We start from the raw sequence: 72,089 nt of genomic DNA on the forward strand, positions 1-72,089 counted from the left end.
ATAGGGCCAACCATAAAAAAAACAGTTTCCGCTTGTCATCACACGTCCAAAAACGCGTGGAGACAGGTCCGATTCCGATGGGGAACCGGCGTAGTGCGGGGAGCCGCTTGGGAATGAGAGCGAATTTTGGCCGAACACGACGACGGCGACGGACGGCCTATCGTGATTGGTCACGAATTTTTTGCCTAAATTGATATGCGAATGCGTTGGATCTCGCGGGTGCGTTGCGTATCTACCTACCTCCATACTCAATTGACATGGGTGCCCAGAGGCGGAGGGGTGATTTTGCACAACGGAAATTGATGGGGCCTGAAGTCACGCGAGCGCGAGCGTTTTAAACTGGATCAGCTTTCGTTGCCTGGCCTGCTTGCTGGGAGTTGATTCACCACTGTTGTGCTGGAATTTCCGCCCAATCATGTTGGTTTTGTGACTGGTATCAGTTACCAAAAAGGGATTGAGGAATAATTTGCATTTGAGTTGGCGAATCGATTGCTCTTGTACGTTTAGTTTCTGATTTGGGCTGAGCTATACGCATGAATTACAATACAAGATGATAACGTTTCCTTAAGATTATACTTACAGTTTAGCTAAAACTGTTTAATAAGTCCGATGATTTTTTTTTAAATAAATTGTTGAATAATTTTGATTAGTTACAAAATTGTTGAGATCAGGTATCAGAAGACCGGTTCCAGAGACACAATATCCTCCATTTGGGACATTTGTGACATGCAAAGCTGTTCTTGATACAATTCGTGAAAGACTTTTTCATTCTTGCGGTGTCCAGTTAGCCTAGTGCTAAGGCTACGGATCGCCAATCCGGAGACGGTGGGTTTCGATTCCCGTTCCGGTCAGGAAATTTTTCTCGACTCCCTGGGCATAGTGTATCATTGTACTTGCCATACAATGTACAAATTCATGCAAGGGCAGGCAAAGAAAGCCCTTCAATGAATAACTGTGGAAGTGCTTTAAGAACACTAAGTTCAAGAGAGGCAGGCCAAGTTCCAATGCGAACGTCGAGCTATAAAGAAAAAGAAGAAGTATGAGTAATAACTGAAGGCCTTTATAGAGGAACATTTTTTGAAATTCCAAGAAGGATCCCTGAAGAAACTCTAAAAGGAATTCCTGAAAAAAAAAATTCCTAAGAAAACCCCTAGATTTATTCAACAGTAGGTCGGCTCCAGAGGCACGTTCTCCAGAATTATGGAAATTTGTGGCATCCTTAGGTTTATTCATGGATGAATGCACGGAGTAATTTATAGAGGAATTATTGCAGAAATATTTACAGAAATCTCTGAATACATCACTAGAGGAATTCCTGTATAAATTACTGGATAAAGTCCTGCAGGAATACCAGCAAGAATTTCTGGAGGAATCCCTGGATTATCACAGGAAGAATGCATGACCAATTATTAGGAATAGGGTATTGTACCATTTGGGCAGGTGTACCTATTTTGGGCACTTGCCGCTATAACTAAGTCAATTTCAAACCGATTGATTTGAATTTTTGTACAGAGCTTACTCTACTGTACGTACCTAATTCTATACAAAATTTTAAATCAATCGGTTTGAAATTGACTTAGTTATAGCGGCAAGTGCCCAAAATAGGTACACCTGCCCAAATGGTGCAATACCCTATGTCTGAAAGAATTATTATGGAAATTTCCATTTCTTGGAGTAATACTAGCAGAAATTTCTGCAATAATCAAAACAAAGATATACCTATATATGGAGAAATCCCAGCAGGATTTCTTGAAAGAACTCTTAGTAAAATCCCTGGAAAAATCACTAGATAAATTCTTTGATAAATCCACGTAGTAGTGCTAGGAGGAATTATGGGAGAAATTCTGTTATTGCTTAAAGGGGATAATCCCGAGACGCTCGCTGGGGACGAGACTTAACAGGCCTGGCCCCTAGAGGTTCCCCAACACTTTTTTTCAGGGTCGGCTCTTCGTGCTGATCAGAAGTTCAAAACTACTGTATCTTTTGAATCACTTTATGTAACTTACGATTGTGTAGGTGTGGGTGTGTAGGGGGTCTTCCGGTGTAGGTGGGCTGATCGACGTAATCCGTGTTATCCGTAGACGGGTAATCCTGAATGGTGTAAGCGGTTTTTCGGAAGTCTCTCCTAGGCTACCATTTGTTGCTTGACCAGTTCTTCGCGGGTAGGGAATATTCGCACTGTTTTTATCCATTCCTTACTTTTTCGCTGCTTCTCTACTGGCACCAACTGTTGCATTTAAACTGAACGTGGCCCAAACATGAACTGAGCTTGGATGTGTCATAAAATCCTATGTCCGTCCTGACTCCTGACCAAGGTCCTGCTCTACACACCTAGAAATATCACGTTATTTTAAGTGTCCTGTACCTGACATATACGAGCATCTTCAAAAACACAAATTTAGAGGTTGAAACATGTAAATTAACGTCTTTCAAGACACCTCAAAATAAGAATTTAGAACCGATTTGGCAGATAAAACATAGAAAAGTAAAATAATGCCAAGCATGAAAATTGGTAGTCTAAAAAATAGTGTTTCACGAGAACGGTTCTAGCTTCGCGAAAGATTAACCAATCGAGCCCAAATTTGTACCAGTGATGTAATAACTGATATAATAGGTTGACAAACAGTCAAAATTTCAGAATGTTTGATGCACTCTATGAAAAGTTACAGCATATTGAACTTTTTTGTGAAAGAAAAGAAGTAACCTATCCCAAACATTTTGGCCACCCCTTGTACATGTGTTGTTGCGCAAAAATATACGCCACTATGACCTAGAACATTGTGGCATCGGGCATGACGATTTTGCACCGTAATCCGGGTTTTCCGCAATCCACTGCGAACACTTACACACTTTTCGACGTTTTGTCATTCGACTTTTTGTCATCCATTCCCCCTGGATACATCGATGTAAAAGTTCATGTGAACATTTTTGCAAAAAGTTCTGCAGGAATATCAGCGAGAATTTCTGGAGAAATCCCAGCAGGAGTTCCTGAAAGAATCCCAAAAAAAGCTTCTGGAGGAATGCCAGGAAAAATCTTATAGAGAAACATCTAAATGCATCATAATAGAATCCCCGGAATAATTTCCGCCGGAATTCTCAAAAAAAAAACACCAGCAAAAATACCTACATAAAACGAAGCAGAATGCCCACATGGCTGTTAAGTGTAGGGCAATGAACAAACCCATTGCGAGTTCGACTCCCAGGTGACCTGGAAACGTTTCATAATGGAGATTCTCCTTAATTTCCTTTTGTATAAAATGTCCTCATTACTGCCATACACATGCAAAAAAGCCATTGGGGAAGCTCAGTTAATGATTGTGAATGTTCTCATAAAACACTATGCTGAGGAGCAGGCTGTTTGGAACGTTACGCCAAAAAGAGAGAACGAGAATCTTTCAGAATTTTAAAACGATATTGGTTTGAAATATTGGCTAGGGTTGGGCGCTAAAATGGCAGAAATATGTTAGTTTACAATAAAAAAAGTTTGGCCGATTTAAAAAGTCACACGAGATTTGGTCATTGCATATTTTTTATATGACGCCGAAAGATATAAACTAAATTAATATTTATTATGAAATGGCAAACCTGAGCGAAAAACACTTTTATTTTCCTACTTCAAAAAGAGGCTGGCAAAATCGGGGCAAAAATCTAACAAAATCGGATCCTAACAGTATTTAAAAAAGTACTACTTGTAATTTACATAAAAAGATCTTGGGATCATTCTGAAATCAAGCATGTTCAAAGAACATGCCAGAAACGTTTAACTGATACTTTTTTGGAATTGCTGATTAAGATGTTTGAAGTACTTGGATATTCACTTAAGTATTTTATGGTAAAAATGTCGATAATAGCTTGTCATTATTTTTAATGATTTTTATTAATTTATAAAGACAATCTTTAAAATGTTTTAAAAATAAAATAAATAAATTCACGCTCGTTTGTTGCTCTTAGATAGGTATTTAAATTTTTTAAATATGAACTGGTTTGTAAATTGAAATATTGCAAAACTCAGTCCTGGAAAACTCGGGGAATTTGAATTCGTCTTATGACTAGACATACGTAGAAGGACCCACTACATAATAATTAAATGCTTATGTGACAGTTTCGATTTTTTCAGCGCGCTCATAAATATAGAAAAAGATGTTTATGTGAGTATTCTCATTTGGTGCGCCCTCAGAAGTGCAAAAACAATCTCTGTGATGACGATAACCCTTTGATACTCTGGTTTATCGTAGGGATTCTTTAAAAAACATCTCAAAATTAAAAAAAAAATATTGCAGGAATTCGTTTTTCCAGCTGTTCTTCAACATTTCTAGGAGATGGGATTTCTCCAGCGATTCCTTTAGAAAATCATCCATTTAATCTGAAGTGATTTCTTTATAAAATCCATATATTTAAGGAACTCCTTTATAAAAACATCCTGAATCCTTCTGGAATTCAGAAATTTCTGCAAGCCTTTCTTTGGATGTTGCCGTAAAAAATCTTCAGAAATTTTACCAAAAATCCCTCTGGGATGTTTTCCATGGATTTCTTATAAGACTCTTGCAGGGATTACTTCAAACATTTTTATCAAAGAATCTTTCAAAAAGTATAATAGAACTGTCTTCCTTTATTGTTGACATTCCTTGAAGTATTCGTACAGGTATTTCTTCATGTACACCTCCATATACACGGAGACAAATTTCGTTCGTTTGAAACAAAAATATTCATGTTTATTCGGTAAACTGATAAAATATTTAAAACTAAAATATTAATTTTTAAAACAAACTCAATTACATATTGATTTCTACAATACCCATTGAAGAGCCACCCGTTCCGCCATCGAGAACATAAACAAAACTCTCAAGTTCCAGCTGCATCACCAAACAAGATTTCCTCTTGCAAAAAAGGCAAGTTTCACCAAAAGTTTCCACGAAAACCCATTGATTTCGGGAGTGTATGTTATGTACATGATGTTGGCATTGAAAATGCCACGCGGGAAGTGGATTTTCCACAAATATTCGAAAAATAGAAATTTTTCCGTTACTTTCTTGCAGAACTGGTCTAGCCGCACAAGTTATTAATATACCATATTCTCAGGTTCAGCTTCTAAAATATGCTGTAGGTGGTTGAATTTAGATATGACGGAATGAAATTTTCAGCACTGATCTCATATGCCGCAATTCAACGTTCGTTCGCTTTCCTACATTGTGCTATGTTACCAGTTTTATATCCCCTGTATTTCCTGGAGACGGTAGTGTCTGATAGTTTCACGATATTTCCTTAAAGTTTCAAAAATAAGTGGAGAAGAAGAACGATGATTTTAGGCATTAAACGTATTTTCGAAAGAAAGCGTGCTTTTATGAAGATACGGTAAAGTGGAGCGGACCTGGTGTGATGGTTAGAACACTTGACTATCACGCCGAGGACCTGGGATCGAATCCCACTCCCGACAAACTCACAAAAATGTGAGTTCTTCTTTCGGAAGGGAAGTAAAGCGTGGGTCCCGAGATGAACTAGCCTAGGGCTAAAAATCTCGTTAATACAGATAAAAAAAAAAAAAGATACGGTAAACATGACACCACTTTAACGTCAAATGGGGACTGGACAACAAGTTGAAATTTTAGTTAAGGTTATGTGCACTCGATAATTTGCTTGACCCAATCTCACCCCCATTCTTAATATTTAGACATAGGGTCGAAAATATTGAATTTTTAAATAAAAAGAGCAATGACAGCCTGCTTATTTCATTGCATCAACCAGGTAATACCTACAGCTAACCACTTATAAGAAAATTTATGGTTACGTACTTGTGTTAAACATTACGAAGGAGATTTTTTTTTCAGAGTGATTTACTTGTAGTTTCATCATATAAGTTTAACCTCAAATTTAACAAAAAACGATTATTGCTAAACATCTTATTCCGCATCAAGACGTGTTAAAACAACGCTTCTTTGAAATAAAATAAAGTTTTCAATATAAATTAGAGATAGTTGGTGAGCTTTTTCAAATTTTATATTTCTCCGTTTTGACCCAATCTCACCCCCCAGACCCATTGTCACCCCCATCGACAATACATCTATTTCAGTGGTGCTCAGCGGTTTTCGCATTTTTGCACAACATTTGGTTGGAAATCAATAAAAACTGAGAGGATACCGTCGTTGGGGATGAAAATGGGTCAAAAATGCATGCTTCCACATTCATTGCTCAAGAACTTTTGCTTATTTGCATGAAAAAGTGCTTTGATCACTGAAATGTGATCTTCGGTAATTTATTTTATTTTATTTTTTTTTATTGATGCACAAGGGGGTCATGGGGCCAAGTCTTCAATGCAAGTCCAAGGAATTTGAGAGTAGGCATTGCAACCTCTTTAGCCAAGCGACTTTTAAGTTTTGCGTGTCCTTAGGGATGAGGAAAGGTGGGAGATTGATGTTGCGTATTGACTAGGGACAATGGAAATTCGCGATTTCGCGGAAGCCGCGAAATCCGCGAAATTGGGTCTTGATCGCGAAATTTGTAATACCCCGCGAAATGCCGCGAAATCTGGAAAATTAAAGAAAACACCCTACACATTTCCATTATTTTCAAACTTTTAAGCAGAAATTGGCTGTTAGCTTTTGGCAGTGCAGAGTAATTTACAATTTCTTATCTGCATGATAAAAATTTAATGCATTTTATATCTATGCTCTTATCTGGTTTTCATCAAATTTGTTACTTTTTTTGATGAATTTATGATTACGCTTCATAAAATTCAAACAAATTGTTCATTTGGACTGAAATATCAAGTTTTTCTCAACAAAACGGTTAAAAATGTGAGTCCGCGAAATTGCCGCGAAATTCTCAATGGTGGCCCGCGAAATTTGAAAAATTTTGCCGCGAATTTCCATTGTCCCTAGTATTGATCTATGAAAGAATTTGTTGAATGATCAACGTTATTAACCTTTGCGTATTTTCACACAAAATGAACAAGTTTGACAAGTTTGACAAGTTTGATATGGTACCTGATTTTCAATGAACCATTTATGCTAGTTCTTCTTGTGATTATTGTTCTTGTCTTCAATATTGGAAGCTTGGTTTATAATATGTAATTTCATAAAAATAGAAGGACAAATTGTGTATCAACCTTCTTTCTGCAAATAGAAATCAAATATATCAAAAACAACAAAAAAAGGACCGTGACGCTTCTTCGTTTGATCACGAAAAGTATCGGTTCTTGTTGGCACCACGAGAGTGCATCTTTCTCTGTAGTGTAAATATACAGGGTGGTAACGTAGAAATGATATACTCGAAAACTGATGCAAAATTCAAACAGGATTTAATTTTTCTGCAAATTCACTTTTAATAACACAACAAAGTATTAAACTTACAAAGTATTTAGTTCAATTAGAATCATTCCCCTTTGTTTTGAATTACGGCCCGTAGACGATGCTCGAAGTTATTACAAGTCGCACGCACCTCTTCGTCCGGCATTTCATCCCAAATTTTTACCAAACGGTTTTTGAAGGTATCCAAAACCAAGTTCTTCGCGTCGCCCAGGTTCCCTAGTATGTATTCCCATGTACAAAAGTCCAGTGGGTTCGAATCGGGAGACGAAACCAGTTATTCCGATGAGCTGATGAAGCACGGTAAACTTTGCTTGCATCACTGTTCAACAACTACTGCCTTATGCGTCGGTACTGAGTCCTGCATGAGCATGCATGAGCATGAGCATAGATGACCGCACAATTCGTAGTTGCTACTCCGTGATTGACCAGAGCAATCGAAATTGCACAAGGAACCAATGAATAGGGCTTGGGACTAGCTTACTATTCTCAATGTACACAGTTCGAGAGCTCTCAACTTTATTAAGGTCAATAACGGCACCGGCCACGTCCTTACGGTCATCAAGGAAGGGAAGGAATGTTAGTAAGACAAACGTTGTTAAAAAGACCGCGAATCGCTGCATCTCCACGTTTGTCCCAGGAAGGATTTTTTTTGTTAGTAGGGTAAGGTACATTGTCAGTCCGGGAGTCGCCTATGGTTGGTGATATGATTTGACAATGGATCAATATACACAAAACGCCGTTAACAACCGACCACTTTTCGACGCAAAAACTAGCCAAAAAGAAAATTCTATCGCGCGTCTCCACTCCACTAGGGAGCAGAAACCTTTAGTCTATTCCACACAGAAATACACTGAACGCGACTCAATTGTCGGCGCCCGGATTTTTCTCGACCGGCGAGCCCGAACTCACACTTTTCACCCTTTTGTGTGAATGCAAAAAATGAAAGAAAATATTTATTATCAACTTAAAGTGTATTGGGAACTAGCGCCGACGGGAAGCGAAAAATTCGGAACCGACTCGATCCACGACGCGTCCACCGCACACTGAATTCGACCGCATCGATTTTATTCTTTCTCGTTCACACTGCAGCGTGATGGGAAGCAAAAATTCGGAACCGACTCAACCCGCGACGTATCCATCGCACACTGAATACGACCGCATCGATTTTATTCTTTCTCGTTCTCGTTCACACTGCAGCGCGATGGGAAGCAAAAATTCGGAACCGACTCAACCCGCGACGCATCCATCGCACACTGAATACGACCGCATCAATTTTATTCTTTCCGTCGGTATTGAGTCCTGCTGGAAACAAAAACTTTATTTTCCAAACAGTTTCTTGGCACTGGGAAATAGGTGATCATCGATGACGTGTTGTAAAAAGTACTCTTTGTTGAATTTTATGCCCCTGTCGATGAACAACAATGGTAATTGGCCTTTTGTTGATATGGCGCCCTAAACCATCACCGCTGCAGCACTGCGATATCGTTGAACCTGTCGATTGTCGGCAGGATTTTCACGAAGACTTGCTTTATACACACGATCATTTTGTTTATTCAGAGACGCTTGCAAAGTAAAAAAAATCATCCGAAAAAAAATGTTGTGAGCAGCGTGCGTCTTGAGCAGAACGTGAGATCTGGCAACCCTGTCGGAAATATTCTTCTAAGTCAATCCGTGAATCCTTTGTTTCTTAAAAGCCCCATATCTAAGATCCCGTTTCCCCAAGCACACTTGTTTTTAATGCAATAGCATGAATGGCAACGTATGGCTCCCAAACTAGTGTATCACTTTCACGTTGCCACCCTGTACATTTAAGCCCCGAGACCTGACAGCAATCAAGCTGATCACAAGGTTGTGCCTTTGCCCAGGGATCACTGGAATGTGATCTTCGGTAATGCATGCACAAATGATAAAAAAATTGGAGTTGGTCAATTTTCCTTAGAACTACACTCAGCGAAGTAAACTACCGAAATTCATCAAAATATCTTATGAAATTTAGCCATAACTGTAAAGTATGGATGCCATGAGAATACTTCATGAAAATTGAACATGCTTATTATGACCTAATTACATAAGATAAACTTATGAAAAGATCAGAAAAATCGTAAAATGATGCAGACTGGAATCGATCCATGAACGTCGAGATCACTGAGCTCGTGCCCAACGCTTGAGAATATCGTGGTGCTAAATGTGTATAAAAGCCAAATTGTGAGTCGATGCTGCATCATAAACCGACCTTTTGAAATTCATTCTAGCTGTTATGAATTGTTTAAAGACCATTCCATAACTTAGACCTTATGATAATCTTAGGTTTATTTGCCTGAGTGTATACAAGTTGTCAGCAAAGCAAGTTAACCGTTATGTGTCCGACAAACTTTTTGCTTTTTTCTACACCGTGTATTTTGAATGGGTGCTGGGTACCCGGGTACCCTGTCGGCCACATAAGAACTGGTCAAGGTTGAGTTATAGATTCTAAAATGTATCAATCCACTTAAAATATTAATGATTTATCAAAAATTAACAAGTTACTCAAGACACCTTGTTTTTTGACAGGAACTGCTGGCTACTACGGGGATGACACCATAAAATTTTTGATTCGATATTCGTAATATTTGATGAGATATTTCAGAAAATGATTTGACACAATCTCTAAGGAACCATTGTCACCCTCAACGACGGTATGTTACTAATTTATGTTCTATTCGAAGGTGTTCAGCTAATTAGTTATGAAGAAAAATCTCAGTCATATTTACAATCTTCCGAGTTTTGCCGCACTCATTTTGCCGATGTTTGTCAAATTACGTAAAATACGAAACTAATTTTAGTTTAGTAACCTTGAACTACTAGCGTCGATCCAAAGCTTCAGTTTAAATACAAATTTGCTTGTCATTCAAAGGGTTCTCGATAACTAATAAGTAATGTTGTTGATGAAATGCGTAAAGTGCTAAGAACCACTGATCTATTTTATCTTCGAGTATGTTTGATTAGTAATACATAGAAAACGTCAATTTACTTAAATTGAATATGATTTGATCGTCTTTATGAATGCACAATTAGGGTTGTTTAAAAGTTTTGACCATCCTATGTACCATAGTGTCTTCTGAACGGGAACTTCGAGGAATAATTATTCAATCCAAATCATTGAATGAATTCATTGTGGTTTACAACAAACTATTACATTATTTATGAAATAGTGTTCTGGTTTTAAATTTGAAGCACGGTGCAAGAAAACACTCGATCATTATTGATCGGTGCTTCGTCCGACGTGGATTATGTTCAAGAAAACCAAAGAAATTTCCATTTCGAAAAGTCCTTGTACCAACAGTGAATACAGTAAGTATGGGCCCTTAAAAAAGTGGCTACGTTTAGATACTTACAAGGCATTGAAATGAAATACCTACATCCAATCATACTATTTTAAATAAACCTGTTTTGCCATGTTTTGGCTGTGTTAACATTAACAACTTCAGGATATGAAAGCCCAACCATTCATCGAACAGCTTTTCCTTTGAGGGGCATTACCTCTTGATACGGCATCATTATCCACCCAAATATATTGGAAAAAGCAAACTGTTATCGAGTGAAATATTTATGCCTTCACCTTCAGTGCAGTGTGGCAAGCGTTCCACAATTTTTCTTCCAACTGAACATATCAGCTCCTGGCACATTTCATCGAGTCTAATTGACCCATAGGGAACCATTATTAGCTTGCAGGTGTAGTTGGTTTCGATAAAATGTGGAGAATGAGTGCTTTCAGAAGCCGGAAAGATTAGGTATGTGTTTTTGTTCGACACATCTATTGGGCCTGGTAGGACTTGTTAGTGGGCAAATGTGTTTTTTTCTTTTAAGAGAAATCGATATCAATATCTATATCAATGCTGTATTAAATTCAAAACCTTAAATTCCTCTAAGCAGCACATGCTTTCAATTGAGCATTCCTAGCCTGTGCCACACTGCTCTAATGTACCGAAAAGGAAACCACCTTGTCACAGAAGCTGCTACTATCTAATGGACCACGTTTCTGAACCTTGTACGTCGGTCCTGCAATTCGCATCGCAACTCCCTCGGACAAACGCAACTTGGCAAGCAAAATGTCGCTTTCGGTTCGAACCGTAAAGTCAGATTTGTTTTCCAGTTTCATTTGTCAGCGCACCACCGAACTGTGTCCAGCAGGAGGAGACCGTCGCCGTCGTCCGAAGCGTCGACGACGGACATTGTGTCGGAAACGGAAATTGCCAGGAGCAAGTTGAGATGCTCCCAGTCCGCTCCTCGCCCGCCCAGGGACGGTCGCAGACAGCGATTTTTGATACTCCCGGAGCAGCGGCATCACATTTCCACAAGTTTTAACGTCACCCAGCAGCGCTCGCACAGTAATTTGGAGTGCACTCACTGTGACTGACAGCAGAATGGTTTGCTTTCGACAAGTGCTGTCCCAAGTGCTGCGATAGAGCTGAGGACGTCGTCGCGCCGCCGGTATCTGGGTGCTACTTTCTTCGCTGCAGGATTATTATCCAATCTCGTAACGTGGAAGGATTGTTTGCTATTACTAGAGCCGGCGTGCTTGGTGCTTCAGATACTGGATTTCAAGGATTTGGCTTCATTTTTATCGTTCTGTTTTGATTACGATTACTTTGACTAACGGCGACCTATTTTCTTAGGTATGTAACGAGAAGGTCCACTTTGCAAACACTAATTCCCAATAGTATTTGATTGCAATTAAAATTGCTTCAATTTAATCAAAATGATTATTTTCATTTGTCTCAAATAATAACGACATCGGGTTCGCTGCGCTCCACACCTTCTTGTGCCAATCCGATCAGTCGCGAAAAGCAACTTTGCAGGGTTGTTGTCCGGCATTCTTGCAACATGCTCTGTCCACCGTATCCTTCCAGCTTTGGCCACCTTCTGGATGCTGGGTTCGCCGTACTACGCGGAGCCCGTAGTAGGCCTGACTCCCTTCAAATTTCACGGCGCACGTTGTTGTCAGCCGTCACTAAGGATCCGAGGTAGACGAATTTCTCCACCACCTCGAAAGTATCCTAGACTTTCGTAACACTACTACCCAGACGGATCCGGTCGTGTTAAGTTCAGCCTACCAGCATGTATTTTGTTTTCGATGCATTTACCATCAGTCCGACAATTGCTGCTTCGCATTTCAGGCGGGTGTGCAGCTCCGCCACCCTTCCAAATATTCCGGCGATGATATCCATGTCGTCCGCAAAGCACACAAATTGACCGGATCTCGTGAAAATCGTTCCCAGGCTGTTGACCCCGGCTCGTCGCATCACATCTTCCAGAGCGATGTTGAAGAGTAGGCATGAGAGTCCATCACCTTGTCGCAATGCCCGACGAGATTCGAATAAACTGGATAATTCACCCGAAACCCTTACGCAGTTTTGCATACCGTCTATCGTTGCTTTAATCAGTCTAGTCACCTTCCCAGGAAAGCCGTTTTCGTCCATGATTCTCCATAGCTCTGCGCGGTCGATGCTGTCGTATGTCACTCTGAAGACGATGAACAGGTGATGCGTTGGGACCTAGTATTACCGGCATTTCTGGAGGATTTGCCGTACGGTGAAGATCTGGTCCGCTGTCGACCGGCCGCCGATGAAGCCGGATTGATAACTTCCCACGAACTCATTCGTTTTAAGTGACAGACGACGGAAGATGATTTGGGATAGCTCTTTGTAGGCAGCATTCAAAATAGTGATCGTTCTGTAGTTCTCACATTTCAAATGGTTGCTTTTCTTGTGAATGGGGCAGATTATCGCTTCCTTCCACTCCTCCGGTAGCTGTTCGTTTACCTGACTATCAGCCGGTGCAGACAGTGGGCAATTTTTCTGGGCCCACCTTGATGAGTTCAGCTGCATACCATCCTTACCAGCTGCTTTGTTGGTTTTGAGCTGCTGAATGGCATCCTTAAATTCCCTCAGTGTGGGAGTTGGTTCATTTCCGTCCTCCGCTGCACTGGCGTCGTCGTTTCTACCGTTGCCGTGGGCTCCCGTGCCTACGTTCTCCACGCCGTTCAGGTGCTGATCGAAGTGCTGCTTCCACCTTTCGATCACCCCACGTCCGTCCGTCAAGAGGCCTCCGTCCTAGGGGCGGGACAACTTCTAATACCTGCTCTAATACTCACTAATAAAATTTTCGTTTCGTAAGCTTCAACAAAAACTGAGGCAATTACATCATAGTATGTCATGAATTAATAGAGAACGTCCATCTGTCAACAAAATGAAGCTCACACTGCATGGTGCATTCGGTAAATTTCTGCTTTCATTTTGATTGTTTTAGTAAATAACATAAAATAAATTTATTCCAGAGCAAGCAGAGGGAGTCTCAGATGGCACAAACTCTAGTAACTATAAGGTCCAGGAATTGGTTTCAACTTAGTGGATATATGTTTGATGGAGAAACTTTATGGTTGAAGGGAATATGCCAAGATGGTTTGAGTTTTCACTTTCTGATATCGGAAATAAACTGTAAAAAGTACAATGAATGTAAATGGTATAGTGTTCCCATTGATATTTTCTGAAATGTAGACGGTAAAGCATGTATTTAGAACTCTAAGGTGAAGTCAATCGCAGTCCACCGCCAGCACCACACCACTGTTACAGTAGTTGAATATGAAGTATAAGCTCCAAATAGTCTTGTTCAAATTAAATACACTAGCGTGCCATCCAATGGATCGATGGGCAGAATGAATCTCGATTTTCTTAATTTATCTATATGTAGTTCTCATGGAAGAGCCGTTTCAATTCGACTGATCAAAACGTGTTTGAAACCACTTTTTTTTTTTTTTTTTGAAAAGCCGGGGTCACGACCTTTAACATTTAGACGGCCCTACAAAACTGCATGTATATGTCACACTCCAGTTGTCTGCCAATCTAATTCTCGTAATGTTGGAAATCTCCAGTTTGTATGTAGGTACTTCTCTGTCCAACAAACGTCAAAGCTTTTGTCATGACATACTTGATTGAAACAAAATCATCCCCGGGATTAATACTTCCTAATACTCATAATATCCCTAATAATTATTAAAGATGTCCCGCCCCTAGCCTCCGTCTTTATCCCTGCATATTTCGGCTCGCGGCACGAAGCCGTTGCGGGATGCGTTGAGCTTCTGATAGAACTTCCGTGTTTCTTGTGAACGGCACAGCAGTTCCATTTCTTCACACTCCGCTTCTTCCAGGCGGCGCTTTTTCTCCCGAAAGAGGCGGGTCTGCTATTTCCGCTTCTGTTTGTAACGTTCTACGTTCTGTCGAGTCACTTGCTGTAGCATTACCGCCCTCGCTGTGTTCTTCTCCTCCAAAACCGTTCTGAACTCTTCGTCGAACCATTCGTTCCGTCGATTCCGTTCCACGTACCCGATGATGCTCTCTGCTGCGTCGTTGATGGCTGCTTTCACTGTACTCCAGCAGTCCTCTAGAGGGGCCTCATCGAGCTCGCCCTCGTCTGGCAACGCGGCTTCGAGATTCTGCGCGTATGCTGAGGCGACATCCGATTGCTTCAGTCGCTCTAGTTTGTACCGTGGCGGTCGCCGGTACCTTACATTGTTGATGACGAGAGTTTTGGGCGCAGTTTGTCGATGTTGGCGCCACGACAGGTCCTGACGTCGATAACGCCGGAGAAGTGCCGTCCGTGAATCAGAACGTGGTCGATTTGAGATTCCGTCTGCTGTGGTGATCTCCAGTTGTAACGATAAGGGAGGCTGTGATGGAAAAAGGTGCTACGTATGGCCATGTTATTCTAGGCACTGGAATCAATGAACCGTAGGCCGTTTTCATTCGTCTGCTGGTGAGCGCTGAACTTTCCAATCGTCGGTCTGAATTCCTCCTTCTGGTCTACCTGAGCGTTTAAATATCCTATGATGATCTTGACGTCGTAGCTTGGGCAACGGTCGTACTCGCGTTCGAGCTGCGCGTAAAATGCGTCCTTGTCATCATCAGGGCTTCCGGAGTGTGGGCTTTGCACGTTTATTATGTCGAAGTTGAGCAATCGGCCCTTGATCCTCAACTTGCATATTCTTTCGTCGATCGGCCACCAACCGATCACGCGCCTCTGCATATCACCCATCACGATGTAAGCTGTTCCCAGCTCGCGTATGTTGCCGCAGCTCTGGTAGATGGTATGAGTAACTCTAAACGTTCGCACCACGGATCCTGTCCAACACACCTCCTGCAGCGCTACGATGCCGAACCCGCGGCCCTTCAATAGATCGGCGAGTATGCGGGTGCTCCCAATGAAGTTAAGAGATTGGCAGCTGCACGTATCGAGTTTCCAATCGCAAGTCCTTTTTGTTAGCTGGGGTCGTTGCCGTTGGTCTCGGTTCGTATTATTCTGTGTTATAATGGTTTTTTACGGCTGGCTTGTAGGACCCGACACCAACCCCCTACTTTCCGGTGGACCATTGTGTACAGTTGAGATTAGAGTCCTTCCCTTGAACTCGGACATTGATCAGCCGCCCCTAACATGGGGATCAGACGCTGTTATGAGCCGCTTCTCCTGGAGAACAGACGCTCAGGTTGCTTAAGTAAACCCCCCCTTCCCAGTGAGCCAACAACCAAAGTTCCCACCGGGGTTGGTTACCCGATCTTCCCTAAGGTTGCTCGTAGTTGCCGGCCGGTACCACGCGGAGGTAGGAATTGGAGTTGCTGGGAAGAGGCTAGTGCATAGGCGAAACTACCGGGAGTGCCGGGGGTGCACAATGGTTTATTTTCCCTTTTTCACGCTCTTAATTATTAGCTCGTCGGATTGAGGAGATAGAGCAATGGTGTCTTCGGCAAAGTTGACGGGTATGACCAGCGCCATCTTTTGACAGTTAGAGTTTTCGGATCAATCCCCCTAAAAGTGAGATACAAAATTAAGTTTTTTAAATTGTTGAGATAGATAGTTGACGTCTTCGGCAAAGTTGTAGCATTTTTGATTCCAAACAACTTTCCTGAAGACGTCAATGTTGTTATTTTTACTCCAATGGAGATAGAGGCCTGTGTTTGAAAGTTAACCCCAAAAACACGTTTTTTAAGTAAAACATACATTTGTTGAATTTTTAGACCCATACAATGTTCTGCAAAGTTGTATGAATCAATAAAATACGCAACTTTGCCGAAGACATCAAAGCTGTAAGTATTGAATGAGACGAGTTATAGATGAATTTATGATTTTTTTCATCCACTTTTAGGGATAAATATCTTTCTTAGGGGCAGAAAGGTGCAGCTGAGGATACCCTTATCAGAAAGTACATCTATAGAGCTTTCAAATAAGGGTTAGTTTGTCCGTCCACGATCGTCTACTGAGGAGATATGGCCATAATAAAAATGTCCTTACTACGATTTAACTGCATTCAAATCTACGTTGACAGAAAAATTCATGGTTACTATGATCAAATAATATATAGCTTTCTCTAAGCGAATTTGCGCAACAGTCCTGAATGTTTTAAATACCAAATTTGTTCTAAAAAACATTTTCCACTGCCTTTTTATAAGATTTCCACTATTTAGTACAAATCACATTCATTGAATAAAATATAAGGATTTATCGGGGTTGATTACGCTCTCACAGAACCAACTGAGTTCTTCTGTAAAGCAATTTGAAATTTTATATAAAGAAAGTCAACACAATGAACTTTTATTAAGATAAGACGAAAGTTGGTTTAATTTATATTTCATCATAGTAGCCATGAATTTTTCTGTCAAAATAGATTTGATTGCAATTAAATCGTAGTAAGGAGATTTTTCATTATGGCCATATCTCCTCAGTAGACGATCGTGGACGGACAAACTGACCCTTATTTGAAAGCTCTATAGATGTACTTTCTGATAAGAGTATCCTCAGCTGCACCTTTTTGCCCCTAAGAAAGATATTTATCCCTAAAAGTTGAAGAAAAAAATCATGAATTCATCTATAACTCGTGTCATTTAATTCTTACAGCTTTGATGTCTTCAGCAAAGTTGCGTATGTTATTGATTCATACAACTTTGCAGAACACTGTATGGGTCTAAAAATTCAACAAATGTACGTTTTACTTAAAAAACGTGTTTTTGGGGTTAACTTTCATACACAGGCCTCTATCTCAATTGGAGTAAGAATTACAACATTGACGTCTTTAGGAAAGTTGTTTGGAATCGAAAATTCTACAACTTTGCCGAAGACGTCAACTCTCTATCTCAACAATTTAAAAAACTTAATTTTGTATCTCACTTTTAGGGGGATTGATCCGAAAACTCTAACTGTCAAAAGATGGCGCTGGTCATTCCCGTCAACTTTGCCGAAGACACCATTGCTCTATCTCCTCAATCCGACGAGCTATTAATTAAGAGCGTGAAAAAGGGAAAATAAACCATTGTGGGGTGCCAGGCACCCCCTAGAAGGGCTAGTGGATCACAATGGGATCTGAATTGCGCAGCGTGTTCAGTCATTACCGAGCTAATCCACGACTTCTACATCTGGGATAATTTCTATGAAAATCTGTGACACTTCAACCCAAACTGTTCGATAAATAATAAAACATTAAAGAAATTGATGAATGGGTTCGTTTGAATCTCTTCGTTTAATTTCTCAATTATTTCAATGTGTGAGCTGAATTGAATTGTCCAAAACAGTGAGTGCACTGATCGATTATAAAACCATTCACACTAGCAAGAAATGATGGACACCTCCAACGAAACCAATTCGATAAAAACCGTTTCCGTCACAATAAATTTCGTGCAACCAGGTGCCAAAAGATCCCATAAAAAGTTTGAAGACAACAAAGCAACTAAACGTCAAAGGAAGAAAAAACTTTGATGATATAATTTTCTATTTTCCTCGCCATCTCACACCTCTGTCACGCTTGATTGAAGTCCACGGCCGGGCGGGCGGGCGTTTGCGGGGCCGTCTTGCCTGTTTTCCGTTTCGTCAAGTTTTGTCGGGATCACTGACTCGACTTCTCGGTCGAAGCCACTTCCATTGCAAAGGAAATTAAAACAGGTGAACCCCGGCCTAGCTCAACCGACCGCCGCCCGACCGCCCGACCAACGGACAGCAGCTGGCTTTTGTTTTGCCACGTGCGCTTTGACCTTTTTGCCATTCGGAGGTTTTTTCCCCCGTTCTCGTTACTACGTTTTCAATAAATCGTTACCGTGTGAAAGGGAAGGAAATTCAAAGAACTAAAAGTAAGCCAGCAAGAGGTTTCTAATTGGGTCATTTGATCCACCGGGGGGATCAAGAGGGTCAATTGGGAATTTGATTGGGACTTTCTTGAACGTAACTGCCCTTTCGTTTGGTCCCTTTTTTGGAGTAAATTAATTCTTATTTTCTCTTTCATTGCAGGTAAGCGACCTTGAGGACAGATAGCAGGTCTGATGTCGGCGCAAAAAGGTAAAAAAATCATAAATGAACAAAATTTCGAAAATGAAAAACGAAGGGATTGATCGATTCCTTCAAAATTTCCTACTGAATTTCTACAAAGATACTTCCAAACATTGTTCATGAAATTTATTCTGTAATTCCTGCTGAAAATCCACTTCAGATTTTTTCCGGATTCTTTGCTGGGATCGCTGAAGTATGCTGCTGGGATGCATTCATGGTTTTTTGATGGAATCCATCAAAATGTCTTGCAGGAAGGAATCATAGCAGGAATTCCTTTTGATAAATCGCAAGAAGAATTTCTAAAGGAATCTCCGAAGGAAGTACAGGAAGGATTTGTATGGGGTTCCTTTGAAAAACCTCTTGAGCAATCTGTAATGTTTAATTAAAATCCTATTATAGCAAGATGCCAAAATAAGTTTTCGTACTGGACACAGAGGTCGCAATAGTTCCTCTCTTATTGTTGAACTTATCTATTGTCTACTGTGTAGACTTCCTGTACAAATTGAGTATAAAAGCAACGCAACCCCAGCATAGCCCTCTTAATCCTAAGCGATCTACTGGACTGTTAATATAGTGTTAGTAGTGGAACACGTTGTTTAGTTTGGTAAGTCCGAACCCATCACAATCTCAGCAATAATTTAAAGAGAAGTTCCATCAGGTATTTATGGAGATATTTGAGAAAAAATTAAAAAAAAAATCTTCATATATTTCTCAATGTATTCGTTGAAGAGTTCCATAAGGCATTTATCTGCGGATATCATCGAGAGTTGCTCCAGGAATTCCTCTATATGAAATCCTCCAGGACTGCCAACTGCGGTTTGTGCAGAATTCCTCCGAGACTACCTCTAGAAACTCATGTTAGGATTCCTTCAATCATTATCCAGTAATTACTACTTTACCTTCTCTATGGATTCCTTGGAAGGGCAACCAGATTTTTTTTCAGCGATTCCTTCAGAATTTCACGAGGGATTTGTCTAAGAACTCCTCTTCGTATTCTTACTAGTAGTCCTCTTTAGATATTTTTGATAATTTCTATTGAAATTGCTCCTTGAGTTCATGGTTGAAATCCTCCAAGAAGTCTTGCTGGGATTCCTCAAGCAATTCCTGCTGGAAATATTCCAAGATTTCCTAGAAGACTCCTGAAAGCAATAACTGTAAAAATACCTTGCAGACATTCCTAAATTTTTCGTCTATGGAAGAATCCCTGCATACATTTCTAGCAAAACCCCATTAGGCATTCTTGTAGGAATCCTGATAGGATTTTTTAAAAGATTTATCCAGGTATTTCTATTAAAATTCCTCTATGGATGCCTGGTGTTGCAGTTCCTCCGAAAATTCCTCCGCAAGTTTCTCCAGTCTTTCTCTCGCGATTACTCAAGAGAGCCCTCTTGGAATTCTTCCAGAAATTCCTGCTATAATCCTTTAGAAATTTCCACAAGGATATCTCTCAGTACATCCAATAATTGATGCTGGTATTCTTTCTAGGTTTTTTTTTAGAAACCTTGCTATGATTTCAGAAACAATTTTAGCAGGGATGTCTTGGATAAATCCCAGCAGTAGCTCCAAAAATAATCTCAAGAGGATTCACAGTAAAAATACAAAATTTCAAAAGAAATCCATAAATTAATTGCCGCAGACGACTTTTCTTGGACATATCCTTGCATAAATTGCTAGAGGAATTCCAAGAAGAATCCTTGGCAAAGTCTCTGAATAAACCACAGAATAATTTCTGGAGGAATCTACGGGGCAATCGCTTGTGGCGTCTCAAGAAAAATTTCAGGAGGAGACCCAGCAGGTATTCCAGGATAATAAATTGCGGGTATATTCTGAAAAATCCATGGAAGAATCCATGTGGATATTCTTGGAGAATTCCCTGGACCAATTTATGGATGTATTTCAATCGATTTTCATGGAGGAATCTCAGGGGATATATCTGAAGGAATCCTTGAGAGTATATTTTCTGCAATCCCAGCAGAAATTTTGAAAGAACTCCACCAGTTATTCCTGTATGCATTTGGAGAAACACTCGTAGAATTCCTCCACAAATTCCTAGTAGGATTCCTCTAAAAATCGTGTTGGGTTTGCTTCAGATGTTTCTTCCAGGATTCCTTTAAATATCTTTCCTTTGATTCTTCCACTGATTCCTTCAGGGATTTCTCCGGGTATTCCTATGTACTTAACTCTTCTATTAAGAATTCCTGGAGGATTTCCAAACGCAAGTTCTAGCGGACTCCCAGAAGCAACTCCTGAAGGACAAACTTCTAGAGAAATTCCAATTACTTTTTCGCATTTGCCTAATGCCGTTACAAATATTTAATTCACTTTTTGCCCCACCACTCTTTGGCTGGTCGATTAAAAAAAATAATAAAGCATTTAATTTGAAAAATATTAAAAACTCATTGGATTTGTTAAAGAATTTTTAGCAAGACTCGATATTTTGGTAAATATTTTTTTATCTGCCCCTTCAAAATACCATTTTGAGCCAACAATTTTTGAAGGGGGGAGGGGAGACAAAAAGTAAATTTTGTGCAACTTTAGAGAAAAATATGAAAAAGTATGCAATGCGCAAAGTGTAGATAAACCAATTATGTCCAAATTTTGCACAGTTGTTTGGGACCTCAAAAAGCACCCAAAAAACTTGTATCTGATTGAATTTGATAAATTTTCAATTTCTCCATACAACGTTGACCCACTCTAATAAAGATAGAACTCAGATAAATCTCTTGGAAGTATTGAAAATAAAAGTTACAGAAGTAACTCCTACTGCACAAATACCAAAAGAAACTTCTGTAGGGAACTTACAAAAAACTTGTGGATTAATTTATAAGTGGATGAGAAGGATTTCTTGAAAAAATAGAAACTCTTTGAACAATCGCAGAAGGAACTTTTGATGAAATCAAAGAGAAGTCTTCTGAAAGAATCTTAGAAAGAAATTGTAGGAGAACTCCAAAAGGAACTCCTGGAGGATTTTGAGAATATAATCTCGGAATTTTCGGAAGGAAAGGAAAGGATTCACCAATCTCCAAAGCAACTCTTTGATGAATTTCAAGAGGATGGTATGTTAAAAGCTTTTAAAGAATTCCAATTTCTGGGGGAATTCCTGAAAAAATTAGAAATAGTTTTAACAGGGGTATCTGGGTTAACCCGAGAAGTTGAAGATTACAGGAGCCGGAAACTGTTTCCTCGATAAATTCTTATTGAATTTCAAGACATAACCAAGCGGAATGGCGAAATGTTACGAGATAACCCGAAGGAATCCCAGAAGAAACTTCTTGAGAAAACCTAAAGAATAGCTGGGCAATGTTCGAGTGATTGCATAGAGAAATCCTTTTGAGATTTCCCAAAAGTATTCCAGAAGAAATTTGTACAGAATCTGTGAAGGGATAGATGAAGTAATCTTATAAGATACTCGTGGTGGAATGACTTAGAGAAGGAAGGAAACATATCCTCCTTTATTAAGATATTGAAATCACATTCCGGGAGACTGATCATTCAAGGAAGATTGTCAATTTTGAAGGTATTGGTACGGGTACTGGAAATGTAATATGCGTCACTCTTGCGTTTAACGAAAATAGACAGACATACAAATTTAAGTTTCTTAAAAGCTAGAGTCTCACAAATGTGATAAAAAGTTGTAAAACTGTAAACTGTGAAATCAAGATGTGCTAACAGACGCCAAAGAATGTATAGTAAACTGCATAATATTACTAAGTAGGTATAACCCTAGTAGGATGTAAGAGTCAATATGACCTAAATAGGCACGCTGAACGTACAGTACGCCATCGTGGTGTGAAAAAACTAACATCAGCATGCTTTGGCAGGCTCCAGGGTGATGGAAAATGGCTTACGCTGGTTTAACCCATATGTGGCCAGCAGGGTACCCGGGTACCTTTTTCGATTTCAATTCTCGATATTTTTATGATTATTGAGAGTAGGAAGTTGATCTTAGAACTCGTGAATATATATCTATTAACGGGGTTGACCGAATTTCCTAGAGAGGAGGGTCGGGGGGAGGGGCCGCTGATTTTTTTATTACGTGGAATGCCGGCAGGGTACCCGGGTTCCTACGAAATTGAAATGATCATGTTTCCGTCAATTTTTCACCGATTTCAAATTTTTTTTTTTGGTTCATTTAACTCGGAAACTCATTATCTATCTAAAAAATATGCGGTTGCGCCGATCTGATGACTGTAGTTTTCGGAAAATCCGGATTTTCGGGCACATGTCCTTATACCATATTAAATCCCACATTGTTGAGCCTAGGATACCGTATAGTGGCCATTGCCAGCCATGGCCCCACGGGAAGCCTGATCCGAAATCGCAGCTATAAAGTCAACACGTTTTATGATCGCATGCTCGTCAGATACTATGCTGAAGCAATTTTAGGATGATTGATACCGATATTGCCACTAACCTACCGAAAATTCCAAGCATTGTTTTGTATGAAAACATAAACCCGGAAATCCGGATTTCCCGGCACCCACGGTGATCGAACCGGTCTAACCAAATACTATACCGATAGATAATGAGTTGTGAGTTGAATGAGCCAAAAAAATTAAAATCGGTGGAAAATTGACGGAGATATGATCATTTCAGTTTCGTGGGTACCCGGGTACCCTGTCGGCATTCTACGGGTGTATTTTTTTTGCTGGCCACACTACGGTTAAAGAAGTTTAAGGTGCGTTTCAGGATGGATTCAAAGGATGTACGTGGACATCCTTGTGGACATCTGTAGTTGGCGCTGATATATCGTAACGTGAGATTTGTAAACCCTCTTGGAAGGCATTTGAAACGCCCATCAGAAAGCAGTCTGAACTACCCTGAAACCACTCTGTAAACTCCTAGGACATTCTTGAAACTCCAAGGAATCTCTGAGTACCGTAATCCGGGGTCAATTTGATCACTTAAAAACAACTTTTGCGCATAACATCAGTTGTAATTCAAATATTGCCAAAAGAATTTCTGTAAAACCAGTACCCAGTGGATCACCATGGAACCATGTGTTAGAATTTTGTTCAACAAATTTAAACTTTGAGTTAAATAACTCCAAAAATCAAAAAATTAGAAATGCCAGTTTGGGCCGAAATTGATCAGTTTACAATTAAGCATCGGTTGAAAAGGAAAATTTCCTTCTCCGCTTAATTTTGCTTTTCTCAAACCGAATAAAGCATTTAAAATCTTATAACTAGTAAATTTAATACTTAAAATGCAAAATTAAATTTTCAAATTTCCCCTTAAACGCCTAAAGGTGGGCAATTTCATTCGTAATAAGTGATTTCTATAACAATAAATGACTATTTCATCATGAAATTACTTTTTTTAAACTATTTCATGTTCAGAATAACTACATAACTTCCCCACTAATGCTCTACAAAAATGTTAAAACAGAGAATTTACGGGAAGTCCTATTAGCAATCGATTGTTTAGTAGCAATGATTTCAGCCTAATTAGAAATACATTACAAATTCCTATAGGCAAAAGTAACTTTTTCCAAAAAAAATAAAAGTCCACACTCATCTCTAGACAGCTACGAACCAGATGACGTAAAAAGTTTAAGATCATTTCGACGCTTAAGAATTCCTAGCATGGATTTACAATGTACTACCCGAATGATCAATTTCACCCCGCTGATCAATTTGACCCCGGTTTACGGTAAACATGTTATTAAACAGGAGTACTTAGAAAAATCTAAGGGAGGGAGGGCAAAACTGAGCCAAATATAAGATTTTCAGGAAGGATGAACAATAGAGGGTATCAGGGAGGCTTTAAATATGTTCCGGTGACATTTAAGTCGGTTTTACTAATTTAAGGGGCTGGTATGGGGCGTTTTTATATATTGCAGGGTAGGTACCTGAAATGCCCCGAACTGCCTCGAAACCCCTTTTGAATTCATCATCACTGAAACTCACATAAAATCTACCGAGATCTGCTGAAACTTTCTTTTTTAAACTCCCACGAAAACCTCCTGAAATACATTAAAAGTCTTGAAAGCCCCCTAAGACTCCTAGAAACATCGGGTTAACCTACTGGAAGTCTCCTGAAATCTCCTGAAAGCCGTTCACACTCCCAAAAAAGCTTTGAATCGTTTTGCAACCCAACAAACATTCTTGCTGTATAAAAGTGGAACAAACCACTCTTAAGCAAATTTCAGCTTAAGAAGCTGTTTTTCAGCCACTTCTGTTTGTTGGGAATGTCTTTAAACCCCTCTAAAATCCTTCTGAATCCTCTCTGAAGCTCTTCTGAAACCTCCTGAATCCGACTGCAACCCTCGTACTTTTCTGAAAGCCCCATAATCAATTCAAACTCTTTGAACTTCCTTTCAAACTCACTTGAACCCCTCCGAAGCTCACTAGAATCCCCAGAAACTTCTTGAATTCCTTCTGAATCCTATTTAAAGTCTCATGCAATCCCCTGGGACCGCTGCAATTTCCAGGATTCCCATAAGAAACCACATATAAAACACTTTAAAATATTTCTGAAATTCACATGCAGTACCAGAATTCTCCACTGGATACACCCTGAAATACTGCAAAATTTCCCTGAAGAACCACTGGAATAACTTCGAATTTTCTCCTGCTCCACTCTTGAATCCCTCTGAAACTCCTATCTACTCACTTAAAACTAAGTATATAAAATTTCTTGATTAATTTGATAAAATAATTCAAGATGTGAGGGAATGTGAGATGCCGTATTTGAAAACATCTTTAAGGACAAACGTCTTAAAATCCCGTTCCAACAGTGTATCAGAACTTCAAATGCACAAATTTCAAGAAGCAAGCTTCAAACAATAGTGCATTTTATTATTCTGTGCTTGCTCATTTGTAATAAGCTTAAAATAAGAAGATCAGGTGCGCTGGTTTCGTTTACGAAGAAATTTGTGCGTTCAAAATCATGAGTAGGTGCCGAAGTCGGCCATTGTGGCGGCCATTTTGGGATTCTAACAAGTCTGTCCTTAAACATATGACCGAACAGTATTTAGACGTTGTTCCTGTACAGAGCAACAGTAAGTTTGAAATTTCTTCATATCAATCTTTTTATAAACATACTCATTCCCACGAACAAACAAAAAGCACGACTTCAAAGAGTTTAAATCTCGTTTTAAAATGGTCCGTTACCGACCTCTACCATATCCACCAAGCCCGATTAATTGTAATAAACTTCCATTATGTGCCTTTCGTTTCAATGCCGCCCACTCGGGAGATGATAATTTCCCTCAGTTCGCGCAGGACTTTTTGATTCTATCTCTCCGTCGTCGTCTATTGTTTCTTGAGAATCAACAACCCATCAGCGGGTTGTTACGTCGAAGCCCTCACCCCTTCCACCTTTCGTACATGTCAACGAGAGCACCCGGCTCGATGATAACCTTTCCCTATCTCTGAACGGATGACATTCCGAGTTATGGAAAATATCAAAATTGAGAGTAATCTTATTGTCTTATTGTTCTTTTTGTGTTCTATGTACATTTTCACAGCCATAAAAAGAGAACTTTTTATCTCTGATGAAGATCCAAACCGGGATCGAAACGTTTGAGCAAAAATATATTTTTCGTGAGCCAACACATAAGGCTACAAGTCAGAAAGAAAAAACCGATAAAAAGAGAGTTTTCCTTGCGAATCGACAATTTTGTATTAGCATATCGTGATATTCCATTCCCAAGGAAGTCGAGCATATGCCGTTACAAAATGATCCTTGATCAACCGAGAGTCAAACCCAACCATACCAAATACCCACGCCTTTACAGCTAAGGCTATGTGGGTCCAACTGCCTTTTGACAGTTTTAAAGGAACAAACGGATTTTGGTCAAGCCTTTTGTTGACTTCAGCACAATGGCGATATTGACATTAAAATGCGGAGAACATCTATGATGACTTTATTGATCCCTAGATTCTCAAATAAGCACTGTTGAACTTCACAGGAAGCATATGAAGTCCTTACTTTGATTTCCATGCAGTTATGTATTTCTCTTCGATATATGCACCAAAGCAGAATCGCTCCCCAGTTCCCGGAAAGGGTGGTGGCCTGACGTTGATAACGAGCAACTTAAATTAAAATCGATTCAGGAAAAGTTTTCCGATTTATCTAGCCGTCAGTTGCTGGCGCGCTTTGGCTCGTTATTGATGGTTTCGACCAGCTAGCAGCTACCCGTTTCCTGATTCCCATCGTCGAAAGCGTCGTCCCCATCTCGGAGTGCTAGGCTTCTCCTAGAGCAGCCAAGAGCAGCAGCACGACGACGGCGAACCAACAATGGAACAACGGGATCCAAGTTTCCCGTAACAATCATTAGCGAGTGGGAAAACCCATCTCCTTTGGCGTCGGTCGTCGTCACCGGGCGTCGTTTGAAGCCACCACAGCACCGCACCGTCGTCGTCACTAAAGGGGATGATCGCCTGGTGTCGACTGATGTTGTTGGTCCAGGAAAACAATCAAATGGGGGATTATTGCAGCGATGTATGAATGATTGAAGGTTCAAGCGGAGATATATTGACTGGTGGGGGAAAGTTATGCTTCCATGAGAGGTAATTTATGCTTGAATTTGATGGAACTTCTGAATAATTACCTCATTGGAAATTTTAAAGTTTGTGCAATTCGGTGATTTTGAAAACTGGTTGAAGCTTCGATTGAAATATTGCAATAGAAGCCAATTTGCGTACTAATTTCGTGCTTCGTGGATTATAAACTCTTTACCGACGAAGGATTTATACTTACTTACCTTACCGGTCAGACTATGGCGTAAGTATCCTTTGATGTACGTAGGAGTCGTCTCCATTCGACTCGATCTATGGCTTGCGTCTCCAGTTCCGCATTTTGCGAAAGGCCTGCAATCGTCCTTCACTTGCTCGCTGCGCATCAAGTCTTCTTGTTCCGGTCAGATTGGTCTCGAGAATCATTTCAATCGGGTTGCTATCCGACATCCTGATGACGTGATCCGGCCTCCAAAGCCTTCCGATTTTCGCGGTGTGGACGATAGTTTGTTTTCTCAGCAGCTGGTATAGCTCATGGTTCATTTACCTTCTCAAACTCCCGTCTTCCATCTGCACTCCGCCGTAGATGGTACGCAACACCCTTCTTACGAAAACTCCAAGGGTGCGTTTGCTTTGTGCCCATGTAGGACTACCGGTCTAATCAGCATTTTGTAGATATAATTAACTTCGTGCGACGGCGAAATTTGTTCGATCGTAGAGTACTGCGGAGTCCAAAGTAAACTCGATTTTCTGCCACAATGCAATGCGTCTCTGTATTTCTCTGCTGGTGTCGTTATTGGTGATCACTAGTGAACACAAGTACACGAATTCTTCAACCGCCTCGATTTCAGCAACGTCGAAAGACAATCGGGGTGGCTGGCAACATCATGTACTTTGTCTTCGCCACATTTTTTTTTCCTTGTTGGGGACATAATGCCACTGCGACCATTGATTTGATCTATTGTGGCTTCATCCTCTTCATTTTTTTTTATTGCCGTACTGAAAAGAACCGACACTATCAGGAGTGACTATCCTCACAGCAAATGGCGTTTGTCCCAATCAGGTACCGCGTTTCGTATGAAACTTAGTACATGTTTGGGATGAGAAGCCCAAATTTCCTGATGCCCCATTAGGCCCCTTTCCAGAAATCTTCTGCGCTTGTGATAAAGTGCAACACACTCGCACAATAAATGCTAAGACGTTTCAGTCTCTAATTTATGAAATCGACATTTATCTTCTTGCAATTTACCAATCAATTTCAGATAGTATTTGCAAGGGCAGTGGCCAGTTATTAGTCCAGTGTAAGTACTTAGGTCATTTTTGTTCAGGTCTATTAGCCTTAGTGTGTTAATGACGTCTGGTGTGATGAATCGCTTAGATTGACGAGAATCAGTTATGTTCATCCAGTTACGCTTAATTCTAAATTCTTCTAAAATCTTGAATTTCATTTTTAAGGCACTTGGAGCCAATCCAAAAAATGGCTCCGGTCCTATGAATTGAGTGGATGACCCTTGTTTTGCCAACTGATCAGCTTTTTCATTTCCTTCTATTCCGCGATGCCCAGGAACCCAATACAGATTAACCTTATTGCGACAGGACAATTGCTGCTGTAGCTTCGAGCATTCCAAGACTAGTTTCGAGGTATACACTTTGGACTTCAAAGCATTCAATGCTGCTTTGCTATCCGAACATATACAAATATTAGCATTTCTATAGCGCCTTTTGAGACATATGTCGGCACATTCCAAAATAGCATAGACTTCAGCCTGGAAGACAGTAGGCCACCTTCCCAGTGGCAATGAAACGTTGACACCAGGGCCAAAAATACCAGCCCCAACCAAATTGTCTTGTTTTGAGCCGTCAGTGTAAAAAACAGTTGAACCAGATCGAAAATCTGGCTCCCCTGTTTCCCAATCCTGACGAGTCACATCAGCAACACAAAATAGATGACCAAAAAAGTTACGCTTTATCATGTAATCTTCATTGACCAAATATACTGGGTCGATTTCGTAAGTCTTTAGTATGCTCATATGCCCTCTAAGATTATAATCATTGAGATTTAAGGACCTTCTCATACTTAGACCACTTTTAGCAGCTGTTATTTGAATACAATCATGCAATGGCAGAAGATTTAGCATTGCATCCAAAGCTTTTGATGGGGTGCTATGCATTGCCCCAGTTAGTGAAGCTGTTGCAAGCCTTTGTAGCTTGTTTAATTTTGTTTGAGTTGTAACTTGTTTGGTCTTTTCCCACCAAATAATAGAAGCATAAGTAATAATGGGTTTCACAATGGCCATATAAATCCAAAGTATCATCTTCGGCTTCAAGCCCCATTTCCTCCCAAAAGTTCTTTTACAGCCCCAGAAAGCATTTCTAGCTTTTTCTAACTGTTTTTCCACATGTTTATGCCAGCAGAGTTTACTATCAAGTACAACTCCTAAAAATTTGACATCTAGAGATAAAGATAATTCGACATCTCCTAGCTTCAGTTCCGATATAGAGATTTTTCGTCTCCTAGTGAAGGGTACAATCGTTGTTTTTGAGGGATTGATATTCAACCCTTCATTTTTGCACCAAACTAAAGTAAATCTCAATGCTTCTTGCATTCGATCGAAAACAGTATTATCAAATTTCCCACGGACAATGACAATAATGTCATCCGCAAATCCAACAACTTCAAAACCTTGATGCTGTAGTTTTGTTAGAAGGTCATCAACAATCAGGGACCAGAGGAGGGGAGATATTACTCCCCCTTGAGGACAGCCTTGTATAGCTGTTACCTTTACAACTGAATCTCCTAAATATGCTGATATTTCCCTCTTTGACAGCATTTGCTCTATCCAATCGGTTAAACTTCTCGAAAAATTACGTTTCCTCATGGCTCTTTTCATCGATGCAAAGCTAGCGTTGTCAAACGCGCCTTCGACATCTATAAAGGTTGCCAATAATAATTCCTTACTGTCAAATGTTTTTTCTATTTTAGTTACTAACGAGTGAAGCGCCGATATTGTTGATTTGCCAGTTTGATAGGCAAATTGCGCTCTATTTAATGGTTTATCTTGAAGTATATCTGATTTAATATACTCATCTATAAGTTTCTCCATGAACTTCAAAAAAATAGACGTAAGGCTTATTGGCCTAAACGATTTTGGCGACGTTTTATCTTTTTTATTTGTTTTAGGTATAAAAACAACTCGGACTTGCCTCCATTTTGTCGGAATATACCTTAATAAGAAACTGGATTTAAATAAAGTTAGTAGTATTGGAATTATTGTTAACTTGCACTTTTGGAGATGCGCAGGAAAAATTCCATCCATACCTGGACTTTTAAACGATTCAAAAGAGTCTAATGCCCATTCAATCCTAGGGCATGTGAATATATAATTAGCTAATTCGGAAGCTTCAAAGTTGGACATTTCCATTCCATTCATTGAGTTCCCAAAACAAACGTCATCTCTAGTTTGATCAGAGAGAGAAGGAAGAGATCCTGGAAAATGAGTTTTCATCATAAGTTCCAGAGTTTCTTCGGTATTTTTTGTGTAGGATCCGTCATCCTTTTTTAATGTTCCGAGACCATTGGTATGATCTTTTGAGAGAACCTTTTGAAGTCTAGCAGTTTCAGGAACACTTTCAACGCTCTCACACATGTGTCTCCAATTTTTCCACTTTGATCTTCTTATTTCTTCATTGTAGTTAGTTAAAGCTTCTCTATAGGGAGCCCAATTCGATGTAAGTTTGGCTCGATTGAACTGTTTACGAGCATTTTTCCTAAGTTTCCCCAGCCTATCATTCCACCAAGGAACGTCTCTGCTTGTGGAGCGCACTTTTGATGGACAGCTTTCGTTGAATGCTCTCGTAAGTACAGTTGTTAGGCAGTCAGCTGCCTTTTCAAGCTCAGAACATGTAGTAATTTTGTTGAAAGATAATTCATTTTGACATTCAATCTTAGAACAATAAAGATTCCAATTAGTTTTTCGAGGATCTCTAAAAGTTTCCTTTACAATGTTTCCCGCAGCGAACTCGAATAGAATTTGCCTATGATCCGATAATGATATTTCATCAGATACTTTCCAATTTGCTATGTTACCCGAAAGTGTAGAACTACAAAGAGTTAAGTCCAACACTTCTTCCCTTACAGCATTAATAAATGTAGGTGTATTACCTTTGTTACATATGTCAATGTCGTTTTGAGATACAAAATCAAAAAGAGACTCACCTCTACTGTTGATTCCTGTACTACTCCAAATAGTATGGTGGGCGTTTGCGTCACATCCGATGATGAACCCCTTATTTTGACTTCTACAATGGGATACGAATGCTGCAACTTCCGGAGGAGGTACTTCCTCAACGTCACCAGGAAAATAGGCCGACGCAACATAAATTATCGTTTTTCCTTTTGTGGTTGGCACCTCTAGCGAAATTGCAACAATATCCCTTCCGATGAATTCTGTAATGGGTGTGTATTGAGCATTACTGCTTATTAGAATGGCAGCTCTTGGAGTGAGCTGGAGTGTCATCAAAAACTAACTTACATCCCGTTGTGTGTAATTCTAATATTTTGTGGTTTCTTGTCCATGGCTCTTGTAAAAGCGCCACGTCCAGTTTGCCCCTTGTAAACGTCTTACTTAAAACTGCTGAAGCTCCCTTTGCATGATGAAGGTTTTCTTGAATAAATTTTATGCTTCTTTGAGTCATTTTGCTTCTACACATTAATGACTGATCCGATTCGCATGGCTTCACTCTTTAGTCGGATGTACGTTTCCGCCATCGTCTCTAATTTACGAGCTATAATATCAATATCATCGGCGAAACCAAGCAGCTGAACAGACTTCGTAAAAATCGTCCCACTCGTGTTTATGCCCGCTCTCCTTATCAAACCCTCTAACGCAATGTTTAACATCAAGCACGAAAGACCATCACCTTGCCGGAATCCTCTGCGAGATTCGAAGGGACTCGAGAGTGTCCCTGATACACGAACTACGCACATCACTCGATCCATCGACTCCTCGATTAATTGAATCATCCGTATTCGTGCACAATCTGCGGAAGCTGGTCTCAATCGATTGTATCATATGCCGATTTGAAATCGATGAACAAGTGATGTGTGAGCACGTTGTATTCGCGGCACATCTGAAACACCTGGCGAATGACGAATATCTGGTCCGTTGTAGCGCGTTCACCCATGAATCCAGCCTGATATTGACCCACGAGCTCTCTTGCAATCGGTGATAGGCGGCGGCATAAAATTTGAAGAAGCATCTTGTAGGCAGCACTCAGTAATAGGATCGCGCGTTAGCTCCCGCAATCCAACTTGTCGCCCTTTTTGTAGAGTAGGCACACGATACCTTCCATCCATTCCTCTGGTAATACTTCCTCTTCCCAAATCTTGTGTAATGACCCAGTGTAGTGCTCTCACCAGTGCTTCTCTGCCGTGTTTTTGTAACTCGCTTGATAGTTGATCTGCTCCAGCGGCTTTGTTGTTTTTCAACCGGCTAACCTCCTCTTCTCTTGGAGTTTAGGGGCTGGAAATCTTGCGTCCTGCGCACGTACTTCACGTAACGATAAAGGAGGAGGGAGAGGGTCTAAAATTGTCAAATTTTGCGTTACGTAATATTTTAATGAACCTTAAATAGGACCCTGGGCGGATATGGGTGTGTTGCACTCAGCGAAGTAAAGTAACGAAAAACATCATAATACCTCGTGCATACCATCCATCACTGAATAGTATGGATGTCATCAAAATACATTATGGAAATTGTCGCTGGTTTTGATTAATTTCATAAGATATGCTTATTAAAATGATACAGATTGGAATCGATTCATAAAAATCTTAAGTTAATTAAGCTGAGCGTGCAATCAGGCGGTGCATGGTGAAGGTGCAGCGCAGCGTATGTTTGAAAATAGCAGTCGCCAACCGATGAGCCCATACAGCCGATGCGGTAAGCGCACGGGTACTCAGCATGATCTTGCTGAGGTTCGATTCCCTGTCGATCTCAGAACTTATTAAAATGGAAATTTCCTTGATAGCATTGGGGCATTGAGTATCTTTGTGTCTGCCACATGATACACATTCGAAATGGTCATTGGCAGAGGAAGCCCTCAGTTGATAACTTTGAAAGAGCTCAAACAACATTACGCTGAAAAGCAGGCTCTTTCCCAGTTAGGGTATTACGCCAAGGAGGAGAAGAATGGTGTATCAAACTATTAATGCTTGCAAAATAATATAAGCGGTGAATCAAATAAAACACAAAAAAGGGGATTGTCTCTAATAGAGCAATTTGAATAAAATGGATCCAACATCAATTACCTATGCACGTTTTATGACAAAATCGTTCAAATTATCCTAAGTTATAACCCATTCAACGCAGAATGCCATCCAAACAAATCACCGGCGGCATTCGGGAATCGGAGCAGCAACGATAATTACCCGTGGTCCCAGTGCACTCTTTATCGTTTATCCCCTCTTGATCCGACCGACCCAATTACCGCCCATAGTCAAACAATTGTCCGTACGCATGGCAGACACAATAGCTTCATTGTTGCAGAAAATGGTTTATCATTTTATGAGCTTTAAATTGAAACGACCATGTGCCAACAACATCAACGAAAGCACCACCGACTCTCTCGACCAAGGGTAAAGTGAAGAATAGTGAGACCAATTCATTCACTCAACTTTATAGCGCATTTCGTTAAGCTACTTACCTGATGAACTGGAAAGTCTTTTGCACCACAACTCTCGACTTACACCAGCATCATCATCAACATCATCATCATTACCGCTGTCGTCACCGTGGCCCAAGAAAAATGCACACACAGGTGTAAGTACAGAAAATGAAATTAAATTTCACTGCCTAACCTTGTCGCCTGCGTGTCTCTGCCGTCTTCTGGCTCGAGCCATTTTCCCCCCTTCGCGTGGCGAGGTCTGTTCTACTTTGTTTTCAAGAATCGTAACTTTGTGTGGACGACCCCGGCGGCATGAGTCAAGAGCACCTGCCGCAGCAGCGGACCGGTAACGACGACATCAAGCTCTGATTTCCACGCTCGAATTTTCCTCCTCTTTTCGCTCTTCACTGACTAGTACTGGCTGGCACTGCTGGTGTGGAGTTGCCTCCCCCCGGGGGCAAACAGCTGTAGGTATGTGGCAGACAATGGCCGGTTCCTCTCCATACCAGCCACGTTTTCTCACTTTTATTCGCGTTCTCAGGCTCATTAGTGGTCGTGTGATGTCGTCGCGGTGCTTTGAGCCGATTGTCACACGGAAATTTATACTGCTTCTTCAGATCTTTTGTTGCATTGGAGCGAACAAACTGCTTTTCAAAGCATGTCTAGGAAAATCAGATAAATTAATTAAGGGGAAAGTCAGGAACAATTGCAGCTAAACAATTGTGCACACATAGTAATTAATTAAAAACGGAAAGTGAAATGTTTGAGATGGAAAGTCAAATCGAATGGTAAGGGTGAAATTAGTAATGAACGCAATCTAAAATTGATTTTTATGAAGATTATAGGCATAAAATGTGTTCAAAAATATGATTATTATAAGTAGGTTACAAAAGGGCCCATATAGCCGAGGCGGTAAACGCACGGGTATTCAGCATGACCATGCTGAGGGTGACGGGTTCGATTCCCGGTCGGTCCAGGATCTTTTCGTAAAGGAAATTTCCTTGACTTCCTTGGGCATAGAGTATCTTCGTGCCTGCCACACGATATACACATGCAAAATGGTCATTGGCAGAGGAAGCTCTCAGTTAATAACTGTGGAAGTGCTCATAGAACACTAAGCTGAGAAGTAGGCTTTGTCCCAGGAGGACGTTACGCCAAGAAGAGGAGAGGAGGAAGTAGGTTACAAAATGATGATTCGACAACCTGGGAAACACCATCTAACACAGTTATGGTCCTTATAAATTCCTATCTTATGCTTCCACGAGTCAGTCGATTATAAAGACTGCCAACAAAGTTTTGTGCTTAGGTGGTTGTTAGGAATAAATAACCCTCAACCGTTTGTCCATCGTTAGAATTACAAACAGCTTCACTGTACTTGAACTTGAATACCAATACCCGCACAACGTGCAATATAGTTATACCATTGTTTTGCACTATCCATTCGTCAACAGTAATTGCAATCGCGCACATGCTAGACAGTTTAAAGATAAATTCTACTTCTATATTAAACGTATTACTATTCTATTGTATCGGAGATATATTTGTTGCTGAATGTTATGTTATGCGGAGACTAAATCTTCGAGCTAACTTTCGAGTCAAAAATCGGGTTTGCTTCGGAGAATCCGAATTTTCTGAAACAAATTCTCGAAGATTTACCCTTTGAACCATGTCGCGAAGGTCAGACATTCGCCAGACGAGGTCTCAGGCGAGGGCTTTGCGGGAACAGCAAATTAACCTCCAAGGCGGCATGGAACAATCGACCCATTCATCAGCAGAAAATCGCAACGTGGCGGCAGCCACTGTACGAGCAGATGCCTTTGACTGCGGTAAATGTGATCGGCTAAACAATGCCGAGCCAATGATATCGTGCCAAGATTGTCAAGTGTACTATCATCTTGCGTGTGCCAATGCGACTGCTGAAACGGTTCAAGGGAGACCGTTCGTGTGTTCGTCTTGTGCCCGACTGCCATTTCTCCCCCCAGCGCGATCAATGTCCGGTCGTTTGAGTTCGTCCAGTGCACGACAAGCTCGTATAGCCCGTGAGCTACAGCGGCTGGAGGAGGAGAGGCAATTGGAGGAAGAAATCCAACGGGAACAGATCGAACAGGAAAAATCGCTGGCAGAAAGATCTAGGAGGGAAAAGCTTGAGCGACAGCGGCAGTTCATTGCGCGAAAGTATGACCTGCTGAGCCAAGCGGACGCCGACGAAGATGATGGGAGCAATTCTGGCAGCGACAATCGGAATAGCAGAGTTGAAAGCTGGGTAAGAGCGCAAGGCGCAGCAGTGGCCGGTCCTTCCGAGGTCGTAGTAAATGTTACGGATTCCATTCAGCGACCGTCTGATTCATCCGCCGGTAACATTCCCGCCGTAAACTTGCAATCAACCCCGCTGACCCAGAAGAAAGCAACTGGTGCAAATACCAATCATGCGCCGAGCCTAGCGGACCAGCTAGCTGCGGCCATCGATGTCGAGACCACTGGCAGCATAACGATCGGAGACACGGTCGACAATGAGGAAGAAGGCGCAGTCGGTATCGACGGGACGTTGTCTCGACGCAGCGCTTACCACCCGATTTCACCGGTGAACACTCGGATGTACGACCAAGTTTTGGAGGAGCCAAACCCAGTCAAACCGACAACTGGGGCAGTGCCGAAGGTAGTACGAAGCACAACGTTATTTGAGAGGTGGCGGTCAGAAACCGCAAGCCTACGAAAGTGTACGGAACTGGAGTCGGAGCATAGGAAGGAGAACGATCTTCGACGGAAGCGCGAATTGGAGCTTACCAACCAACTGAAGCAGATGGAGATCCAGCGGCGAGATGAACAGCAAATCCGACGAGCGATGGAAGAAGAATTTCAGCAGCGGGAGCGTGACCAAGCGCTGATAGAAGAACGGAAGCAACGGGAGTTGGCCGCAGTTCAGGACGAATTGCATCGACTGCGGGAAATCGAACAGCAGTTTCTGAAGCAAAGGGAACAGCAGCCAACCAGTTTACGTATTGGTGATCCGGAACGGGCGTCGTTCTGGAGATCATCACCAACCAGCAGCGACGATCAACGAGCAGCTACCGATGCGCCACACTGTGAACGTAGGTAACGCCCCCACAGCCCATTGTACCATCATGCCACCGGTGAGTAACCACAACGTTTTTCCAAACCATTTACACAATATGCCAATAAATACTAGCCCCTCGTATTCGTACCACTCTTTCAATCAAAACTGCCCCCCATCGCCCATTTGTACGCCTATCGGTGGTCGCAGCCACTACAATGTGCCAGAAAGTCCACTGTCTATTCCCCCCCATGTTGCGTATAGTGAACAAAATCGTCCGTTTCCGAATTCGTTTGTTATGAATGCGCCGATGCCGAACAACAGACTTCAACCGATGGAACATGGTCCATCATCGCACCAGCTGGCTACCAGACAAGTAGTATCGAAAGAGTTGCCTGTATTCACTGGAGATCCTGTGGATTGGCCACTCTTCTGCAGCAGCTATCAGCATTCCACTCAGGCGTGTGGTTATTCCCATTCGGAGAATCTGCTCCGTTTACAAAAAAGCCTCAAGGGTAGAGCCAGGGAAGCGGTCAGCAGCTTTCTACTTCACCCTTCCACAGTACCGCAAGTGATTTCTACGCTGCAAACGCTGTTCGGCAGGCCTGAACACATCATCCACAACATGATTTCCAAAGTCCGCGAAATTCCTGCTCCAAGGGCGGACCGGCTCGAAACGCTTGTGAATTTCGGTCTTGCAGTACAAAATCTTTGTGGACATCTCAAGGCTATTGGACTGGAGCAGCATTTGTCAAATCCCATGCTGTTACAAGAACTTGTCGACAAGCTACCGGCTAACGTCAAACTTAGTTGGGCCCTACACCAGGAGCAGATACCAGCGGTAAACCTCAGCGAGTTCGGTGAATACATGGGAAAAATTGTATCCGCCACTAGCAGTGTGACCTGTTTCAGTGCATTCCCGCAGAAGCCATCCAAGGAAGGACGAGTCAAGGAAAAGGCATATGTGAACGCACACTCATCATCGATCGAAGGCAACAGCGAAAACCGGTCCAGCGACTGGAGGGCTCCATCAAAATCAACGAGACCGTTGGACAAGCAGGTGTCTACCAACAAAGCGTGTCCAGCCTGTGGGGCTACAAATCATCAAGCTGCAGGATGCCCGTCCTTCAAAAGACTTTCTGTCGACGATCGGTGGAAAATAGTGAAGGAAAACCAGCTATGCCGTCGCTGTCTAATACCACACACGCGATGGCCCTGCAAGGGAGAAATATGCGGGATCGGCGGCTGCCAGAAGAAACATAATCGTCTGCTGCATTCCAACAACCCGCCGGCGGAAGGACTTCCAAACCCGACAAACGCAACGGTTACGGTTCACCGGTCGATCAGCACATCCACATTGTTCCGAGTTGTACCGGTAACCCTATATGGAAAGAATGGTCAGGTGAACACATTAGCGTTTCTAGATGACGGTTCGTCTATTACGATGATCGAGCGATCGTTGATTGATGAACTCGGCGAGGATGGGCCAGCGGAATCCTTGTGCATCCAATGGACAGGAGGCGTAACAAAGCAGATTACGGATACAAACCGAGTTCAACTCCAAATATCAGCAGTGGGTAGCAGCCAACGGTACAAGCTTAACGAAGTGTACACTGTGGATAACCTGGGGCTACCAGAGCAGTCGTTGGATTTCAGCGAGATGTCGATGCGGTTCAAACACTTGGGTGGCTTGCCTGTAACGAGTTTTGGCGCTGCCGTGCCAGGCGTGCTGATAGGTTTATCAAACACACACTTGTTGGCTACGCTGAAACTGCGGGAAGGACGATCTCAGGAGCCCATAGCGACGAAAACCCGAATCGGTTGGTCTATCTACGGATGTCAGCGCGATAAAGTAGACGTTATGCATCACCGACTGTTGCACATCTGTGCTAAGCCAACGAATGAGGATTTGCATGATTACGTCCAGAGTTTCTTTACCGTAGAAAGTCTTGGTGTAGCGTTGGTACCCCAAGTCGAAGGAGCTGATGAGCAGCGAGCCCGCAGAATTCTGGAAGAAACCACGAAGCGAACGAGTAGCGGCAGATTCCAGACAGGACTTCTATGGAAACACGATGAATTGGAGTTTCCGGACAGTCGCCCGTTAGCAGAAAAACGATTGAGGTGTTTGGAGAGACGGCTGTTGAAGGACCCTGAACTCTACACGAACGTCCGCCAACAAATGTCGGACTACCAGGAGAAGGGCTATGCCCACAAGGCAACCGTTGAAGAGCTACGTAGCCTAGATCCACGTCGGACATGGTATCTTCCCCTTGGCGTAGTCCTTAATCCCAGGAAACCTGGTAAGGTGCGGGTGATCTGGGACGCCGCCGCAAAGGTTCAAGGCATTTCATTGAACTCCATGTTGTTAAAAGGTCCGGACCAAATGACTTCGCTTCTTTCCGTGCTTTTTCAATACCGTGAACGAGAGGTGGCCATTTCTGGAGACATTAAAGAAATGTTTCACCAGCTCTTGATTCGAGAAGAAGATCGATGCGCGCTACTGTTTCTGTGGAGAGATTCCCCGGAAATGCCAGTCGAGGTCATGGTAATGAATGTTGCAGTCTTCGGTGCGTCATGTTCTCCGGCACAATCTCTTTTTGTAATGAATTTGAATGCAACGGAACACGAAGCAGGATATCCAAGGGCAGCAGCAGCAATCAAACACCGGCACTATGTGGACGACTATCTGGACAGCGTTGATACCGAAGAGGAGGCTGTTGATTTAGCTTTGGAAGTAGCGGAAGTCCACTCGAAAGCCGGATTCAACATCAGAAACTGGCTGTCAAACAAGAAAGCAGTGCTCGACCAGATAGGTGAAGTGAACCCCGGATCCGTTAAGTGTTTCGCTACAGACAAGGAAACGGGTGCAGAAAGACTACTTGGGATGATTTGGAAGCCAGACGAAGACGTTTTTTCGTTTTCATTGAGCTTCCGCGAAGATTTGCAACAGCTAGTGGCAGGAGATGTAATTCCGACCAAAAGGGACATGCTTAAAGTTACGATGAGCATCTATGATCCTCTGGGTATCGTGGCAGCCTTCGTTATCCATGGGAAGGTACTTGTCCAGGACGTCTGGAGGACAAAAATCGATTGGGACGAGAAGGTTCCCTGGGATATTTTCTTACGCTGGAAACAGTGGCTTGCTGTACTCCGAATGATGAATACAGTTAAAGTTCCTCGCTGTTATTTCCCAGGATACAGCACCGATTGCTACAACTCTCTAGACTTGCACGTCTTTGTTGACGCTAGCGAGGAAGCCTACGCAGCAGTAGCGTATTTTCGCGTCATCGACAATGGTTGTGTTCGGTGCTCCTTGGTATCATCGAAGACAAAAGTAGCTCCACTGCAACCTCTTTCCATCCCACGCCTGGAATTGTCCGCAGCAGTAATTGGCGCACGTTTACGGAAGACGATTGAAGAGAAACATTCTCTGAAAGTACGTCGCACAGTTTTCTGGAGCGATTCGTCAACGGTCATCGCATGGATTAGGTCCGATGCGCGTCGCTATCGACAGTTCGTGGCATTTCGGGTCAACGAAATACTCAGTCTATCGTCGGTTCAAGAGTGGCGCTGGGTGCCCACAAAACTGAACGTGGCCGATGAAGCCACAAAGTGGGGTAAAGGCCCTTCCTTTGATCCGAACAGCCGATGGTATCACGGGCCAGATTTCCTATACGACAACGAACTGGAATGGCCGAAAGACTGTCGATCCGATACCAACACTACAGTGGAAGAACTTCGGCCAGCCTATGTCTGCAAGCATCTTGTCATCGAACCAGTGGTGATGTTAGACCGTTTCTCTCGCTGGGAGCGACTACTGCCCCAAGCAACACACATGTTATAATAGAGTTACGACAGCGCAAGTTTTGGTTGTATATAAGTTTATTTAACGTAATTCTAACATTGTGTTGAAATAACGTAAATTAAACTTCTATACAACCAAAACTTGCGCTGTCGTTACTATTATATAACATGTGTGTTACTTGGGGCGAAGTATGGCGTACGTTGTGCGATTCATCGACAACAGTATCTTGAAGCACAGAAAGCAACCTTTACATCTAGGTGCACTGACTAGGGATGAACTCCAGAAGGCGGAAAGGTGCTTGTGGAGAATTGCACAGGGCGACGGGTTTCCGGATGAAGTAGCGGTGTTCAAACACAACCTTCAGTCATCTCAACGGCGGAATCTAGAACGAGACAGCCCACTAATCAAACTCACGCCAGCGATAGACGACTTCAACGTGCTGCGAGTGGACGGCCGCATTCAGGAAGCTGACTTCGTTGATTATGACGCCAGAAATCCAATCATCCTGCCAAGAGGACATCGTGTGACTGATCTGCTTTTGGACTGGTACCACCGAAAGTACCAGCACGCAAACGACGAAACGGTGGTGAACGAGGTCAGGCAGCGTTTCTACATACCAAGGCTGAGAGTACAGGTCCGTCTGACGAGAAAACAGTGTGGATGGTGTAGAGTGTATAAAGCAGTCCCAACCGTACCAAGAATGGGACCGCTGCCGAAAGCTAGGCTGATGCCATTCTGTAGGCCATTCACCATGGTTGGAATTGACTATTTCGGACCTTATACCATACGATCACCGACAGGAAGAAGTACGATAAAGCGGTGGGTTGTGTTATTCACCTGCTTAACCGTCAGAGCAGTGCACGTAGAGATTGCAGCCAACCTATCGACGGACTCCTGCAAGAAAGCAATTCGTCGGTTCATCGGGCGCAGAGGTGCCCCACGTGAGATCTATACGGACAACGGTACCAATTTTGTTGGTGCGAGCAGAGAGTTGGCAGCGGAAATACGGATGATCAACGAGGAGATTGGCAGCACTTTCACTGACACACAAACACAATGGCTGTTCAACCCACCGTCAGCGCCGCACATGGGAGGATGCTGGGAGAGGATGGTGCGGTCAGTCAAAACCGCCTTAGGAGCCATTCCTACCGTGCGCATCCTGGACGAGGAATCGTTTGGCACCGTGCTCGTCGAAGCGGAGTCTATGGTCAACTCTAGACCTCTGACCTTCATTCCAATAGAAACAGCTGCGCACGAATCCTTGACGCCAAACCACTTCCTTCTTCTGAGCTCTACAGGAGTGCGACAACCAGTCAAGAGCTCTGTGGACGAAAAAGCTGCAATCCGCAATAGCTGGAACTTGATTCAGAACACCCTGGATGGATTCTGGCGGCGATGGGTTGAGGAATATCTTCCGACCATTACGAGAAGAACTAAATGGTTCGATGATGTCAAGCCTATACAAGAGGGTGCGCTAGTAGTTGTGGTTGATGGGAGTATTAGGAACCGGTGGCAAAGAGGGCGAGTGGTACGAACATATCCAGGTAGAGATGGTACTGTACGAAGGGCAGATGTTCAGACCTCCAGCGGAATCCTTCGACGTCCAGTCGTAAAATTGGCCGTGCTTGACGTGGATGCAGAATGTGACACCGAAGCAATTGCTCTGGTGACACGAGGGGCGGAATGTTAGGAATAAATAACCCTCAACCGTTTGTCCATCGTTAGAATTACAAACAGCTTCACTGTACTTGAACTTGAATACCAATACCCGCACAACGTGCAATATAGTTATACCATTGTTTTGCACTATCCATTCGTCAACAGTAATTGCAATCGCGCACATGCTAGACAGTTTAAAGATAAATTCTACTTCTATATTAAACGTATTACTATTCTATTGTATCGGAGATATATTTGTTGCTGAATGTTATGTTATGCGGAGACTAAATCTTCGAGCTAACTTTCGAGTCAAAAATCGGGTTTGCTTCGGAGAATCCGAATCTTCTGAAACAGTGGTAATGCATCCTAGGCACAGTAGTACATCTCAACATACTTTCCTTACTTCCAACTTAAAACCCCAAGAAATATCAAACTTTTCAGCACACTCTCTAAAGAAACAACTTCAAGTGGTCAATGTTCCCAGTAATCCGTCCTAAAAGAAGATTTAGGTTTTAGAAAAACAGAATAACAACACTTACCTTTACTAATAAACTGCATCGTTGAATTGATTGAAAATCAATTTCATTCACTTTGTACGGTCAAAACTTGCACGCGCTGTGAGTGAATATCAAAGAAAACGGCTAAAAATCTGCTTCACTTAACCTCTTCTGATAAGAATCAAACTTAGCTATCAAACGATTATTTACATGAAAACTACACTGGACCAAAACACAACGGAAACCCCATTTGATTCATTTTGTGTTTTTCCACTTATGATCAGGTTTCGATATGGTTTACTCCAATGTGTACGGGGGGAAGAAACACTACTGTTGCAAATATCTTGACACAGTGAAATGATGACGTTCTCAATGAAACTATTCCAGTGTATTAAAGCCAAGCGTGGAAAAGATTTTTAGTAAAAACAAATAAAATAAAAATGAGATCAATAAATGTAATAAAAAATGTAATTTATATCACATATATCAAGGATCAACGTACAAAGCATCGCACAGGATGTTTAGAAGAAAATATTCAGCATTTCCTTTTGTTAATTCCACATGAATTTCTTCTTGAATTTGTTTCAGGTTCCATCTTGTACCTAACCTACATTCCTCCCGAGAATTCTGTAGTAGTTAACACCAGGGTTCCTCCTGGAATTCTTCCAAGTAGTGCACTCAAGATTCTTCTTGGAAATTCATGTATCTTTCCAGGCATTTTTCCAGGATTCTTTCGGTGGTTCCTCCCGAGATTCCTTTAGAAATTTCTCCTGAGATCCCTTTCGGAATTCTCCAGGGGATTCTACTCAGGTGTTTTCTCACGGAATTTTTTACAAACGCCTCCTGAAAACAGAAATTCCTCTTCAGATTCCTCCTGGGATTTTTTCACAAATTTCTTCCGGCATCTTTCCCGAGGTTTCTTTCGCGATTTCCCCCAGGATTTCTTTTCGGGATTTTCTTCAGGTTCCCTCCAGTGACTCTTCCTGGATATCCTTTTCTTTCTTGGAATGCAATTAATAATTCCTTCCAAGATGCTATCATTGATTCCTCCCGGGATTTCCTTAGTAAGTTTTCCCGGGAATAATTCAGGGATTTGTTCCGGGTTCCTTGTAGGCAGTACTGAAAAATTCATTTCGTCATATCTAAATTCATCCACCTACAGCTCATTTTAGAAGCTGAACCTGAGAATATGGTATATGAAAAACTTGTGAGGCTAGACCAGTTCTGCAAGAAAGTCACGGAAAAACCGCTATTTTTCGAATATTTGATGTAAATGTCATGGACTACCTGTGAAAAATGCCAAATGATATTCACGGTAAAGCAGTGCTGAAGCTTGTAGGGATTAACTGCTGGATTATTTTATCATTAATTTTTACCGAGGGGGGAGGATTCCTCCCAAAATTTATAGATATTTGTTTCAAGGATTTTATGGGACATTCATTCCGACATATATTTTCATTGATTTTTCCCGGGATTCTTCCGGTTTATTTTCTAAGATTTACATAGGTATGCCTCCTAGATTACTACAGGACTACAGGAATTTCTTCCTGGATTCCTTCAGAAATTCCGAGATGTCTCGATTGGTTTCTCTCAAGATTATTTTATGATTCAGCATTTTTCCTGGAATTCCTTTGAGGATTTTTTCTGGAAATGTTTCGTTTATTATTTCGGGATTTCCTTCCGAGATTTCTCTTGGAGCTCCTCTAGAGGTTTTGTCAAGGACTCCTCCAGGTATACTTTGTAGAATTTCTTTAGGAAGTCGTGCCGTGATTCCTTCCGGGATTTTATTAGGAATTTCCCAGGACTCTTTCAGGGAATTTCCTCGGGCTTCCTTCATTGGTTCCTTTTGGAGTTCGTTCATTGATTCCTTTCGAGTTGTTTAAGGTTTTTTTTTCGGGATACTTCGCGAATAGTTTCCGAGATGGCATAAGGGATTCCTCCGCGATTATTTCCGGCTTCCTTCTTAGATTTTCTCCAGAATTCCTTCATTGATTACCCCGAGATTTTTTGATTGATTTCTCCCAGATTTCCTTAAGATATTCCTTCAGAAATTCGTTTTGTGACTCTGTCATAGTTTCCTTCAGGAATTTCTTCTGGGATCCCATATGTGGTTTATTTATTGATTTTCCCGGGATTTCTTTATCCGAGATTTATTTAGGAATTCTATGGTGACTCCAGCTGTATTTTTCAGGGATTCTTTCAAAAATTGCTCCAGCGATTTCTTCAATAATTCTGTCCGGGTTTCATTTTCAGAAACTCTTTCTAGGATTCCTGTAGAGCAGTGTTTCCCAAACTTTTAGGAGGTATCGCCCCCTTGGAGCTTGAGAAAAACTTTTTCGCCCCCCTAAATCAGATTTATTTTTTTTATGAAAAAAGGGCTGAAACTTTGTTGAGCCGAAGCCCTCACAAACCCACTATTTGACACAATTGTGGCGAAACTGAGATTTAATGTATCTAAATTAGTATCTCTCTTATTAAAAAAAAAAAACGCATTGCATGTAAAACAATACATTTTGAAATCATGTTTGTGCTATATATATTCTTGAACAAAAACGAGCAAACAAAACGGACTGTAAACATTTACGAAAACTCGTTATCTTACATCAGATATTTTACTAGTGTTTTTGAAAAGGGTTCTCCTACTGGTGGGATATTGAAATACAATTTCAAAAATATTTTTTATACAGAAAGAACAAATCAGGAATATATCTGTGTATTTTCAAATGTAGTCAGCTTTCCAAAGTAAATGCAAATAATGAAATGCCAGTATAAATTGGAGAATCTCTATTGTCAAATAAGTAAATATGCAACAGTCATTACTCGGTTTTGAGGGAAATCAACGCTGAATTCGTGAAAAAAAATCAAAATAGCTACCAGTAATAAGTTTGAAATTTTCAAACAATGTGTGATAGCTCCCATCCAAAACGTGTTCTGAAATTCGTCTGAAACATCATGATTTTGATTGAAAATTCCATGAAAAAAAAAAACACCCATGAATTAAAAACAAAACTTTCTCATCAAGTAAAAAACGATTGTTCATAATCTCTTATAAAAGTTCCTTCATAGTTTCTTAACATATTAGATCTCCATAATTCCTAGGAATTATTGAGGAAATTCATATTGCAGTCTTATTTCTGTTTTTTTTTCTTGGAATTTTGACGAAAAGTCCTCATAAACATTAAAAAATCTGTAAAATGTAGTCGATCTCAAAACAGACATTTTGCAATAATCCTAGAAACAACAAAATTTGAAATGTTAGGGATTTTTAATGATTCAGTTGACATTCAGGACTAGTATTTCAATACTTTTGATTTTTTTCAATTATTCAAAAAATCGCCCCCTTTTTTAGTATTTTCGCCCCCCAATTTTGGTTTTCCACATTTTCGCCCCCTTCGGCCTGATTTTCGCCCCCTGGGGGGCTATTTCGCCCACTTTGGGAATCACCGCTGTAGAGTATTCTCCTGGGATTATCTCCGATCCTCCATTCAGGGTTCCTTAAGGGATTTATCTCGGGATTCTTTCTAAGATTTCTCCTATGATTTTTCGGCTGTTCGAGTCCGTATGAAGTTGATCATCAATATTAACTTCTTTTTCTCGATCAGCCTAGATAGCTGTGTAGTGTCGGTAGCGATTGTCCCAATTGGCTAAGAATAACACTACGGACCGCCTGTTCCGGTGGTAAGAATCCACCAACAGGTGACCCCTAATTCATGGTGTGATGCGGCTTTATGCTTACCGTGCCTAGGAATGAATGGCTAGGGGGGTCTAATAAAAACCTAACCGCTAACGGAGCCTGTGGAGTACCAGGGCGCCCTCCACAGTATGTAGCCCTTACTGCGCTAACCGGAGCAATGGTGCAGTGGACCTTGTGTTTCTCCGAGACAATCAGCTGCCCTTCTTTAGTCTCACTTGAGGCTAAATAAGGGCGGGATTATGAAGATGTTGTTAATTAGTTTAAATTTTCACCTATATGGTTTCGCATTATGCGATTTACACAGTGTATTCTGTGTATCCTTGCCTTTGGCGTTTTCCAATCGATACCGATTTGGTTTTATTGTTGCTGTTCTTTGTTGTGCTGTTGTTGCGAAGAGTTTAATCTTACCTAGTTTGGGTAGTGGCTACGGTTAAGATAGCTCAGATCAATCTTCAGCATAAAAGAACAGCAACGACCAATCTTTGCAGACTTATGCAAAATGGTACAGCTCAAGTGGCCTTGGTACAAGAACCTTACTTTCGTAAGGGAAATTTCTATCTAGGAAACCTTGTGAACCCGGTGTTTGCCACTTTCAGTAAACATGAAATAGCAAACTCGCGTGTCATGCCTCGAGCCTGTGTGCTTGTCAACAACGCAATAGTTGCTACACTCATCTCTGAACTAATCACCAGAGATGTATGTGCTATCACAATTGATGTATCTGTTGGAAACCTCAACAGGAAATACGTCTATTGTTCTGTGTATTTACCGCATGATGAACCATCCCCTACGGATGCTTTCAAACAAGTCATCGCATACTGCACTTCAAAAGGCCTTCCGCTAATTGTTGGCAGTGATGCTAATGCTCACCATATCATCTGGGGCAGCTCAGACATTAACTTGAGAGGATCCAGTTTGATGGAGTACTTAAGTAGTACAGATCTTGCATTACTTAACATAGGCAACCGCCCAACCTTCATGGTATCTGCTAGAGAGGAAGTGTTAGATATAACGCTTTGCTCTAGCAAAATTAGTCACGAGCTGACCAACTGGCATGTGTCAGATGAAGAATCTTTATCTGACCATCGCTACATATTTTTTGAACATTTAAATGTTACTTCGCAAACATTGCGTTTCAGGAATCCTCGGTCAACAAACTGGGATTTTTATACTGATTTGGTTGCAGCCAAATTTCATGGATATTCACCATCCATTGACACTCCAAGTGATTTAGATGATGCCGTTGATACTACAATGACCTTCATCATGGAAGCTTTTGAAGAAGCATGCCCTCTACGGTCTGTGAAGATCACAAGAGGAACCCCTTGGTGGAACTCTGATCTGGCGAAACTCAGGAAACAATGTAGAAAGAGTTGGAACAGACGACGTTCGGCTGGTTCGGAGGCTTTCAGGTCGGCTCGCATGGCCTACAGGAAAGCTCTCCGGTCTGCTGAACGATCCGGCTGGAAAAACCTTTGTACAAATGTTTCCAGCTTGAGTGAAATCAGTCGGTTAAACAAAATCCTTGCGAAATCTAAGGATTTCCGGGTGAACGAACTTCGTTTGCCAAATGGCGATCTGACTTCCTCTGATGAGGAAGTTCTGGAATGCTTATTCGGGATGGTAACATAAGGCTGAATTTCAAAAGGCTGAATGCACATAAGGCTGAATACAAAAGGCTGAAACTATGGATATGTAACAAAAGGCTGAAATTACAAAAGGCTGAAATAACAAAAGGCTGAAAACATGGCAAATTCCAAAACTTCAAATATGCATAATAATGAACTCTATAGAATCTGAGCTGAGGGTTTAATGATTTAAAAGATGGTATTACACAAGGTATTATATTTTCCGGAATACTATTCCCCGGAGAGGCATTTTCCGAAACGTCGTTCCCGTTGGTGCTGTGTCATAATGCCACTAAGGCGAATGGGTTATAATAATTTTAATGCAAAGGAGGTTTACTAGGCAGCCTAGTTGAATGGTTGAATTAGGATCTATGCATTTACCTCGAAAGAGCAGCCTTTCTAAAAAAGCGGGAAGAATCTCTGAAGGAAGAGTAAGTATTGTGGCCGCAAATAGTACAGTATAACGACCAAGCGGAAAGGTTTGATGATAATATATGCATACTAATAACTCTCCCGTGAGTGATTTTTCCTTCTTTTAAAAATAGGCTGTTCTTTTGAGGTATTTGCATATATTCAGTGTTGGCATTCTTACCAATGTGTAAAATGCAGGGAGCTTCTGCGTGCGCATATTCCTTAAAAACGATTCATCGGAGATTTCCCCTTCTTTTGAACATAGGCTCTTCTTACTGTGTTTGAATGTTATAGCTGCATCTTTTTTTTATCAAAGGTTTTCCTTCTTTTAAAATGTTGGAAGAATCATAAGTTCAGGTGTTGAAGCTGCTTATTTTTTACCAGATGTTTCTCTTTCTTATAAAATAGGCTATTCTTTAAAGCAGTATTGTATTCGAACAGAACGTGAGCCAAAAATGAACTGAACACTTTAAAATTGTTGGTCGACAAAGCATTGAACTTGCCTGTAAAAGCTTTTGCTGCTTAAGAGCCGCCCGCTCGGTTCCCATTCGACTTTGAGTTCACATGCGCTTATTTTCATCATTAAATCCTATGTGTCTTCTTTCCTAGGACTAAAACCTTGAGCCGCATCTACATGTTTGGACGTTATTATGTTATGTCACAGGGAAATGCATCATAGATCCTTTGGTACGACATTGTGGTCTTGGATATTGAAATACAGCTCCAGGAATTTAGATTTTTCGAAACACACGATGGTCGGACTGGTTCACTCTTCAATAAAAGGAGATTGAATTAGTCCAAAAGATTGTCAAAATTGAAGGGTGAAATGACGCAAATATGAACATTTTAGTATCACAGATACCAGGGTTACATGTTAGTCAGCATGCTACGGGTTCAGTCCTTTCCAGTTCATGCCGCGTTCAATTTGCATGTTCAAATATATTTGATCGCAGTGTGCCGAGTATGAAATTCAATGCAAATTGAACGCGTTCACACTGCAGTGCTGCAATTCGGTTCTGAATTCTTATGCGCACACCATTGGGGGAAATAGTTTCTGTCGATATGTGATGCTAATAAACCTGTTTAGTTACCCGAAGTTCCTTGAGAAACTTAATCAGGAATGGCCAACTGATGGACCGACGATCAGACTCTATTGGTTTAGGCAATTTTATGATTTTCGATAATTCATGCCAATAACTCCGTTACTGTATTGTATTAAATCATATGATTGGAAATCCGGATTTTCCAAAACCCATGTTGACCGGACTGGTACGCTCAGATATGGTTCCAATAGCAGAAGAATTTCTGAATCTAATGAGCTCAAAATGTTTGAAATCTGTGGAAACATGGTGGAGGTATGGCCATTTCAGTTTCGCGGATTTCGCTAGTGTTCAATTTAGAGCTCGCACGCGTTATAAATTTAGAACTGAACAAAGTTCAAACATTTTTGAGCAACAGTTAGGTACAATAGTTTTTGCCTCAACTATCGCTTATTACCCGAATTACCCGAACAATTTTTTACATCTAAGACTCATTCAACCTAGTTTCCGAGTTGACACACATAATACTTCAAACGAGTGGAAATAAATTGTTGGCGAAATCCTTTGTCAATTTGAGCTAAAATAGTTTAGTATTAGCGGGGTATGGCCGATATGAGACTGAAGAAAGTACAATAACATAGACATTATGATACCGAAATCCATAAGATTATGTTCCACTTGAATGTCTTTTCATCAGTTAGAGTTAGCTCACGTGACCAGATGTCCATTCGATGAAAAGTCAAATCGATTGAATGTCATATACAGGTCGGACTCGATTATCCGGAGACTCGATTATCCGGAGACTCGATTATCCGGGGTTCGATTATCCGGAATTTTAGACTCGATTATCCGGAGTATTTTTATTGAGATTTTTTTATCTTTAATGCAGAAATTCAAAATTGTTTAATATTATAATACTGTGCTGACCCGATTTTGGGAGGCCTCGATTGCGTTTTCTTCAGATATTATCAATTTTCTGATCCGATTGTGTTAGCTTTTTTTAACAAGAAAAAGTGTGTTACATTCGGCATACCGTTTTACAATCAATACCGCTTTTAAATCAAATTAATATCAGTTGATATATTTTAGAATCATATAAAAATTACGTACCGTAAACCGGGGTTAAATTGATCATTCGGCTACTACATTGTGATTCCATACTAGAAACTCTTAAGCGTCGTAATGATCATAAACTTTTTACGTCATCTGGTCCGTAGATGTCTAGAGATGAGTGTAGAATTTTTTTTTTTTAGACAAAAGTTAGTTTTGCCTTATTTTTTCAGGAATTTGCATTGTATTACTCATTTAGCTGAATTCATGGCTACTAAACAATCGATTGCTTATAGGACTTCCCGTATATTCTCTGTTTTAACATTTTTGTGGAACCTTGGTTGAAAAGTTATGTAGCTAATAAGCACATGAAACAGTTAAAAAAAAGTTCATTTTATATCGAAATAGTCATTTATTGTGACATAAATCACTTATTTCAAATGAATTTGCCTACCTTTAGGCGTTTAAGCGGAAATTTCAAAATTTATTTTGTATTTAAAGTGTTAAATTTACTAGTTGTAAGATTTTAAACGCGTTATTCGTTTTTAGAAAAGCAAAATTAAGCGGAGAAGGAAATTTTCCCTTCCAACCGATGCTTAATTGTATACTGACCAATTTCGCCCCAAAATGGCATTTCCAATTTTTTGATATTTGGAGTTATTTAACTTAAAGTTTAAATTTGTTGAACAAAATTCTGTCACGTGGTTCCATGGAGATCCACTGGGTACTGATTTTACAGAAATTCTTTTGGCAATATTTGGAATTCCACTAATGTTATCCGCAAAAGTTGTTTTAAAGTGATCAATTTGACCCCGGATTACGGTAACAAACAAATCTCCCGTTATATTTGAAAAGGGCCAAATCATTTAAAATTTCGTTTCAGCGAAAAACAATGCTAACTGTGCGACTGTTTTCAAAATATAGTTTACGGTTACAGATGTCAATCCAGGAATTTTCCAAACAATGCCTGTAGCGATTCCTTCAGATATTACTGCTGGGATTCCTTGAATTTCCATGGAAAAATCCTCCAGAGATTTTTTTAAAGTTGAATTCTCGATTCATCCAGCAGTTTTTTTTATTCTTCAATCACTTAACCTAATTTACAGCTCTTTTGTCCACTAGGGCACTGGGTGAGCGATTCCAATTGGAAGCTGTATATTTGTACAGCGCCTAAATGTATTCTATTTTATTTGTACTATATCGAACTGGTTCTCGTTGCGCTGCTTTCACTTTCTACCCTATCATGGTAGATTGATGAGCACTAGGATGTGGATGTTCCTGTTTCCAGTCCGATTAGGGTCCATTATGGGTTGCCGTTCGCCGATGTCCGAGTATCCGGGTTCATTTGAGCCATGGGCTCAGAAGAGGGTCAGTGTCAGCTGCTCTCAGGGGGAAAGAACAACTGACGAAAGTGCCAGGGCTGGGTTCGAACCCATCACCATCTGTTTATGAAGCAAACGTGTAGCCACTACGCCACGGGCCCCGGCACTAATCTAGCAGTTGGAAGCATTCAAATAAGATGATGAATTCGTCTTGGTATCAATTGGTATTCCTCCAAGAATTCCGTATGGAATCCTTATGTCCGCCTGGGATTTCTTCAGGAATTACAACTGTAGATTCTTCCTTACTTTTCTTTACGTACAATACCACCAGGGTTTTCTCTATAAATTTCCTAAGAATTATTCTTGCGATTCTAGGAAAGATTTCTCCAAGGATTTTTCTAGTTTCCTCCAAAATTTTCTGTTAATGGAGCATAAGAAGTCCTTTAGGGAGGAAGTCCCAAAAGTACTGCTGGAGTTTCTCCACGGATTATTCCAGAAGCTCCTTTTCCTTGGATTTCTGAAAAGTATCTTCCATATATTCCTCAGGATATTTTTAGGGATTTCTCCAGGAACTCCCAACAGCAGGAGAGAATAGGTGTAGAATATTAAACTGAGATATGCAAAACCTAAATCAATAAATGGTGCGTGTTCTATAATTCAATAGAACCTCAAGCAGTCCTCAATACCAAATCAATAACTAATTGAGGTATTTTTGTCGATGACTCAATACCTTGTCTTGGTATGATATCTAATTCGATCCCGCTCAGGTCCCTTCATGATGTTGTCCATGGATTCTTCTGGGGATTTTTCAAGAAAATTTTACAGAAACATTCTATGAATTACAGTAATTCTCGTAGTGATTCAGAAACTTGTTTCAAACTTCTCTAAAGATTCTTCCAGTGATTTTTCTAGGGACAAGTCAAGGAATTCTTTTAAAGATTTCTACAAGGATTCCTTTAGCGAGATTGTGATCGTTTTTGTATTAAGCGTATTTTTGCGGAGTTGACATCACCGCTCTCAGTACAACGTGTGTATCATAGACTTAGCGCAGAAGCTCTAGGTTAGAATACTTTGTAATATAACCCGGAAAGGCAACGATAACACTCGTTGATCTGAAATGGGAAATGTTTTTTGTGATGTTTATTTTTATTTGCCGCTCAATTATGAATTATGATTCAAGCTGTCTACAGTCTACACATGTTCCACTTCACCTATAAAAATGTATTGATTTTGAATTTTGGCTCTGTTTGACGTGCAGATTCAGAATATCGAATTATCTCAACATCGTTGAAGAAGCCAATTATTATAAGCTCCGAGAAGACTGTGTTGCAGTATTCATATCATGCCAACAAAAATTTTAAGACAAAATTGTTCCGCTATAAATAGCAAAAGTACATTTATAATACTACAGCCCTATTCATAACATTTTTTTTCTCGTTCAAAAACTGACAAAAATTAACATAAACCACATCCCCTCACAATTCCCCTTCAACTGTATTGTTTCCTTTGATAGAATCAGAACCTTTTTATGGAGTTCAAAATTCACAAAAAAAAAAAACTATGTCGATTTTGTCAGCCTAAAATACAATCAAGGTCCCACTGTATACAATATTCTAAAGGAACGCCTATAACTTACGTCACGCTTTACGAGGAGAAGAGGAATTCAACATTGTGTGATGACCAATACGAAAACTTCAGGGGTTTCATTAAAGCAGTATGACTAGGAGGAAATAAAAAATAAAAAAATTGTGTTACGTAATTTATGGACGTCCCCTAATTTAAATATCTGGCTACGTCACAGCTTCATGCACATAAAATAACAAAAACATATACTTTTTAAATTTAAATTTAATTATTTTTTTTCGTGATTCGATTATCCGGAGAATTCGATTATCCGGAGTGAAATAAAAATCAATACTCCGTTTTGTATATTAAGAACTATTATTAAAAATGCAAATGGAGTTATTATGCGTGAAGAAGACTTTCTGTGTGAGCTGAGAATAAAACGATGTTGTTGAGTTTCCAGTAAAAGGCAAAAGAGATCGAGCCCAGCTCGATCACTTTATTTGTAGGTTTTCATACAATAGAACTTACTTACTAGACACTACATACATACTCTGAATGCTTATCTATATTCTGAGTGCTACAATGGCCGTAGCTTATCGTTTTGAGATCTAAGGGCGCCATACACCACAATTCTCCCCTCTTAAGAAATTACACCATTTTACAAATGCTTATCTCAATCGTGAGATTCTTAGAAACATGTACATACAATGAAGAGTGAATTTTCACCTCTATCATAAACCAATTAAAAAATCGACTATCAGTTAACAGACTAGATTCAACTAAAATACAATCAAATTTCACACGTAATGCTAAATACAGTCGCGATCCTTTATAATCACTTTCAATATTTAGCCAGTTGGCTTTTTCGAACACTGTTTTCAAATCCGATTCTGGTATATACCAGCGCTTCGACCATTCAAGTGAACTATTCGAATCTGTTTCCATAGGTTCTCTTTTTAGCCATCGTCTCTCATGGGACACCGGACATATTGTTTCCATCACGCGAAGGTTGGTGGCCATTTCATCGGGTCCAATCGATGTAAAATCAGCAGTATCGCAGCCATTGACCATCTTGTCATCTCTAGTTGTGTTATTGGTGTCATCCCGTCCTACGTGATCGAACACTCCACGCATAATCGTACCTTGATGAAATATAAAAAATAGGACACTTTAAAAATACAAATCAATGTTGACACTTCAACTCACAGTACTCTTCAGTCAATCAAGCAATTTTGCTCGTGCTATAATCTTTCTCTAGATAACTATTGAAAGGCCAAGCCTATTGAAAACGCTAAAACAATACCCAGCACATTTACTCTACAACCGTACAAATACACAACCGTATCCACTGCACTAAATGAATGAAAAAACGTGGTGCCAAAATTTATCACAACTGGCCTTAGTCTTAGCACTAATCAAAATATAAGATTCTCACTCACCGTTACCCGTAACAATATTACGTTACCAAAACAGAACATCAAATTTCGGACGATTTCGTCGCACGTCAGCCTCCAGGTAGATGAATATTGGTCTTGCTTTCTCTTGCCGCTTCAAGTCGTTTTCCTTACACCAGTCGGTGTCAAAACAGCGCAGATTTCACAGTTTATAGTGTTAGCGGCATTACCAAATGATGAGCGATCGTCGCGCTGTTGAGTATATGTATCACCTCACCGGGTGGTCGATGATGAACCATAATTACACGCACATAATATGCTTCCATCTGCTGTCACTTGATATTTTTCTCTGCTTTTCAGCACACGCGTATACCATTTACCTCGTCGTCACTTTTGTATATTAAGAACTATTATTAAAAATGCAAATGGAGTTATTATGCGTGAAGAAGACTTTCTGTGTGAGCTGAGAATAAAACGATGTTGTTGAGTTTCCAGTAAAAGGCAAAAGAGATCGAGCCCAGCTCGATCACTTTATTTGTAGGTTTTCATACAATAGAACTTACTTACTAGACACTACATACATACTCTGAATGCTTATCTATATTCTGAGTGCTACAATGGCCGTAGCTTATCGTTTTGAGATCTAAGGGCGCCATACACCACACTCCGGATAATCGAGTCCGACCTGTACTTCCTTTTCTGTAAAATGGGTTTTGACCAAATGACCGTTTGACCAAATGTACTTTCGAGCAAAGATTCTTTTGTTTCCTATGATCATTTTCAAGTTGAGTCAAATGTTTATCAAAGACCAGTAGATTAGCCATATATGTCCAAAATGTCATTTCATTCGATTCTCTACAACTTTCAAAACTTTTCAACATGTTGATATCTTTCAGCCTTTTGATATATTTCAGCCTTTTGATATATTTCAGCCTTTTGATGCTTTCAGCCTTTTGATCATTCAGCCTTATGTGTTTCAGCCTTTTGATCATTCAGCCTTATGTGATTCAGCCTTTTGTACGTAACCCGCTTATTCAGCACACACTTCCCTGGATGTGTAGATATTACATCTTCGGATGATCCTGATGTCTTTTCTTGTAGTTATGATTCTTTAGCTTCGGCTCGGAGTATTGTAACTATAGAATCGATTGAGTGGGCTCTTAATAGCTTTGCTCCTTTCAAATCTCCTGGGGCAGATGGGATTTATCCTATTTTGCTTCAGAAGGGATTTGATTATTTCAAACATGTTTTGAAAAAAACTACTTGTTTGCAGTTTTGCTACAGGGTATATTCCCAAATCCTGGAGGGATATTACTGTAAAGTTTATTCCGAAAGTGGGTCGTGCGTCGTATGAAGAAGCAAAGAGTTTCAGACCTATCAGTTTGACCTCTTTTCTTCTGAAATGCTTAGAACGCATTGTGGATCATCACATCCGTGATGTTCATCTGGCCAACGTGCCTCTTCATGTGAACCAACATGCCTACCAATCTGGTAAGTCCACTGTGACTCTTTTACACAAGGTTGTTTACGATATCGAGAAAGCATTCGCTCAAAAGCAATCTTGTTTGGGTGTTTTCTTAGATATCGAGGGTGCCTTTGACAATGTGCCTTTCGATGCCATATTGGAAGCCGCACGGAGTCATGGTATATCTCCAATGATTTCCAATTGGATTCACCAAATGCTCAAAAACCGATATCTCTTCTCGACATTGCGTCTAGCAGGGATTAGGAAATTGAGTGTTTGTGGATGCCCCCAAGGGGGAGTCTTATCACCGCTTTTGTGGAATCTCGTAGCAGATACGCTATTGAGGCAACTCAATAATAGCGGTTTTCCTACTTATGGTTTTGCTGACGACTACCTAACATTGTTAGTTGGTATGTGCATCAGCACCCTTTTCGACCTGATGCAAATCGCCCTTCAGGTAGTTGAGGGTTGGTGTCGCCAATATGGCCTTTCGGTTAATCCGAGTAAAACATCTATTGTTCTTTTCACGGAAAGGCGAAACCGTAATGGCGTTCGACCTTTGCGTCTCTTTGATTCTGAAATCGATGTGACTGAACAGGTAAAGTACGTTGGAGTCATTCTTGATTCCAAGCTTTCCTGGACACCTCACATTGAGTTCAGAATCAAGAAAGCTTGTATGGCCTTTGGGCAATGCCGGCGTACTTTTGGTACAACTTGGGGTCTAAAACCCAAGTATATCAAATGGATCTTCACAACTGTGGTTCGGCCAATATTGGCTTATGGATGTCTTGTGTGGTGGCAAAAGGGTGAAGTGAGAACGGTCCAATCAAAATTAGGCCATCTCCAAAGGATGTGCTTAATGGCGATGTCTGGGGCGTTCTCTTCAACTCCTACGGCAGCGCTCGAAGTTCTCTTTGACGTTGCCCCACTATACATTCATCTCAAATAAGAAACCCTTTCTTGCACTTACCGGTTACGGGTACTCGGTCTACTAGAGGAAACTCCTGTGAACCGCACATCAACACACACCTCGTTGTTTCCACTTTTAGTGAATTGGGACAAAATTGTCCTTGCTCCAAGTGATCTTACAATTGCTATAGGACATTTTCCACGAAATTCCCTTCCCGGGAAGAGTGGACATCTGGTTATCTGGAAAGAAGTATTTCAGACGGCATCGTATGTTACACTGATGGCTCCCTTCTCGAAGGTCGAGCAGGTGCTGGTGTTTATTCTCGTGAGCTAAGGCTGTATCAGTCTTACTCACTTGGTAGACACTGCACCGTTTTTCAGGCCGAAATCTTTGCTCTTATGTGCGGAGTGCAATCAGCACTTCAGCAGCACGTAATGGGCAAAGTAATATACTTCTGTTCAGATAGCCAGGCTGCTATTAAAGCACTTGCTTCGGCCAACTCCAGGTCGAAGATAGTTATCGCTTGTCGAACTCAAATCGAGGAGCTGAATTCAGCAAACGCTGTTCACCTTGTATGGGTACCTGGCCATTCTTCCATCGCTGGAAATGAATTGGCTGATGAGTTAGCTCGCACTGGAGCATCACATGACTTCATTGGCCCTGAGCCAGCTATTCCGGTACCCAAGTGTTGGGTAAAGCTTCAGATTGACACCTGGGCTGCCACTCAGCACATACAATACTGGAATAGTTTGGGGTCATGTCGTCAAACCAAATTGTATAGTGCTGAGCCATCTCTACGGGTGGCGAAGTATTTAACTAATCTGTCTAAGCAGAATTGCAGCATGCTGGTCAAAGCATTGACTGGCCACTGCCGACTCAGCTATCACATGGCGAATATTCAGCAAGCTGATTCATTTGCCTGTGATAGCTGTGAATCCGATTATGGAACTTCGTATCATTTGATATGTAACTGTCCAGTTTTCGCGCAACTGCGTTTCCGAGTATTCGGTAAACACTTATTACGTGAAACTGACTTCAGAAACCTGAATCTTCAGGATATTCTGTTGTTCTTAACCCGCTGTGGTAAAGAGCTATAGGCTCTCTTTCGCTTTATGCGTTATCACAGTGCCCTTTTCAGGGCGCTGTTTGAACCCATTGTGGTACGCTTGTGCGTTAGTACCCTCTTCCAGGGTATTTTTCCTATTTCCCTACCTGTCCCTATCCCCATCCAAATCCTTTTTCCTTCCTTTTCCCTCAGGTAGATGATGAAATAGGCTGTTATTTTGGCGACGGCACAAATGTCCCAAATGGAGGATAACGTGCCTCTGGAGCCGGCCTTCTGATACCTGATACCTATGATTCTTTCAGGGATACCTCCATGGTATTTAATAAACCGCCTTTTAAAATTTTTTTAAAGATTACTCGAAAAATCTTTAAAGGATAAAGATTCCATAAGCGATTTCTGCCAGAATTCCTTCAGGAATGCCTTAAGATTTTTTTCTGGATTATCTACCGGGATTCTTTTAAAGACTTTCTTCGGGCTTCGCTCCTGGATTTCGTCCGGAATTTCTACAGGAATTTCTTCAGAAATTACTCCCACTATTCCATTATCGAGTTCTCCCGAGATTCTCTCAGGAATTCCTTCAAAGACTCCTACAGGATTTTTTTTGGGATTACACCAGGTGCTTCATCCGACATTCTTTCGGAAATTCCTCCCAAGTTGCATTTATAGACTTCTTCAGTGATTTCTTTTGGATTCTTCCAGAAACTCTTTCAAAGTTTTTTTTTTTCGAATTTCCTTTTTCGCTTGGGTTACCTCAAAAATGTCTCCTAAGATTCTTTCAGTGAATCTATCTAAGATTCTTTAAATGATTTCTCCTAGAATCCTTTTGGTATTCATCGAGAGAACCCTTCATGGATTTAATTCGAAATCATTAGATGATCCCATATTTCCACTTAAATTCTTGTAGGGATTTTGTAAGAGACTTTGGTTCTTTCATGGGCTGTTCATGGATTTCTGTCCAAAGTCTATGGACCATACAAATTCTGATCCACAGTCTTACCTATTGGACCAACCGAAGATCCTTAGTCCCAAAACAAATTGCAGAACCTTGATTGCTTCTGAAACCTTGAAAAATATATTATTGCCATCTTCACCGTCGTGTCGGTTTCAAAATCTCACATAAAGTGGAGGCCAAAATGCACGGAATGTCGTTTAATCTGTGCCACAAGAGCAGTCTCAAGTACCGCCACTAAAGCATTATTATTTGTGCTGGCTGAAAACAGGGTTCTAATAAATTCATACAGCGCCGTCGAGAAGGATCTACACAACGATCTTCGTGGAAGGCTTGGGAGTTGGGGAGTTTCCTAGCGACACGAAAGCGGTTCTCGCATAATGGATGAATTTAATTAAAGACTCCGTATACTCAACCAGCAGCACACACATCGACATCGCGAGAGCTCACACATAACCAAGCAGAGCCGCCCCCCATCATCTGCGCCTTCGGTGGTGGTGCGTCGAATCTCTGGAGCACCAGCACTTTCCTCTTCATAAAATTTCAATTTTCATCTGCTGCGACATTCCGGCGTACATACATTATTCGAGACGGAAAACAAAAGCGGAATATTAAAATCAAACGACAACGGCACTCGCTTCACATACGCCCAACCGAGCACCGAGGTGCCTACCCTACCCATTGAGGGGACGTCTCGTGGGTGAAAAAATGCGGCAAAACGACACCGAACCATCATGGAAAATTGCGAGCTACTCCTTGGATAGGTAGGTGACTGGCGTTGGTGGTGGGAAAGTGCCAGTTCGTCGTTCGTTGGCTTCGGGCGTAAGAAAATCCCCAGAACATCATTACCAGACTGCATCCGACCGGCGATGCATTTCCTGGGTTCCACACGGCAGCGCGGGTGGATATCCTCAACGGATCCCCACATGATTATGGCAGCAACAGCAGCAGCAGCAGCATTCAAACGTGGTTGTTGGAGGGAGCGGGGGTGGCTTTCCGAACCAAATGTGAAAGGAAATGTCAAACCGAGCATGTTAGTGAGTTTTCTGCATTCTTTCCTGGACGGAAACAAATGGTGTGAAGTCGAATTCGCACCTAGTAGAATTGTGAGCATTGCTGGGCTGTTAGAAAGAAGTATTAATTTGACAAGGAGTTAGTGGTAATTAAGGCCGGACGGGACGGTGGTTGAATCGTCCGCCATTGCTCTGTTGTTAGTAAGATGCAAATCTCAACTTCTACTGCATATTTTTGGCTAGAAATTTGATCGTTCATTTGCTCACTTGCGGTGCACAATCGACTAAAGTTTCAGCTACGTCAGTGCAGTGGAAATTGATATTTGCATCTTCAAAATCGTGAGGCAAATTGATAGAAAGAGAAGGAAGATAGGAAAAATTACACGTCATCCCGTGCGGCCTTAATAAAATGGATTTTTTTTTATCATCGACAACAAGCTGTCTCGTTTGCATGGAGATGGAGAAGGTTAGAAAACGCGTAATACAAAACCAATTGAGGTCATAAGCCTCTTCCCAGCAATTCTGTATCTACCACGTCGTGGAACCAGCAAAGCTTCAAGCAATCACATAGAAGATCGGGTCACCGGCCGTATCTATCTAGCAAATTGGTCTATATGCCGACGGCCTCTTGCAAACTTCTGGGAAATCTCCCTCGTCCAGGCATTTCTGTACAGTAAAACTGAACATCTCGGAAACCTCGGCAACTTGCGGTGATAGCAAAGTCCCTAAGCTTAGGAGTTTCGAACCTGGCCATAAAAGTAGAGGCCAGGTTCAGCACTCCTACGCTAAGGGACTTTGCCATCACCGCAAGTTCCACATCAGTGATCGGCTCCTCATCGCCAGCCCCGGTTCCCAGCTCTCCTACGAAAGGTGGCCAAGGACAAGGGTCATGGCGCAGAAAAATCCTCTCGATCATACCCTCTAACGTCTCTGGAGATTGCTCTATAGGAGCCATTTGCGACAACCGGTGACGTCCGTACGTCTAGGTCGTGGACGTACCACCGTCCTATGCTAGCTCACCTTCGGATGCCTTCTCAGGGTTGGCACTAAACCTGCTTCAGGGACACCTTACCAAGCGACATAGAGGTGGACATAACTACAAGGCCAACAAACTGTCATGAAACTCAAGGGTCTCGTGCTCTTAAATAAAAAGATTAAATTATACATTTAACTTATTTATTTGGAGGATCTCATTTTAGGGTTATTTCGGTTAGTATCGGTGCGGCCGATCGATGACGTTGGGGCATGAGGGGGAGGTTGGTGGACATACCTGTGCTCTTTGGGCTATCGAACACGACGGCGTGAATGGTCTTGACTGGGACCATGGCTGGATCGGTTGAATGTTCCCGGCCTGGCAGGGCCAGGTAGCGATTGGTTGGACCGGTCGGTTCTGCGTGGGTTAAAGTTAGATTCGAGCGTGGCCCGTGGCTTGGATGGGCCACAACCGACGGCTCGAACTTGGATGAGCTACAGTTGGACACGGGTTGGTCCCTCGACCTGAATGGGTCTCGGCTGGGGGTTCGTGGGTGACTGGGGTCCGAAATGGATTTGGGACCGCAACCGGGATGGGCCACGGTTAGAGCTTCTCTCTCGACGGCTTGGCCCGGACGGTTTGGGTGGGCACGTGGACAGTTGCGGCTCGAATGGATCCCGGGCAGCGTTTTACTGGACGCCTAGGTTCGGAATGGTGGAGCACGTGGGCTTCTCGCTGCCTGAAGGTGCCCCGGAGAGTGTTTCGCTGGTGGGAGGGGTCCGATAGGATTCGTGCTTGGACCCGGAGGCTTCCGGCGGCCAGAAAGGGCCGCTTTTAGACGTTCTGCGGAGCCTACGATTGATCACGTGGCTTTCGTACTGCCTGGAAGTGTCCCGGGTGGCGTTTTACTGGGCGGATGGGTCCTGCGGAGTCTTGGCTTGAACACGGAGGCTTCCAGCGGCCAGCCAGGGCCACGATTGACGTTCTGTGGAGCTTACGATTGGTCACGTGGACGTTCCGCTGCCTGGAAGGAACCCAATCGTTTTCAGCAAGGCACCTCGTCCTGAGTGGGTTTTTGGTTGAGCACGTTGGTTAATCCGGTGTTGGTGTCGTCGGGTGGTTAAGTTCGGCGTGGATCTTCGGCTCGCTGGTTACTCCAGCTTCCCGCGGCTTGGATGGGCCTTCGTTGACGTCTCACAGAGCGCTCGGTCCAGAAAGTATCTTCCAGAATACACCTTGGGTTTCGAACGGTTAACGTCGACTTCTCTATTCGGGGCTCGTACCACGACTGACTCCTCTTTCCACGATTCACCTCACTCCCCTTCATCCTCTCCTCTTCGCTCTCTCATCGTCCCGCAGCTTCGTCGTTTCGCCCCGGATATTTAATTGCCATATCGTTGACTTCGCCCCAATGGGTAGAGTTATGAGCCGGGTAGCATTAGTAATGACATTTTTTTATGGCAGTACTTCATGTACAGTCTAACAATATTTGTGTTTTTAATTTGAATTTTGGTGCATGATAGCTAGTTGGCTATTGTTGACGATTTCGGTAACACATTCCATCTCTCGTCTTTGGCCATCACGATCCTGTAGGCATCACCCCACAGATTTGCACTGGCACTCTGACAGACACCCCCAAAGCAGGCAGCAGGGACAGATGTCCTGGGGCCTGACGCACCCCCCCCCCCCCCCCCGCTTGCGAGTCAGCCGCGTAGTTGCCGGCTAAGAATAGGACTACTAACCCCAATTCAAGGTGTCAAGCGACCCGTGCCGAGGAATGAGTGATCGAGGGGGTGAAAAAGATGCTCGATCTTTAACGGAGCCTGTGGGGTACCTGGGCACCCCCCACAGTATGCTGTCCCTTACCGCGTTAATGCAGAGCTCTGGCGTGGTGGACATTATTTCTCGTGCAACTCGTGGGAATCAAATATGAGTAAAAATCTTAAAAATCAAAATACAGGTGGAAGTAGCGGTGCGATCAACCCCTTCGCAAGAAGCGGGTTGATGAGGTCTCCTACAAGGAGAAGCGAGGAGTCAGGTGCTGGAAGCTGCTTACGCAGCTCAAGCGTGGGAGCTCCTGTCCACTCCACGGCAAGCCAGCCGGCGGAGGTCATGGACGGAGCATGGTTGCTGAGGGCCATCAGCCAAGTTGCAGAAAAAGGACGGCCCGCATTTGAGGTTGCTGAGCAGCAGCTCGGCAAAATTATCGACTTTGCGACAACTAAGTCGAATATAAGCAAGGACCTGAAAACGGCCTTGCTTCGGCTTAGGGCGTCTGTCGATAATGCCAAGCAGGAGCACGCGGTTGCGTTGCTGGCTGCAGCAGCGGCGGAACCCGCAAAGGAGAAAGCGTCTAAGTTTACACAAACGGAGGCCTTCTCCTTCGCGGGTAGTCCGAAGAGAGTGGAAGCGAATGCTCGCGACAAAAGCGACAAGCATTCGCAGAAGCGGGCGAGGCAGCCGTCAGGTGAGGAGCTGTCTGGCGGCGCCCGCAAGGCCAGGCGTATAATAACCCCGAAAGCCGGTGGTAACGCTGGAAAGTCGGACCCCAGCCAGGGTTCCCGGAAAGCTGGGAAGGGTGGGCCTGAAAAGGCCGGCCCGTCCCGGAACGATGGGAACAAGGGGTTGTGACCAATGGTGGGCCCTCAGCAGCCACAGAGCAGGGCGATCCAAGGAGAGGACCCTCCTTGGACAAAGGTAGAGCGGAAGAGGAAGAAGAAGGGGAATCCGCAGGCAGAAGTGCAGGTCGCCAAGCCAAGGCGTAGGAAGGCAGGTGCCAGGCGCGAAAAAGGTGACGCTATCGTCATCAAGACCGAACAATCGAAATACTCGGACGTCTTGAAGGCGATGAGGTCTTGGCGTAGCCGACGAGGGTCTTGGAGCCGACGTACGCAGTATCAGACGTACTCGTACGGGCGAAATGATCCTGGAGCTTAAGCGCGAGAAGGATCACAAGGGCGCCGCCTACAAGAGGCTGGCAGAAGAGGTCCTTGAAGATGGAGTGGAGGTGAGGGCTCTTACGCATGAGGCGACTCTGAAGGTCAAAGACCTAGACGAGATCACCGAAGCGGAAGAGCTCGTCACGGCACTGCGGCAACAGTGCGACGTGCAGGTGGCCACCGCAGCCGTTCGGCTACGGAAGGGGCCGGCAGGGACACAGATAGCATTGGTTCAGCTACCTGTGGCGGATGTTAAAAAGTCCGTTAAAGTAGGGAGTATTAAGGTGGGCTGGTGTGTTTGTCACCTGACATTCCACGAGCCACCTGAGGTTTGCTTCAGGTGTCTGGAACCAGGACACAAGTCGTGGGACTGCAAAGGCCCCGACAGGCGCAAACTGTGTAGGCGATGCGGCGCTGAAGGTCATAAGGCCCAAAGCTGCACGAGTCCACCCATCTGCATGATCTGTACCGGGAAAACCTCGAAAAACAGACATGCGATGGGTGGTCCAGGGTGCCCGGCCTTTAAGAAAGCCGCAGTGAGCAACAAATCACAGTGCAGGTAACGCAGCTGAACCTGAACCACTGTGATGCGGCTCAGCAACTGCTTTGTCAGGCGGTTTCTGAGTGGGAGACGGATATCGCCATCATTTCGGACCCATACCGAGTACCCGCCGGCAACGGCAACTGGGCCTCGGATGGGACCAGGAAAATGGCGGCGATATGGACGACGGGTAAATACCCCGTGCAGGAGTTGGTGTCTACTACCTATGAGGGCTTCGTGGTCGCCAAAGTAAACGGGGTCTTCTTCTGTAGCTGTTATGCGCCTCCGCGGTGGCCGATCGAGCGGTTCACGCAAATGCTGGACCGCTTAACGACCGTGCTAACAGGGCGAAGGCCGGTGGTAATAGCGGGTGACTTTAATGCCTGGGCCGTGGAATGGGGAAGCCGTTTCACGAACCAGCGGGGTCAGATCCTGCTAGAAACACTGGCCATCTTAGATGTCGACTTGGCTAACGTCGGTACCAAGAGTACCTATAGTCGAAACGGAGCGGAGTCAATTATTGACGTGACCTTTTGTAGTCCTGGCCTAACAAGTAGTTCGAACTGGAGAGTAGATGATGGCTACACTCACAGCGACCACCTGGCGGTTCGCTACAGTATCGACTACAACAACAGCAGACAGCGGATAGAAGAAGAGGCGGCTAGGCCAAGGTCAAGCCCTCGTAGGTGGAAGACATCATACTTCGACGAAGAGGTATTTAGGGAAGCGCTCCGCCGTGAGCGAAACTTACTCGGTTTAGACGGCGACGAGCTGGTAGCGGTGCTCTCACGTGCGTGTGATGCGACCATGCCTAGGCGAGTCCACCCTAGAAATGGGAGGCCACCGGCTTACTGGTGGACCGACGCGATTGCGGACCTGCGCCGCGCCTGCCTACGGGCTAGGCGGTGGATGCAGCGAGCACGATCAGAGGAAGAGCGAAACGAACGGCGGGTGGTGTTCGCCGCTGCAAAAGCCGCGCTCAAGACCGAGATAAGAGCAAGCAAGAAGGCCTGCTTTGAGGGTCTCTGTCAGAGTGCCAATACGAACCCGTGGGGTGATGCCTACAGGATCGTTATGGCCAAGACGAGAGGTGTGATGGCTTCTACAGAGCAATCTCCAGAGATGTTGGAGGGGATCATTGGAGGACTTTTTCCGCGTCATGATCCTAGTCCTTGGCCTCCTTTCGTAGGACAGCCGGGGACTGGGGCTGGCGATGAGGAAAGGGTCACCGATGTGGAACTTGTGGGGATAGCTAAGTCCCTTAGCGTAGGTAAGGCCCCAGGTCCGGACGGAGTTCCGAACCTGGCCTTAAAAGTAGCTATTGCAGAAGCTCCCGAGATGTTCAGGTCTGCTATGCAGAAATGCCTGGACGAGGGAGTTTTCCCAGAAGCTTGGAAGAGGCAGAGCCTGGTACTATTGCCAAAGGCGGGGAAACCACCCGGAGACCCGTCGGCATATAGACCAATATGCTTGATTGACACGGCGGGGAAGGTGCTCGAAAAGATCATCCTCAATAGAATGTTGAAGTTCACTGAGGGCGTAAATGGTCTCTCGAGCAACCAGTATGGCTTCCGGAAGGGGAGGTCCACCGTAGACGCTATCTTGTCGGTTACAAAAACCGCCGAGAAAGCACTCGAGCCTAAGAGGAGGGGAATTCGCTTCTGCGGGGTAGTGACTCTGGATGTAAGGAATGCATTTAATAGCGCCAGTTGGGCTGCTATTGCCGATGCGCTCTTGCGTCTGGGGATACCGGAGTACTTGTACAAGATTCTCGGGAGCTACTTCCAGAATCGCGTACTAGTATACGACACGGAGGTGGGTCGGAAGTGCTTTCACATAACCTCAGGAGTCCCGCAAGGTTCCATCCTGGGTCCGGTGTTATGGAATGTCATGTACGACGAGGTGTTGAGGTTAGAGTACCCAGTGGGAGTGGTGATTGTCGGATTTGCCGACGATATTACGCTCGAAGTCTACGGTGAAACGATCGAGGAGGTGAAGTTGACTACCGACCACTCGATCAAGGTTGTGGAGGCGTGGATGCGGTCCAGAAAACTGGAGCTGGCTCACCACAAGACAGAGGTGACGGTTGTTAACAACATGCAGTCGGCGCAGCAGACGGAGATCAGTGTAGGAGAATGCACTATCCTGTCGAAGCGCTCTGTCAAGCACTTGGGCGTGATGATCGACGATAAGCTTACCTTCGGTAGCCACGTCGATTATGCCTGTAAAAGAGCCTCCACAGCTATTGCGGCACTGTCCCGGATGATGTCCAATAGCTCAGCGGTGTACGCCAGTAAGCGCAAGCTTCTGGCTAGTGTTGCTACGTCCATACTTAGGTATGGCGGCCCGGCGTGGGGTACCGCGCTAAGTACTGAATGCTACCGACGGAAGCTGGAAAGTACTTACAGGCTTATGTGTCTGAGGGTTGCAAGCGCGTACCGTACCGTGTCATACGACGCTCTCTGTGTCATTACTGGTATGGTGCCTATCAGCATTCTTATCAGTGAGGACATGGAGTGCTTCGAAATGCGCGGCACAAGAGGCATACGCAAGACTGTCAGGATGGCCTCTATGGTCAAATGGCAGCGCGCGTGGGACAGTTCCACCAAAGGAAGGTGGACCCATAGGTTGATACCGAGGGTAGATGGCGTCGGTCTACTGGGTTGGATCTGAGCCCGCGGTTGGAAAGGGGTCCCCGGCAAGGGTCGGGGTAGGTGAGATCCTGCTGTCTGCAACCTACGGGTGCATCTGATAGGGCCTGAAGGGTAGTGATACCCTTCCTTTGCGGGCAGGTCAGATCGGGTTGCACGTGGGCATCAGTTCTTGATGTCCGCTCAGCAGTAGGGCGCGGGTGGGGTTGACCCTGCCCGCCTTCCGAGGACAATGGGAGTGGCGAGGACCACTCGGGAAACTGGCTAAGCGCCAGCATGCTATCGTGATGGACTCTCCAGAGCGAGTCATCGATGTTCGTTGCTGCTAGGGTACGCAGCTAACCTTGAGGGTGCGATGTGCACTAGCCCCTCTCTGAAGCAATACCTTCTTGGTGGTTCCGGAGAGACGTAGGGTTTGGCGACCATAGGAATGTGTTTTAGTGGGTCGAGGAGAGAGTAGTCCTGGCTTCTACCGGCATTGTAGAAGACGGCCTCATCCCCACACTACCCTAACCTTCCTGTTAGGGTGTCTGATGAGCAGATTTATCCCCCTATGGTTTAGAAGGAAAAAAAAAAGACACACCCAAAGCAGGCCTTTTTGCTAATCCTTGTCTCGGTCTTCAACGCGGCTTTTGCAGCGGCGAACACCACCCGCCGTTTGTTTCGCACTTCCTCCGTTCGTGCTCGCTGCATCCGCCGCCTAGACCGTAGGCAGGCGTGGTGCAGGGCCACAATCGCTTGAGTCCACCAGTAAGCCATCGCACGCACGCGTGAGCACCGCTACCAGCTCGTCGCCGTCTAGACCAAAATCGGTTCTGCCCACGGCGGAATGCCTTCCTATATATTCCTTCATCGAAATAAGATGTCTTCCACCTTGGAAGGCTTGACCTAGCCACCTCTATCTCTACTCGTTGCTTGCTGATGTTGTACTCGATACTACAGCGAACCGCCAGGTGATCGCCGTAAGTGTAGATATCGTCTGCTCTCCAGTTTGAAGTACTTGTTAGGCCAGGACTACAAAAAGTAACGTCAATAATCGACACCGCACCGTTCCGACTAAAGCTACTCTTGGGATCGACATTAGCCAAGTCCACTTCTAGTATGGCCAGTGTCTCTAGCAGGATCTGACCTCACCGGCAGGGATGGCATGCTCCTCAGTGTGAGTGCAAGTGTGCGCAGTTTTATTATGAAAATGAGCTGCACTGTGCACATTTTCAGTGCGGAATGCCATCCCTGCTCGCCGGTTCGTGAAAAGCTTCCCCATTCCGCGACCCAGGCACTGAAGTCACCCGCTATTACCACCGGGCTTCGCCCTGTCAGTGCGATCATTACATAGTCCAGAATCTGCGTGAACTGCTCGATCAACTACCGCGCAGGCGCATAACAGCTACTGAAGAAGACCCCATTTACTTGGGCGACAACGAAGCCCTCATAAGTAGACATCAACTTCTGGAAGGGGTATTTACCCGTCGTTCATATCGCCGCTATTTTTCTGGACCCATCCGCTACCCAATTGCTGTTTCCGACGGGTACTCGGTATGGATCCGCTATGATGGCGATATCCGTCCTCCACTCAGAAACCGCCTGACAAAGCAGTTGCTGAACTGCGTCACAGTGATGACGCAATAGCCTGCAGTGTGATTTGTTCTCTGCGACTTTCTTGAAGGCCGGGCTCTTTGGACCACCCGTTGAGTACCAGTTGTTCACGGATTTCTCGGTACAAATCAGACAAATGGGTGGACTCGTGCAGCCTTGTGCCTTATGACCTTATGATCACAACTTATCAATTGTATTATATAACCACTTGTAATTGAACTGTGCACTGTTAATCGATGACCAGATACAAAGAGGTGGCAAAACGAGCTTAATGTAACTCGCAAACTCTTTTGAACACATCTGACAGTGCCGCCACTCGAGCGCCTGAACAGCCGAACCTCACCGAACGGTTAATTGTAGAGACTACGGTACGAACGGCTACGACTCTGTATCAGCAATAGTTTCCAGCTGATAACGTTTCTTGCAAAGCTCAACGACATTACCGAAAGCGATGAAAAGAACGGCTTAGCCGAAAAGCAACTGCTCAACGGCAGAAATGACAATGCTGATCAGCGCCGAGTCTGTTCGTGTGCAATTTGTTCGGGAGATTGGTTTGGAGTGGTCGTTAGGAAACTGTGTGGGAAAGTTTGGTCAACGCCGCGCTTCAAGTCCAAGGCATCTGGGAAGAGGTCAAATTTCTGTCGACTTGCTTGATTTCGTTGTTGAGGCTGCGCCGCCATAAGTTTCTGGCCCTGTCTCTGCTGCCATATCCTGCTGGGTTCCAATCTAACGCCTACTTGCAGATTTCGTTTCTGCCTCTGCGTAGAGTGCAGCCGACCCACCTCCACTTTCGCTCCCGAATATATTATATATATCTGTCGCTATCGGCTTTTGATGACATCGACGATGGAGCTCCACGTTGGAGATCCAATTGTGAGGCCACCATGTACGAATTATATACCGCAGGTATCTATTGATGAAGACCCGTTGAGTGTTCTCTACTGATACACACCAGGTTTCATTGGCATATAGCAGCACAGATTTCACGTGCGAGTTGAAAATTCAGATTTTGGTGCGTCGACTATCTGGTTGTTTTTCCATACATTTCTCAAACTCGCAAAAGCAGCTCTCACTTTATTGATTCGTGCACCTATGTCGATCTTGGTGCCGCCATTGGCCGCCATTTGGGTACCAAGATATTGGAAGCTTTTAACATTCTCCACTGATTGCCCAGCTACCGTAAAGCTGGAAGGGTTGACCGTGTTTACATCCAACGATTTGGTCTTGTTGGCGTTGATGGTAAGACCTGCCGCTGAGGAGCGATTGGCAAGATTATAGAACTTGCTCTGCATATCAGAGTGCCGTTGAGCTAGAAGAGCAACGTTATCAGCCAGTTCGAAGTCATTTAGGTGCTCCATGGCAATGGGCTGCCACAACAATCCACGATTTTGTTCACAGTCAATCGGACCTACCAGGATCTCGTCGATTACGATGAGGAACAGTAGCGGTTATAGTATACATCCTTGCCTCACTCCAGCAACGACTCGGATGGGATCGGACAACACACCGTTGTGCAGTCCTCTGCACGAAAATGCCCTGTAATGTGCTTCAATGAGGCCGATCATTTTCTCAGGGAAACCCTTGTGCCTGAGGGCTTCCTACATGTTTCCCTGATTGGGACGGTCGAAACCTTTTTCGTCATCAATGAACACCAGGTATAGAGACTCTTGGAACTTATTGACTTGCTCCAGAATGATACGGAGCGTGACAATATGGTCCACACAGGATCGTCCGGCCGGAATCCTGCTTGCTGCCGTCGAAGAGTTGCGTCAATCTTCTCCTGTATCCGGCTAAGGATCACTTTGCAGAGGACTTTGAGAACGTTACACAGTAACATGATGCTCCGCCAATTATCGCATACAGTCAGGTAAGACGCCTTGCATCCAGCCGACTAGAAATGTCGATGTTTCCCATATCCTCTCCTCTTCTTGGCGTAACGTCCTCACTGGGACAAAGCCTGCTTCTCAGCTTAGTGTTCTATGAGCACTTCCACAGTTATTAACTGAGAGCTTCCTCTGCCAATGACCATTTTGCATGTGTATATCGTGTGGCAGGCACGAAGATACTCTATGCCCAAGGAAGTCAAGGAAATTTCCTTTACGAAAAGATCCTGGACCGACCGGGAATCGAACCCGTCACCCTCAGCATGGTCATGCTGAATACCCGTGCGTTTACCGCCTCGGCTATATGTTTCCCATATGTTGCAGAATAATTGATGCAGTAGTTGTGCAGATACTACAGGGTCAGCTTTGAGCATCTCAGCTGATATACGATTGACCCCTGGGGTTCTGTTTAATTTCATGCTACGGATGGCTGTTTCTATCTCCTGCACACTGATGAAGCTTCGGTGTTGACACGGATAATGCGTCGAACTCTGGCGGATCATGCTGAGGTGATGATGGCGTGACCAACTTTTGAAAAAGGTTTCAAAAGTGCTCGAACCAGCATTTCAACTGGTCAGCCGGGTCGATGTGTCTTTCACGGACATTGTAGCATTCATCTTGGTCCCACTAAGGCGACGTGAAACTTCGTAGAGGAGACGGATATCGCCGGATGTTGCGGCTTTCACGCCTTCATCGGCTAAGGAGTCCGCCCACGCTCTTTTGTTCCGTCTACAAAAGCGTTTCACTTTCTTCTCGAGAGCCGAATAGCGCTGACGGGCTACGGCTTTGGTTCCTCGTGCTTTCGCTCGCTCTATAGCGGCTTTGGCGTTCCTTCGCTCCTCTATCTTCCTCCAGGTGTCAACTGTGATCCACGGCTTTCTCCGGGTGCGTAGCTCGCCCAAATTATTCTCGCCGGTGGCGATAAAGGCGTTCTTGATGGCGCTCCATTGATTTTCTACGCTTCCACCTTCGGGAATATCCGCAGCACGGTTCTCTAGCTCTTCGACGGAGGACCGTTTCACCGCAGCATCTTCCAGTTGGCGTGTGTTGAACCAGCGCCCGATTTTCTCCTCCTGTCGATGGATCCTAGCAATGCGCAGTCGGATCTCGCCGATTAGAAGATGATGGTCGGATGCAATGTCGGCGCTACGTAGCGATGGAGATGGAGTTACACAAATGGGTGAGTTCATTTCCTGCGGTAATGTACATGGTA

At 43.0% G+C, this 72,089-nt stretch overlaps 2 protein-coding genes across 2 annotated transcripts; both read left to right on the top strand.

Annotated features, from left to right (window-relative positions):
* Nucleotides 1-37,134: 37,134 nt before the first annotated feature.
* On the top strand, nucleotides 37,135-40,668 carry LOC134286407 (uncharacterized). The gene has a single exon (XM_062848018.1). The coding sequence runs from the start codon at nucleotides 37,135-37,137 to the stop codon at nucleotides 40,666-40,668; it is 3,534 nt and encodes a 1,177-aa protein (XP_062704002.1).
* A 151-nt stretch (nucleotides 40,669-40,819) lies between these two features.
* LOC134286408 (uncharacterized) lies at nucleotides 40,820-42,319 on the top strand. The gene has a single exon (XM_062848019.1). The coding sequence runs from the start codon at nucleotides 40,820-40,822 to the stop codon at nucleotides 42,317-42,319; it is 1,500 nt and encodes a 499-aa protein (XP_062704003.1).
* The last annotated feature ends 29,770 nt before the right edge of the window (nucleotides 42,320-72,089 follow it).

The sequence above is a fragment of the Aedes albopictus genome, chromosome 2 (genome assembly GCF_035046485.1).
Source record: "Aedes albopictus strain Foshan chromosome 2, AalbF5, whole genome shotgun sequence".
In the NCBI taxonomy this organism is placed as follows: domain Eukaryota; kingdom Metazoa; phylum Arthropoda; class Insecta; order Diptera; family Culicidae; genus Aedes; species Aedes albopictus.

Excerpts from the sequence above, each read along its gene's own strand:
- LOC134286408 (XM_062848019.1), top strand. The coding sequence starts at position 40,820 with ATGGCGTACGTTGTGCGATTCATCGACAACAGTATCTTGAAGCACAGA.
- LOC134286407 (XM_062848018.1), top strand. The coding sequence starts at position 37,135 with ATGCCGAACAACAGACTTCAACCGATGGAACATGGTCCATCATCGCAC.